The sequence below is a fragment of the Cicer arietinum genome, chromosome 6, assembly GCF_000331145.2.
Source record: "Cicer arietinum cultivar CDC Frontier isolate Library 1 chromosome 6, Cicar.CDCFrontier_v2.0, whole genome shotgun sequence".
NCBI classification, from domain to species: domain Eukaryota; kingdom Viridiplantae; phylum Streptophyta; class Magnoliopsida; order Fabales; family Fabaceae; genus Cicer; species Cicer arietinum.
In genome coordinates, this window is record NC_021165.2 from 51,369,096 (window position 1) to 51,441,184 (window position 72,089).

Below are 72,089 nucleotides of genomic sequence, written 5' to 3' on the forward strand. Positions count from 1 at the left end.
AATTATTTCTTCTTAAAAGTTGATTCTTATCATTTTGCTAAACTAATAGGAATATTTTTTTTATTTCAATAGGCATGTTCATCACGAGAACCTTCTTCCATCATAGTTGAGATTCATTTGTTCTTTATAAGATACTAATATCTTTTTGGTTAATCATCCTCAAAGAAAAACTTTTAAAGTAATTTTTTCCTCAATTTGTCTTGGTGTTTGCACACATTGTATCTTGTCTATTAAGCATATTTGAAATGCTTAAATATAAGCAATGATGTACTCATAATGAGTAGGATCATTCAATGATGTTGTAGTGTGTAAAATAACCAAAGACATCCACATATTTGAGTTGTGCCCTTTGGTTTGGTCATGATGACATAGTATATTTAAAATGGTGTGACATCAAAGTACAATCTTTGTTATGAATTATATAAATGCAAGATGTACCTATATTTGCATTGTTGTTGAAAATCCACCATTGCAACATCAATTTCTTTTGATCATCTTTTATGATTAACCTTTTTATCTTGAAAGGATTTTGTAGAGATGGTATTCAAGGTTGGTTTTATACTATTGTAGCATATCCTCAAGATATGTAACACAAAAACTCATTTACAATTGTCACATAAATTTCAAGGATAGTCTTGTATAGCTTCAATGCATGAAAACGTCCTAAGCTATACGAGAACGTTATGAACCTCATGATTTTAAAGAGTTATTTTAATATCTCTCTGAGCTTGCAAAAAATATTGTTGTAATCTTCTGATGCTACTTTGATTCTTTCATTATTGAGTATATCTTATGCACTTATTGATGTGAGTGACTTTTAGCTTGTCCACTTAAATGATCCTTGTTCCTTAAACAAAATCTCAAGTGCAATCTTAAAAGATAATCGTTCATAAAACTTAACATTTACTTCATAAGGTTTGTTATTATTAAAACATATATAAAAATATCATTTTAACCTCAATAACTCCATCATTATTGAAATACTAACTCGATACCATGGTCACACTTAGATATAGAAATGTTTTGAAGCACTTGGATGTGAACATAGGGTAGGGCCCGATGCTCACGCTCCTCGTGAACATTGTGAAGGAATTGCGAAAAATAAATGTTTCAAAACAATGCTAGAATAAAGAACAACTACAACAATACCAAGATGTGGACATTAGGCAACAACTTGAAACACGTGAGTGTGAGTTGAGAAAGAAATTGGAAGCTCGAGAAAGGGAACTATGCCAATAGTTGGAGCTCATCCGCAATAATGTTATAGGAATCGAGACCACCAAAATGAAACCTAAATTTTTTCAACCTTTCATAGTGGAAACACAAACTATTTCCATCCCACGACATTTGATGGAGCCGATCATGGACTCCTACTATGGGATGAGAGACCTTCACAGTCACGTCTTAGCTCTTAAAACTCAAGTAACAAATTACTTGTTGAATTACAAGAATTTTGCAGGAACCTTGAAGGATGTGGCACACAAGTGGATCGCTGAGCTTTTTCCTTGTTCAATCGTTAATTATGATGATAAGGCTTCTATGTGTATGACTCAATTTTCCATAATAGTGAGAAGCCTTTCTTGGTGGCTGATTTTTCGATGTTTGATATAGAACCATTGAGTCCTTGAAGATTTATTTTGCCAAGTTTAAAAATACTACGTTAAAATTGACCAAGCCAAATGAAGGTTGGTTAACCAAGCAAGAAATGAGTCAATTGAATGAAAGAGTGACATGCATGTCACATTAAGACCGACCGAACCTAATAAAGAAAACATAAGGGATGAGTCAACCTGATGAACGACTAAGTGGAAGGGCAAGCTTGAGCCGAATGATGGTCGACTAGACAAATGAGGTGCTTTATCATCTTCTCCTCCACGTCCCTAAAGAGTACATTTTAGGGATGACTGATATAGATGACCTTAAAGACTACATCTTAGGAAAACTCCAATAGAGTTATATATTAGAGACTACATTATAGGAAAACTCCCATAAATATTACATTTTAGATTCGATAAGGTTGATCGAGATAGTCATACCTTAAACACAACAGTATAGGGAAGCTGAAGTAGCAATGTCAATCATAAGAAAGAGGGAGTTTGAATTGTGATCCTTTAAAATTTTTTATTCTTGCGCTTAATTTAAGTTATCTCAAGAATGATTTTGGTTGGATAAAAAATAAAAGAAGAAAGTTATTCGTTAGTAATATAATAATAAAAACTTTACGATGTGATCAGTGCTAAGTGAGTGATAAATAAATGGAGATAAGGGAAAGATAATTCACACAACAATATATCCTAGTTCACCCAAAGTGGGTTACGTCGAGTCCTCACAACCGTGAGATTTTCACTATGTGCTTTTAAAATTAAGAATGTTCTCCTTCACACCTTTTCTATTGATCACACTTTGATCAATTACAATCTTCACCTTTCAACCTAGAAAGGATTTTTACAATCACCTTTCAACCTTAAAATGATTTTTACAAACACACTCAATCTAACAGAAAAGATAGACTTGAGTTACAAATGTTTGAGATAAATGAAAGACAAACTTATTAAATAATGATCCACAAATATAGTGAAGAGAACTGAAGTTTGCTTGAATAGTTTTTGACTTGTTCTTACTTGAAATAGTGTTGGTAGATTTGTAAATTGAACTTTTTCCTTCATCTTCCATTTGATCTTTAATTTATAGATGATAAAAGGCTTTAAATATTCATTTTAAATTGAATATAGTCGTTGGACACACTTCCCAAATGTTAGATATATTTTAAAGCAATTAAACATGTGTTTTATTGTTGTCCAGAACGTTCCTGACAATCGAAGAACGTTCTTATTTTTGGGTTTGATGGAAAACGTGAATGAGTGAGTGAATGAGTTGTGAAATGTCAGTTCGGTATTGTTTCCAATCAGAATTATGCAGAGCTTTCTACAGAAAATTGTATGTATAATGTACTTGTGTCCTTGCTCACAAGTCATCAATTTGGAGATCAATTTTGATGTTGTTTTCCTTCTTTGGGCATTCAGCTTGAGTTATGGACTTCATCAGTGATTTGAGCAGTCTTGATAGTCTTTAAATTGTGGTTTGGACTGTGAAAAATTATCAGTTTTAATTATTCCTTTAAAAGAAAATAACCAGAATGTTCTTTTATAAAACTAGAACATTCTTTATTTCTGTTTTGTATGATTGCTGGATTTTGACAGCTGTTATGTGTTATATTTTTCTGCTTTGTGCACAAGCTGCTTTTTATAGTGTTAGTGCCTTATCGTTTCTATTCTTGTAGTATTTATTAACCATCAATCTGAAGATTGATCTTGTTGTTTATTCTTGATGTTTTGTTTTACCTTTATTGATCCTCTTTGAACGAATCTGTAACGCCCCAGATTTTTAATCCAAAATGTTACTAAAAAAATACTTATTTCTTAGAAAAGTTTACGATTTTTTGTTTTGTTTTGTTTTGAATACTTAACATTTATTCATTTTAAATAATTAGTAACAAACACGTTATTTAATATCATTAAGAAAATATTTATTCAAAATTAAAATAATATAAAGACAATTATTATTAACGGAAGGGAACCACTTCCGTATTTCTAGAATTGTAGTAAATTTTAAAATTTTGTGCAAAAGATTAAAAAAACTTAAAAATATTGGACAATTTCATTTTTACAAAATCGTATTGAAAGAAAAACATGTTCGCCACACGTAATACTCATTAACTACTCTTTAATCTCCTCAAACTCATTAGTACCTAAAATGTTGTTGTAAGGGTCAGTTTTTTTCCACCATCTACATCAAATCAAAGCAACACATATAGAAGGATAAAACAAAACATATAAACATAAAAACTTCCAATTTAAAAGAAAAATGTGTAAACCGGTAAATTGTATATTAAACATATGCATAATGAGTGCTCCTAAAACTACATGATCCAAATATAAATCTGCCACTAAGGCAATTTCCACATAGAAAGATCACCCATACCAATGGAAAAACAAACATGCCACTAAGACAACTCCCACGAAGATGCATATGCCATAACATGAAAATATAGTATCAAATAGATATATTCCTACACAACCCACTAAGAATCATGTCATATGCATTCAAAATCATTTTTTAAAATCATCACCTTATTCACATATCATTAAGAACACATACACACATCTATATCATGAGTATCACATATTCATAGACAAATAATCATAAAAATTAGGACTTTCACCACATACTCATAAAAATAGAAACTCGATATTATATAGGCCACAAAAATTAACACTTTAACATATATAACAAGAAAATTAACACTCCAACTAATATACATAATAAAAGTTAAAACTTTATCACATATAAGGTAAAAATTTAAATTTTATTTCGTATCCATCATAAAACTACAATTTTATAACATATAATATAAAATTTCATACTTTACTACATAGAAGTCATATATTACAATTCAATCTTAACAAAAATTGGGGTTTTATTATCTTAATCCCTTAGTCTACATTTATTCCTTTTAAAATATAAGTAATCACGACTATTTATTTCATGTCATTCCACCAACGGTCTAACTATAATTTGTGTGGGGAAAAACTCTTACCTTGGCCGCTTTTCTTCCTAGTACACGCTGTAAGCCCGACGAAGTTATTCACAAGGAACAAAGTTCCAAGCCCATTGATTTAATAATTCTTACTAATAACTTTCTCAAATACAATAAGTCGACACAAGACAATCTTGTGTAGATCATTAAATTCCTCTATAATGAATACTGATGATTTGTAGTGTAGATAGATGTACTTTCGTAGCCTAGATCAATCTTAAATTACAGCAGATTTTGTTCTTTGTAAACTAGAACATTCTTGGAGTATAGCTGTGAAAACCAGAAGATCTTCATTTCTGTTTTGAGTGATTTGTTGGATTTTGCATTTCTGACAGCTGTTGTGTGCCAAACTTTTATGTTCTGTACGTGTGCCATTGATGCAGTGACTTTATCATTCCAGTTTAGGTTGTACTTGTTTATCTTAGCGATTTCTCTAGATATTGATCTTGTTATTTGTTCTTGATACTTTGCTTTGCTTTTGATCAAATATGTCCAAAGAAATCTTGTTGTATAATTATGTTATTTCATTTTGAAGACTGGTTTATTTGTAATGAAAGTTGATATATTTTCGCAGCATAGAACGGTCTTGATTAATGAAATCTTTGTCCATAATGCTCTTGGACTGAATGTTCTGAAAACCAGAATGATCTTTGTTTTCTGTTTAATAACCAGAACAATCTTGCTTTCTTAGATTTTTTGTTCTTAATAAACCAGAATGATCTTGTCATCAATTTTTGTGAACTTTGATGAAGTGAATGGTTTCTTGCTTGTTCACTTATGCAATTCATATTCCTTAAATAAAACTCAAGTGTGATCATTAGTAGATCATCATTCATAAAACTTAATCATTTATTTCATAAGGTTTTTTGTCATTAAAACATACATCAAATTGGTTTTTACCTCAACAGAAGCTCCCAAAGAGAACGTTTCATTGAATTTTGATTAGGATGAACGAAAGAATCATAGTGAGTGTTCGGTTGACGTCCATAAAGAGTGTTTTGTTGACGCCTGATAAGATGACCATTAGATTCATACCTTTAAGTAATACTGAAGGATGGCTGCATGGCCACATGTGCATACAATGGAAATTGTGTGACCATGTGCAAGTGAAAGGAGGACTACGAGGCCTATGTGTAAAGGAAGATGGTTGTGTGACCATGTATAATGGACGAAGGTCCTCGCAACCCAAATGCAATTGAGGATAGTCATACGACTATGTGCAAGTGTAGGGAGAACCGCGTAATCCAAACACAAAGAAGATTTTCCACGCAACCATATTCAAGGGAGGAAGGTATGTGCGACACTATACAAGGAAATGAGGTTCGCGCAACCCAGGTGCAAAGGAGGATAGTCATGCGGCCCAATGCAAGGGAGGATGCTCTACGCGCCCCAAATGCAAATGAAGGATGGTGATGCAAACCTATACAAAGAAGGGAGTTGGTGCGACCCAATTTCAATAGAGAATGGTGTGCGATCCAAGTTCAAATAAGGATGGTCGCCTGACCTTGTGCACGTGATGAATGTTCGCAAGAATCAGATGCAAAGGAGGATGGCCACAAGGCATTGTATAAGGAAGGGAGGTCCACGTGGCCCAAGTGCAAATGAGACTAGCCACATGACCATGTGCAAAAGTGAGAGGTATGTGCGGCCCACAATTCCCTAGAAGATAAGAATCGATGAGTAAAAAACCAACAAAATATAAATAGCCATCACAATGTTTTAACAAGTTAAAAAGGCATATAGGCCACAACAAAGAAAGAGGCACACATGCCACAACAAAAAAATTGTGCATGCATGCCATGAAAGTAAGAACAAAGACACCTAGGCCGTATTATAGGCAGATGGTCACATAGGCTAGAAACATAGACAAAACAATAAAATAGAGCAATACTCAAAGTTCATACATGAGATCAAGCTAACAATTAAATACCATTATCAATAAATGCTCAACTACTCAGTCATTCAACCATCTCCCTTGCTAAATAAGATTTCTCAGATTCAGTAGGATCAATGATATGATTCACAAATTGACCGTTCTTAATCACTCTATTGAAGTTTGTACCACTCAATTCCAAACTATGATGCAAGGTTCATACATGTATAATATCAAAATTAGTTATCAAACTCATCCACATTTATGTTCTCTAACTTAGATATACAGTTCTTGGAAGCATCCAAATAATATTGCAAGGTGCCACGAGCCTTGGTGGCCTCCATTTTAGCGGTTTCCTTAGCAAATATTTTGGCACATGAATCCTTCAATGAAGCCTCAACTCTCCTGACATTGTTTTTAGGCATCTCCAACTTTGTCTTCTAGGTCTTCATTGCATTCTCACATTCGTGGTTCTTATCTTCATTGTTCTTTAGAATTTTTTTGGTTTAATGGGCAATACCAGCAAACAACAACCCACATGCTTTGATAACTTTGAGAGATTGGTAGTGACCTAAACGATGAACCTTCTCCTCATCACTCGTGTGTATAAACTAACCATCTACTTCGCAAAAAGAACATCTCTCATCCCATAGAGAACGAATAGTTTCTCCTTTTCATTTATGAAATTCCAAGGCAGAGCACCATAAAGGCATCGTCAAGAGTTGCACATACTTCATTAGAACTTGAAGGTGGAAATAGTGGAGCCATGAGGTGTGGTAGTGGAACGAGCTTTCGAACATGAATGCTTTACATAAGAGGGAACATGATGAGTGAAATTGGATGCATTAACACCTTTATTGACCGTAGTGGAGTTCTTATTTCCCCCACACTAAAATATTTTACACATTAAATAAGTGGAAAACAAGTTATTATTAAGGTAAGATTCAAAATACATTCGAAGTTAGGAGGAATACCAAGAAGTACAAAAAAAAAAAGAGTAAATAAGACGTACGAAGAAAGGAGGCAAGTTCATCTTCTCTATGCCCTACTTTCCTCCGCTAAATGAGATTACTTGGAGATACCTATTTTAGAAATCAGGATCTGGGTTCAAGTGAGAGGAAAGAGCTTTTGACTATCAACATCATAAAAAAATATGTGTAAGCCAAGTGCAGGCGAACATGATAAAACCAATTCTTGAAGTGTTTCAATGATAAAATCAAAGTTCCAATAAGGTGATGGGGGGAGTTGCTCACAAAAAACTAAGTCATAGGCGTGTTATTCTTGACTTGGAAGAAATGCAAAAACTTGTAAACGAAATGTTACACACCCAAATCTCTACATAGAAATTCAAAGGCTTTAATAAAAGCCCACATGTTTAGGTGGATTTTGAAGTCATGTTTTTGTTTTGCCAGAGTTTTTCTAAAAAAAAGATATATTCTTCATCAAATCATTCAACTTATGATTATAAAATAGATGAGGTAAAATAAAGTTGAATCATAAAGAACATAGATTAAATAAAAAAAGGAAGATAGAGAAGGAACACATGTATTTTTATACTAGTTTGCAATAAACTATTGTTGCATCTAATCTTTCCCTTACAGAGAGATTTTGTTTGAATACAATTGATGACTTAATCCAATATCCCAACAATAACATACAAGTACTATTTACATAGTCTTTTCATGCTTTGAGTATTATTCTTTAGCTCCACTTGGTCACCATTAGAACGTTTCTCAATTTCTGGAAAAATTTCAATGAGATTGATAAGTGTTCTTACACCTCTTTAAGTACCTCTTATGGAAGAAAGATTGGTTGCCATTGTCGATATGATTTACATCAGTTCCAGTTTTTTTCTGAATTGACACAAAGTTTGTTTCTAGGATCATTTGAAGTGTATCAAACAACTTGATTGATTTACATCAATTTTAATACTCTTTACTAAGAGGATTTCTCGTTCATTCTTTTCTTTTGATGTGTGATAGGCTTTTATAGAAATTCTCCTTAACACATTGTCTTTTTCATTATCTCTCTTTTTGTTTGATATTTATTGGTTTATACTTAAATACGAACAAAAGTATTCATTGAGGATATTACCATTGGAGATCAACATTTAAAGCAAATCAACCTTTAAGGCATGTCAAAATATATCTTCATAATTAATTCAACATGTCTTGATTTAGAGGATGTCATGCGCTTCTTCAGTTAAAGGATAAGTCTAAATTCTAATGAGTAGAGGATGTTGAGATATTAACTTTCTTCAAGGTTCTAGGTTTATATGATTAATTAAGAAGATTGACTTTTTACCATAGCATTGACTTTATAATAGTTTTCACTTGAAGCGTTGACCAAACGACCAATTGGTTTACTAGACTTATCAGACACAAACTCATCACAAAAATCTTGTAATATCAGATTCATCAGCGGCACATTGAGAGCGCTTTGAACAAAATCAGACACAACTTTAGACAAATTCTTCAGAGCATGATGCATTTTCCATTAGTAATTAATTTTCTATCTTTGTTTCTCAAATGATTTCAATTTCAGAGCTTTGACTCAAACATATGATTTATTCAAAGCATTCTTTATTGGTCTTTAAATCAAAGCTTTCTTTATTCAAAGCTTTCTTTATTGGTCTTTGAATTCGTAGTCTACTTTAGTCGGAGGCAAATGATCAATGTAACATTATTTTTTTGTGATCAGAAGATAAATTCTTGACTTATATTTCCTTTGTCCTTAACGCTATGACTTGGACTATAGATTATCACATGCCTATTAGTAAATATAATTACTTGTTTATTAGGTAATAATATTCTTTATGTTAAGAACACTTGAATTATTATTTTTATCTTCTATCTTAATCTGCACACTTAGCAAATAGTCAACGGATGATTGTTTTTATTGTTTTTGTTATCATCAAAACATCAATGAGATGATTGTAGTTAAAAACCATTTTTGTAGGGATGACAGGATAGCGTCATTATGCACCCGTACAAATGACCAAGTGGAACATCCATGCACCCATTAAGCTCTAAGACAAGGTGGCCCATCCTTGCAACAGTAGATATGACTATGTGGTGCGTCAATGCACCCAGTAAACCTTACAGCAAGTGGAGCATCACTAGGATTGAAGGATGAACTAAATGGACCTAGACCAATGAGGCTCATTTCCCAAGGAATATATATGTATAAAAGGGGAATAGACAACTAGAGTGAGGGATCTTTAAGCATATTCGTGAACAATATATTATTCTTCTATAGAGCACATTGAAAAAACTCTCGAGAGCTTCTTGAGTTTTTTACTATTGTATTTCATTCTTAGGTTTTTTTTTTTTAGTTTCTTGAGTTTTTATTTTATTTTATTATTGTTTCATTCTTAGGTTTTTTTTTTAGTTTCTTGAGTTTTTTTTATTTTATTATTGTTTCCACAAGATTTCATTCTTTGATTGTTTTTTATTTTTTTATTTTTATAAACAAATATTGTATTAATTTTGAGTACAAGAGATACTCAAATATATTACAATAGAAAATTCTTAGTCGATTTTGACTTCAAGGAAGCTCCAATAGCTACTATCTTAAGTAACTACCCTTTAGTACTTCAAATTTAAGTATATTGCAAGTTTAGTATCCTAAGGATATTCTCTCTTCGAAATTATTTGTAAGTAAAAATGAGTCAATAAAACTTTATTCCCGAAATCTTTTTATTCGAGAAAAATAACTTTGAGATTTTTCTCACAAAAGTTATCGAAAGAAAATAATTTAAAAATTTTTTTCGAGAAAAAAAAATCTTAAACTTTTTTCAATATTTTTTCAAGAAAAATAAATTTAAAAATAATTTAAAATTTTTTGATATTTTTTCATGAAAATAAATTTTAATTATAGATTAACAAAATATTAGGTTCATAAAATTCGTCACTTATTCCCACAAATATAATGGCTGAGATCTTAAAAATTAATTTCAATAAAAAAAATAATATTAAAGAATTTAATATGAATTTTTTTAATTGAAACTTCAGATTTTAAAATTTTTATTCATGGCTCTAATTATATATAGAGACAGAAGTACAATAATGTTAATTAACAGAGGGCCAATCCTCAGTTTTATAATGATGAAACTTGAAAGTATAAATTGATTAGGTACTTAATTTGTAACTCATTGATTAAAAACAATTTAGACATAATAAAGTTCCAAATATCTGATATGATTTAGATTACGATAATTAAATAATACATTAATCGTAGACCTATGCGAGAACAATGCATTTGGACTTGCTCATTCTTGAAAACGTGAATTTAACTTTATAGCCAACATAAAAGGGTCTCTGTTTCAGGTATATGGCGCAAGATTACTGGTTTAACCATTGGAAATTCGTTTTAAAATTTAACAACCATTTGAGTGATGGCCACCTGGTACTGCATAAACATTAAAGTAAATTAATTTCACGAAAAAGGGTCAGAAAAGTTTGGAAAGTGTATCATAGTTAATATGATTCGGTAGAAAGGAACAATTAATGTTGTTGTTAGCTACCTCACATGAAGCACATCATTAACACAACAAACTTGACTTTGTTTTCTTAAACTAATGTTAATTACATGTGAGAGAGGTCAGAATTTCTCTAGTATTTTATTGTATCATTCATAGGACCTAGATGGCTCTTTTAGATTAGATCAATAAATATACTGACTGAGGAATGGTTTGGTGGAAGCATTACATTGGTTCTTTAATTTTTCTATTATAGATCGAAGGTATATTACAGTTTAAGGATTTAAACAAATGTCTAATCAAAGGTTATCTTGAAAAAATAGATCAGAAACAAGTAAGTATGAAAAGAAATAATCGAATGAAATATAAAGAATTCCTTACTTTAGACTAAAGTAACATCTATTTACCTTAATTTTTCTTCAAAATAATTTAATTATTTTTTTAAATTAAAAATTTATTAAATAGAAAAGTTAAAATCAAGACCGTCTTAAAATACAAGGAGACTAAAGTGAATTTAAAATCTGACATTTTTTATTCTTTATTTTGATTTTTTAACTAAAAAATGACAATGTGACATATTTTAAATAACGTAATATAAGATACGATAATGTAAAATAATTAACACACATGAACTCGCAAAAAAACTCTCTAAAAAATTAACTTTCAACTTCATAATATTTTTTTGTAATTTAATTAATGACATGAATAATTAATGGTTCTATATTATAAAATCATATGCCACATCATTTAAAATATGTAAAATCGTCATTTTTTAGTTCAAAAATATAATAGAAATGACGAGTTTTAAAATAGAGGTACCAATTACGTGAATTGATGAAAATAGAGGAACCAAATTACATTTAAGCCTAAGATATAATAGTATGTTAATAAAATTACTAAAAAATTGTGAAAAACTATTTTTTTCTTCTATTTTTAGATATTATTTTATATAATATTTCTTTTTCATAGTCAATTATGAAAAAATAATATAATCAATTTTATATAATATTTATTTTTTCAATAAATAATCAAGCTGATTAATTTAATATATGTTGAGACAATATTAATTTTAGATGATATGTTAGTTTAGTTTTAGATTTGAAAATGTTAAAATAAGATGTTTTTTATTTAATACAATTTTTTTTAGACGACTTTTTATTAAATAAAATTTATTTATATTTTTTAGGCTTAAACTGGTTGTTAGGTGGCTTTATGTCGACCATGACAAATATTAAAAAAGTTTCACATTTCATTTCGTACCCTTGGAGGAAAGTTATGTAGTGTATTCATTATTTGATTGTGGTACCTTTTTAAAATATTACTTCCTTCGTTTTATTTTAAATGTTTCATTTGTCAATTTTATTTATCTCAAATTAATTATCATTTTACATTATCAATATAATATTAATTACTTTTTTATCCAATAATATTATATTTTAATTTATCAAATTTTTTCACTAAATGTAATTAATAATGATATTTAAGTAAATGAAATTCATTTTATGATTAAAATCAACACAATAATCATTTTCTTAAGAATTATGCACAACACAAATAGGATATTCAAAATTAATGAAGTATTTTTAAAATTAATATAAAAATGATTTTATGACTTAAATGATTAAATAATAATAATTAATTAATAAAAATTAAATTAAATTTTACTCCAATTTTAAATAAGTCAACTAGTAAATATTCCTATAAATGATATAAACAACCATCAAAATAGCTTAAATACCTACTATATGAACCTTCTAAGTCTTAACCCAGATGCATAAAGAGAAACCAAAAATGTAAAATAATAATAATAATAATAATAATAATAATAATAATAATAATAATAATAATAATAAAATAAATAACACATAGATGGTCAAATTAAAATATATGGGTGCAAACATGCTGCATGTGTGCGTACGCAGGAGTAGTTGCTAATTGCAGTATGCAATGCTATGATATTATCACAAAAAATTCAATTGCTTCTACATGTAAAAAAAATATGTTTGAATGGGCCATGGGTAACCAAGCCCCAACTATGCTCCGCCAATAATATGTCGGTGACCCATAGGTATACAATTTCACCACAGCCTGTCCAACATATTTTGAAACATAAGGCAAAATTGTATATAAAGTTTTTTTTGAAGTCTATAATTATATTTTATGTTAAGGCTCAACTCTAATGACAATGTTGATATTATTATGTTGTACACCATATTTTAGATTCGAACTCAAAATTTTGCAATTAAATATTATGTGTACGTGGTGTGTTTCTTTTGTATTGCAGATAACAAATTACTTTCCTTTTTGCTTTTCAGGGGTGCCTAATCAAACTCTCTAGATTGATCTAGACATCACGTACCATGACGACAAGGATGATGTTAACTGGGACTTCGAAGCTGGAGGAAGCATAAACATACACATAGAACGAGTAACTTCCATATATCGAAGCATGAGATGGTCACGTCCGAATGACACACGAGCTACCATTCCACCTCATATGGGACACTCACCATCACTTCCATGTGCCCTAGTTTGTCATAACTTGAGCAGAAGGCATGTAGGAGATAATGGTTGCGCTTATTGTCAATAATTCGGTCAATTTTATCGAGGGAGAGAGCGCGATTCTGGATGGTGAAAACCGTCCAAAAGTAGCAGTGAGCACATAATCTTGCTTCCACATGAAATAAAAGCGAATTGATACGACAATCATCTCCACCAACTTTGATGGGTGACAAAGCTTTAAATCAATTACTCCATAGTAAACCTTGCTTTTTCCTAACAACAGCTTGCACTAAAAAATACCAACAAATATGTCTCTGCGATCCATATTTCTCCCAAAACACAAATAAACTATCAAAACTAATTTATGGTTAACAAAACACAGCCCAAAAAAATTAACCAATATATACATATGCTAAGATAGATCTTACTCTTTCTTCCAACAACAACAAACAATCGTCTGACGATAATTTCGCTTGCACCAAAACGATGTGATATTTTGTTGAGATTCAAAAACATAAATATAACAAATATGGATAACTTAAGAGTAACTATAATCGACGAAATAAGAGGTGATGTGAGGAATAAAAATTACTCCTCACGCCTACAAATAGCTCAGAAACAACACAACATGATTTCAAAGTCACAATCGAGCTCCATGAATGAACAAGATTCTAAAATGATGTTTATATATTCTCAAAGTAAATTATAAAACCAATTTAAAATCATTACTACGAATATGAATGTTGGAGCATACTTAAATAACTGGAAACAAATGGTGAAAATTATGTAGCTTTGGTTTTGTTAGAAACATAATCATTTAGAAGTTTTAATGATATGTCTCTATTGTAGATTTTTAGAAGTAAATTAAGGATAACAAATTACGAATCTGTAATATTTTTGAAATTTGGAAAATTTTGGTGAATAGATTTTGGAATAGTAGCTCTAGGCCGTGTTATTAAGTGTAGTGCAAAAGTCCAAAATTTTGTGTGATAACTTGTTTTAAATTGATTTTGTGATTATGTTGCTAAATACTTATGAGAGCTTCTCAATTTGATAAGTTAATTAAGAAAACCTTCATAAGAAATTGAAACGAAGTTAATATCAAAGTTCAACCTAGAAAACTTTCACTATCCAAGTACCAAGGCTTTCTTTTGTTGATTAGAGGAAGAACCTGTATTAGAGTTTAAAAGGGACTTAGGTACCCATATAGCATTGGGTCCTTGTTGGTTAGTTTTTCCTCTTGTGAGGACTTTCCTTTTGTGATAACAAATAGAATCATGGTGCCCATGTTTACCACAGAATGAGCATGCTGCCTTTACATTGTTAGCTTTCTTCTTAGCATAACAAATTTTGGAAGTATGCCCAAATTTTTTGCAAAATGTGCATTTTGGCCTATCCTTTTGTTTTTTAGGCAAGCTTACAATTTTTTGTATCCTCTCAGTTTTCAAAATTTCCTTTTCTGTATCCTCGTTAGGAGGATGAGGATGAGTTTCGACTATCCTCTCATTAAGAATTTTTTGTTTCTCAGAATTTTGAAAGTGAGATTGCTGCAAATCTAGAATGATTTTAACATATTCATCATTCTTTTTCCGAAGCTCCTCATTTTGTTTCTTTATCTCAACAAGTTTTTTTTTATTTTTAAATATACATGTTTAAGATAAAGTGTGAGACATTTAAGAGGCTATCAAATTCAATTTCTAATTTTTCACAATTAGGACATAGATCAGAAATACTTACCTTTTCAGTTTCTGATTTTGCCATGAGACAGAGGTTGGCCTCTTCTTCCTTTTCTTGCTCCGAGGATGACTTGTCACTATCATCCCAAGTAATCATCATGGATTTGTTTTTGTATGGAAATTTTCTAGAGTTCCTTTTGTTGAGAGGACACTCAGTTTTATAGTGTCCCATCTTGTTGCATCCATAACAAGTTATTTGACTTTTGTCAATTTTTTATTTTTGAGGAGGTCCTCTATTCTGTCCACTTTTGTTTATCATCCTCTGAATTTTTCTGGAAATTAGAGCGAGTTCATTCTCATCCTCAAATAGAGGATACTCTGCGTTTTCCTTTGTTATGACATCTTCATTCTTCTTGGAGGATGAGCTTTTTGTTTGGCTCTAGAGCAATCTTTCTTCCCTTTTTGTTTGCTTTGTCAGCCAACAACAATGGTTCATGAGCTCTTAGAGTTCCAACCAAATCTTATAATTTCATGTTGGTCAAATCTCTTGCTTTTGTAATGGCAGTTACCATTGGCCTCCATTCTTTTGGTAAACTTCTTAGGATTTTTCTTATCCTTTCTTGAACGGAGTATACCTTTCCAAGAGATCTCAAGTTATTTAATATGATTGTCAACCTTGAGAACATTTCATCAATAGTTTCCTCCTCCTTCATTTCGAATAGTTCGAAATCTCTTACTCCCAAGTCTATCCTTGCTTCTTTTACATGGCTTGATCCTTCATGATGGATCCTTAGAGTATCCCAGTGCTCCTTAACGTTTTTGCACTCTTCAACTCTATCATATTCTTCCCTGCTCAAAGCACACGTTAGAAATAAATGAGCTTTAGAGTTTAGAAGTACCTTTGCATTTTCATCCGCCGTCCATTGTACTTGAGGTTTCTCATCGGAGGTTGCATCTGTGTTGTTGGTTCTGATGACGTGATCTCCATTTTCCACCACAGATCACATGTTGTTGTCTTGTGATATGAGAAATAGCCTCATCTTACCTTTCCAGTGGTAGTAATCTGTACCATCAAAGTAGGGAGGTCGGCTGGATGATCCTCTTTCGGGAATATACTTAGCTTTTGACATTTTTTTTTTTTGGATCTTTTTCTCTTACACTATCAGGTGTATTTTTTAGAGAACATTGCTCTGATGCCAATTGATGTAGCTAAAAATCACTAGAAAGGGGGGGGGGGTGAATAGGGATTTTGCTGTTTAAAAATAATTTTCAAGAGATTTTAAAACTATCCACTCGCTGAGGATGGTAAGTCCATGGATGGATTTTTTTAACCCTTTAGTTTTAACTTGAGCGAAAGAGTAAGAGAAGAATATGAGAGAGACATACAATTTTATACTGGTTTACCCAAAGATGACTACGTCTAGTCCTCACACCCTTGTGAGATTTCACTAACGTTCAAACTGATCAACCTCACGCTGAGGATGATTACAAACTGTGTATTCTTTAGCTTCACCAAGCTTACAATCAATATTCAACTATTTCCAAGTGTAACTCACAAGGAAATTACAAAGTGGTATGAGAGTGATTGATACTTAATACTTTCTCAAAGGATTTACAAAGATATAGTGTAGGATCAAAGAAAGTATGATGTGAGGATGGGTATTGCTCTTGATAGCTTTAAGATACTTGATCTTTTTGTGCAATTGTGTTATGTATCTTATGATGAAGAGCTTGTTGCATTTTATAGGGTTCCAAGCTCTTTGATGACCGTTGGAACTCATTTCTAAAGATCCAAGTTTTTTCATCATAATTACAAAACTGCCATTCAACTTTTCTAGCCCAGACAGCAGCCATCCTCGCGCATGCACAACTTTCTTGTAACTTGATCTTGACATGTCCTTGTCTGTTCTCTTTTATCAGAAGTGCAAATCTGTTTCTTTGACCATGTGAGCTGCAACCTTTTCGAAAACTTTAAGGACTAGGTTGATTTCAGCTTTTGAGGTGATGTTGACAAGAGAGAGAAAGCCACCCTATTACATAGGTATGTCATCCTCTAGTCCGAGGATCAGATTTGGCAGCAACATGTGATTGTCTATTTTTGGCTTATTTCGTGTTGCGTTTCTTTAACTTGACTTCTTTATGTATTCATTCGTGCAAGCACAATAAATGGTCTAATTTTAGTCTTTGCACATGCTTGATGGGTTCTTTTCAACTTTGTTGACCCATCCTCAGCCTAGTTTGCCATCCTATGGATTCTAGATCTGGCTATATTCATCATTTTCCTTTGACCTTCTGACTTTTGATTTCAAATACTTTATTTATTCATTGTTTGACATTGTTGTGCATTTCTTTAATGAATAAAAGCATTTGTTCTAGTGAGGGCACAAATTGTGCAGATCTGAAGATTTTTCAATACGCATGCCATCCTCACGGTTTTCGAAAACTTTAAGGACTAGGTTGATTTCAGCTTTTGAGGTGATGTTGACAAGAGAGAGAAAGCCACCCTATTACATAGGTATGTCATCCTCTAGTCCGAGGATCAGATTTGGCAGCAACATGTGATTGTCTATTTTTGGCTTATTTCGTGTTGCGTTTCTTTAACTTGACTTCTTTATGTATTCATTCGTGCAAGCACAATAAATGGTCTAATTTTAGTCTTTGCACATGCTTGATGGGTTCTTTTCAACTTTGTTGAACCATCCTCAGCCTAGTTTGCCATCCTATGGATTCTAGATCTGGCTATATTCATCATTTTCCTTTGACCTTCTGACTTTTGATTTCAAATACTTTATTTATTCATTGTTTGACATTGTTGTGCATTTCTTTAATGAATAAAAGCATTTGTTCTAGTGAGGGCACAAATTGTGCAGATCTGAAGATTTTTCAATACGCATGCCATCCTCACGGTTTTCCATCCTCAACATTTTCCATCCTCAGATTTGAATCATATTTTCGTTCTTTTTGCCTTAATGATTAATAACCTATTTTCTTATATGAATACACTCAAGAGAACATGTTAGTCATTAACCACAATCATAATCTCTTAAGTAATTTTGTTATCATTAAAATCATTTGAGAGATTTTGTCTCAACAAAACAGAATCATGATGCCCATCTTTACCACAAAATGAACATCCTTTCTTTATGTTGTCAGCTTTCTTTTTAGCATGACAATTTTTGAAAGTATGTCCAAGCTTTTTGCAAAAAGTACATTTTGGCATATCCTCTTGTTTTTTAGGCATGAAAATTTTTCATATAATTTTTGTTTTTGAGAACATTTAAATCTAATACCAGCTTTGTCAAAGATTCCAGATTGAGATCCCATAATCTTTTGAGAACATTAGAGCTATCATTTTTCCCATTTTGCTTGGTTTGTCTGCCAGCAACAGTGGTTCATGAGCTCTTAGAGTTCCCACCAGATCTTCTAATTTCATGTTAGCCAAGTCTCTTGCTTATGTGATGGCAGTCACCATTATTCTCCATTCTTTTGGTAAACTCCTTAGAATTTTTCTTATCCTCTCTTGAACATAGTATACCTTTCCAAGAGATCTCAAGTTGTTTAGTATGATTGTTAACCTTGAGAACATTTCATCAATTGTTTCCTCCTCCTTCATTTCGAATTGTTTGAAAGCTCTTACTCCCACGTCAATCCTTGCTTTTTTTACGTGGCTTGATTCTTCATGATGGATCTTCAAAGTGTCCCATAGTTCCTTAGCATTTTTGCATTCTTCAACTCTATCATATTCTTCCCTGCTCAAAGCACACGTTAGAAATAAATGAGCTTTAGAGTTTAGGAGTACCTTATCATTTTCATCAGTCGTCCACTGTGCTTGAGGTTTTTCGTTGGAAGTTGTATCTGTGTTGTTGGTTTCTGATGACGTGATCCCCGTTTTCAACCACAGACCACATGTTGTTGTCTTGTGATATGAGAGATATTTTCATCTTACCTTTCCAATGGTAGTAATCTATGCCATCAAAATAAGGAGGTCGGCTGGATGATCCTCCTTTAGGAATATACTTAGCTTTTGACATTTTTCCTTTTTGGATCTTTTTCTCTTACATTATTAGATGTAGTTTTTTAGAGAACCTTACTCTGATGCCAATTGATGTAGCTAACTATCACTAGAAGGGGGTTGTATAGGAATTTTGCTATTTAAGAATATTTTTCACGTGTTTTTAAAAGTTATCCTCTCTGAAAGGATGTGAACCCGAGAATGGTTATTTAAACCTTTAAATTTGTGCTGAGTAAAAGAAAGATAAAATGTAAAGAATGAGACACACAACTTTTATATTGGTTCACCCAATGAAAGCTACGTCCAGTGCTCACACACTTGTGAGATTTCACTAATGATCAAACTGATCAACCTCTAACAAAGCTTACTTACACTTTGTGTATTCTTTTGCCTCACCAAGCTTACAATCTTGTTTCTTACAAGTTCAAAACTATTTCCAAGTGTCACTCACGTGGAAATTACAAAGTGATATGAATATGATTTTTTCTCTTTTCTTAAATACTTTCTAAAAAGATATTTCAAAGATCTAGTATAGGATTATAGAAAGTATGAATTGAGGATGAATATTGCTCTTGATAGCTTTAAGATACTTGATCTTCTTATGCAATGTTGTTGTGTATTTGATTATGAAGAGTTTGCTGCCTTTTATAGAAGTCTTATGATGATCTTTCCATGTGACAAGCTCTTTATGACCGTTGGAAATTTAATAAAAAAGTCCAAGGTCTTTCATCATATTTACAGAATTGTCATCCATTTGTCCTTGGATAGATTCAGTCCATCCTTGAGCAAGAGGATCAACCTCCTTGGAACTTGATCTTAAGTTGTCCTTTTCTTTTCTCATTCTTCAAGACATGTAAGGCTATATCTTTGACTTTGTGAGCTACAACCTTTCTGAAAGTTGAAGGGCTAGGTCGTTTTCAACTTTTGAGAGTGATGTTGACAATAGAAAACCATCCTCTTACATAGTATTGTCATCCTCTTGCACGTGGTTCAGAATTCATTTCTTTAAGACATGTGAAGACTTCTATTTTTGACTTGTTTGTTGTTGCCTTTTTTTAGATTGACTCTACATTGTTTTCAATCATACAAGAATGATATATAGGTCTTCTTTTAGCCTTTGCACATTATAAGATGGGTTGTTTTCAACATTTGGGAATGATGTGGACTTTATATAACAGTCCTCCAACCTAGTACTGTCATCCTCTTACATCGTACTGGCCACCCTCGTACCTATTCTTTTGTCTTCTAAATTCTTTATATCAAATGCTTTATTTATTCATTCTTTAATACTGTTTTGCCTTTCTTTAATGAATAAAAAACATTAGTCTTAGTGAGGATGAGATTTTTGCAATTTAAAGCTTCATCCTCTTTACGAGGTCATCCTCTAGTATACCAATCTTCCAGATTTAAATCAGATTTTTCTCCTTTTTGTCTTAATGATTAATAACCTATTTTCTTATATGAATTCACTCAAAAGCACATATTAGTCATTAAACACAATCATAATCCTTTAAACAATTTTGTTGTCATTAAAACCTTTAGAGAGATTTTGTCTCAAGACCCTCTCCACCTAATGGACTTGTGAAACTAATTATTCAAATGTCCATTGAGCCTACATGCTTATTTGAGGTCCTAACATTGTCTCCCTCATGAAATACATACTTGTCAAAAAGTATGGATTTCTGGATCACTTTTTCCAAATTTGCATCTTCACCAATAATGTCCAAATTATATATCTAATCAAATACTCTTCTTAATTTTTTATATCATATTTTGCTAGATAATAGTATATTGGGGGTTGTTATGTTAGCATATAACAACATTGTCCTTTCTCTTATTTTGGTCACCATCAATATAATACTAGATTCGATGATACTTTATATGACATAAATTTAAATTAAAAAAAATTGTCTCAAATTATATGTCGTTTTAATATATCAATGAAACATTAATGTTTTATTTCTTATCACACAATTTACTATTTATTACTCGTCTTTCTTCCAATTGTATTAATTTATCTTTCTCATATCATTAATGGAAGATAATTTTATAAAATAACTCATAATTTTTCTTTTTCACACCATTGACTTCAAAATTCTTAAAGGAAGTTATTCACATATTTCATGATAATTGAAGATTCTATGATCTTCATCTTCACGCACTCACATCCAACGAAATAAAAATTCCATATTTGAAGTAAAGAATTTAAATGCATCTTTCCCTTATGAGTCAATAAAGCCAATGATGTTCTATTTTTTTCAAAAAACAATGTTTTCCTTAAAGATAAAATCAGTTAATACAAAAACATTCATTGGTGTGTTTTAATATATTACCATGAATGTCAATTTGATTAGTGAGTTGAAAATTTAACATTATGTCATTGTCACTATTATTATGTCACACAATTGATATCATAACTCTACTGCCAATCACCACGTGTCTCAAACCCATGCCTCCCATGGCAAGATTCACTAAAAATATAGAATGCGTAGTAGAGGGAAATAACCCATAAGTTTTGATAGCGTTTCAGCAAGTGAATTGAATCGTTGCAAGTAATAATAAAACAGTAGTACCGAGTGTCGAACTCAAGGATTGCGTTTTACTATTGAATTATATTTAGTTACTAAAGTTGAACAAAAAGTTCACAAGTTGATTGAAATAATATTTAAAATTGACAACAGTAATAAAATTGATCCTTTATAAATTGAGAAAAATGTCAGGGATGAGTTTCACTTCGAATCCACCCTTGGTGTCTAATTTGATCCTAGTTATTGAATTCCTTTATTGAATTACTACCGAATTCTCTTTATTATTCTTGCCCTAATGTCTTAGTGACAGAACCTTTAATTCCAAAGTAACCCCTAATTCCTTAGTAGATTTAAGATTAAAATTAAGCATTACTGTATAGAAATTCTCTTGTAAATTATTGCTTTGCAACTAATTTAATTAGTTTCATGACCTGCACCTATGTCTAGGCTAAAAATTCATGAATTTCTCATCTCAAGCATTCGTAAAGTCCACTTCCGTTTCTAAATACAACTCGTAGAACATTTTAATGTTGATCAAGCAATAAAAAGCAATAAGCACAGAGATGAGAAAAGTAATTCAATAAACTCATTCATATAACTAGAAATCAAATCATAAAAATAAGGGTTTCATCTTGTTACACTCATCCCTAACAAATAGGGTTTAGTTACTCATGACAGAGATAAAAGAGATAGAGATTAGAGAAGAATTACAAGAAGGATTCATGAATGATTCTTGATAAAACTGCTCCAATGATGTTAGAAACGGCCGTCTTTGAGTTTCTATGCTAGGGCACAAGTCTCTCAACTTCCCAAGAGTCCAAAAGATCCCTAAAACAGTAAAAATTTGTGTTTTATGGTTGCTGGTGCGCGTTGCGCGCTCCAAGCGCGTCTGGGCAGTATTGGATGGCTGAAAATGCGCTCCAAGCGCTCAGCATCTGCTGTCCGGCATATATTGCATTGTTCTCCTCTTTCGAGTCTGAATTTGGTTCTGGTGTCTTCATGAAAGTTGTAGCTATGGCTCTTAGCTTTGATTTGTATTTGGTGTGACTCCAATTGGGCATCTACAACTCCAGATATGGCTAAAATACTCTACATATGTCATGTTGATTTCTCACCAAAATTCAGCACTGCACCAAAACACAACGCAATGTAAAATTACGAAAAATTCCTACTTAATCATTGAAATAAAACACAAAACATTTTATTAACTCAAAGAACAAAAATCAACAAAATATATCAAATAAATATTTAATTTAACTAATGATTGAGGATAAATAAAACTAAAATAGTGGGAAAGTATGCATATGATGAAGTGTCATCACAACCCCAAACTTAATCTGTTGTTTGTCCCCAAGCAACAATTAATTTCAGATTTGGTCCAGTTAAATGCACACTTAAATTCAATTTCACAAATTAAATTAAACTCAATTTTCAAAGTTCTTGCTACTGCAAAACATTTATCATGCTCTATGGTTGTTTTAAAAACAAAGACAACAATATTTGTACACCTTGGCATTCATTCATCAAATTCAACTCTCTCTTCACACAATCTCACTAAAATTTCTCTCAAGTGTTTAGAAAGGGTTATGTATTTATCATTCAAATCCTAGAACGTGTATCACGCTACCATAGGCTTGAAAAAATTCTAGTTAGCAATCACAATGCAGTAAACACATACATGTTTGGAGGACTTTCGGGTTGTAATGGGGCTTAGGTAAGGGTAGGACATTTTAGGGTTTAGGATTGCGTTTTACTATTGAATTATATTTAGTTACTAAAATTGAACAAAAAGTTTCCAAGTTGATTGAAATAATATTTAAAATTGACAGCAGTAGTAAAATTGATCCTTTATAAATTGAGAAAAATGTCAAGGATGAGTTTCAATTCGAATCCAACCTTGGTGTCTAATTTGATCTTAGTTATTGAATTCCTTTATTGAATTATTACCAAATTCTCTTTATTATTCTTGCCCTAATGTCTTAGTGACAAAACCTTTAATTCCAAAGTAACCCCTAATTCCTTAGTAGATTTAAGATTAGAATTAAGCATTACCGTATAGAAATTCTTTTGTAAATTATTGTTTTGCAACTAATTTAATTGGTTTCATGACCTGCACCTATGTCTAGACTACAAATTCATGAATTTCTCATCTCAAGCATTTGTAAAGTCCACTTCCGTTTCAGAATACGAATCGCAGAACAATTTAATGTTGATCAAGCAATAAAAAGCATTAAGCACAGAGATGAGAAAAATAATTCAACAAACTCATTCATATAACATGAAATCAAATCATAAAAATAAAGGTTTCATCTGGTTACACTCATCCCTAACAAATAGGGTTTAGTTACTCATGACAGAGATGAAAAAGATAGAGATTAGAGAAGAATTACAAGAAGGATTCATGAATGATTCTTGATAAAACTGCTCCAATGATGTTAGAAACGGCCGTCTTTGAGTTTCTATGCTAGGGCACAGGTCTCTCAACTTCCCAAGAGTCAAAAAGATCCCTAAAACAGTAAAAATTTGTGTTTTTATGGTTGCTGGTGCGCATCGCGCGCTCCAGGCGCGTATGGGCAGTATTGGATGGCTGAAAACGCGCCCCAGGCGCGTCTGGCGTGCTCCAAGCGCTCAGCATCTGTTGTCCGGCGTATATTACATTGTTCTCCTCTTTCAAGTTTGAATGTGGTTCTGGTGTCTTTATGCAAGTTGTAGCTATGGATCTTAGCTTTCATTTGCACTTGGTTTGACTCCAATTGGACATCTACAACTCCAGATATGGCTGAAATACTCTACATATGTCATGTTGATTTCTCACCAAAATTTAGCACTGCACCAAAACACAACCCAATGTAAAATTACGAAAAATTCCTACTTAGTCATTGAAATAAAACACAAAATATTTTATTAACTCAAAGAACAAAAATCAACAAAATATATCAAATAAATCCTTAATTTAACTAATGATTGAGGATAAATAAGACTAAAATAGTGGGAAAATATGCATATGATTAAGAGTCATCATGTTCCCTTTTGCATAGCTTCCTTTGCAAGCTTCCCACCAATAATCTCCTTAACCAGCTTCATACATTCTCCCTATACAATTGTTTGTTGTAGACTAGTATCCTCTCTAAATGTTGAGAAAAATCCAAAGGTAACTATCACAATAATACGAAATATGTTTCCCTCACATGTGTAGATAAATTACTAAACATAATATATGATTCCACAAAGCAATAAAAATTGGTAGAAAATTAAAAATTATATTCACCACAATTTTAACATTGAAAACTTCCCTCAAATTGAGAGAATACAAATCACGGGACTTAGTCCAATAAAACCTTTCAATAAATAATGTGTACATCAAAGTCTTCTTAGTAACACTAGAGAACATCAACAACAATAATCATCACCAAAAAAGTGAAATTCAAATAATAATAAACAACCTTCAACGAAGGTGGATATTCTAAACTAACTCTCAGATAAAATAAAACCACTATTCTTTTCTTCACATTCGACTACAGTGTTGTAGCTTTCTCTCTTTCTCTATTTCTCAAATAATGCTACAACACTTGTTTTTAAAGCTAGGATTTTTCATCCCTTACTCTCAAATGGGCCAAGCCCAAAATCCATTTCTTTTATTTATTTATTTTAATATAATAATAATAATAATAATAATAATAATAATAATAATAATAATAATAATAATAATAATAATAATAATAATAAAACTAGTAAAATTGATGGGTTCCATTCATAAAGTTATCCCACCCAACAAATATCTCACTCACGGCTCAAGTGGGAATGTATTATTCAACCATACCCGCCTTATTTCTGCAGCACATCATCGTCGACACACAAAATTGTATTGTTTGAAACATAACTCTTGTTGAAATTTCTTCATCCACAAAAGTTTTTTTAGAAGCTTTAGTTGCTACAATGTACTCTGATTAAGTAGTGGATAAAGTAACACTTGTGTAACCTTGATTGCCAAGACACATTATTTAGAAAAGTGTGAGATTTTCCTTTGAAATCTAAACACCAGATACTTATTTGTGGATATTGAAGGTTATCACACTTACTTAGGTGGTGGTGGTATATATAAAATCACCGAAGGGTCTCTAATGGTATCAAAGCATCAAAGTTTCACTTATCTCTACAAGATGCATGTGAAAATATGCAATGAGCATGTGAATGCAAATTAAAACACAATTTAAGACACCTATACTTATTTATGGCATATACGCCTTGGTTATTTGAGTGAGAAATGACTAAACATACTTTCGATGATTTTTTTTCTTTACTTAATGGTATGTCTCTAAAAACTTGTATTGATTGTGTTGCTAGAAAACAACATAGAGTTTTTTTCTTCATAATACTGGTCCTCATATGAGGCTAAATATTCATAAATTAGTTCACAATGATGTTTGCATAATGGTTAATAAATCTCTTGGTGGTGCATCATATCTTCTTGTGATAAATCTTGACCAAATCGTCTTGTAAATAGTTTATATCTTCTTGTAGATAAATCTTGATCAAATCTTCTTGCAAATAATTCATATTATCTTGTGATAAATCTTGATCAAATCTTCATGTAAATAATTCATATCTTCTTATAGATAAATCTTGGTCAAATCTTCTAGTAAATAATTCATACCTTCTTTGAATAAATCTTTATCAAAACTTGTAAATAATTTATATCTTCTTGTTGATAAGATCTTGATAATATCTTTTTCAAATCTTGACCATATCTTCCTTTCAACTTAGTCAAAGATTTTCTTCAATTATAAATCTGAATCAAATCTTATTTCAGTTTGTCTTCAAAAACACGAACCTTCTTTCATACTCTTGCTTGATTTGAGTTGGAATGGATTTAAGTTGTTCTTGGATATTCACAAGTTTTTTATTTGGCTAAGTCTTCATTTCATACTTAATTCTTTCAATTTCATTTGTTGACTTTTTATCATAGGCATTGACTTTCTTGTTGGAGTGAGATGTTGTGTTTCTTAAATAATAGTAGTTAGAAATGCATGACTTAGAATTAGTGGCATTCGACAAATCACCTTGTTAAAACTTCAGAGTCGGTGCAACATTAGAGGTTGCATATCGGAGGCAACATTTGGAGTGTGTTGCACCATATTGATCAATGGATTGTGAGCTTTGCATTAATGATTTAAACAATCTCTTAAGAGTTAATTATACCTTGATATGAACTCTTCAGAGGCATGTTGAATTTGTGCACATCAAAGGCATGCAAGGGCTTCAGAGGAATGCTTCAAATTCAATCTTCAGATAGTCTTCAAACTCAGTTTTATAGTCATTCTTCAGAGGCAGTCTTCATACCTAGTTATTAGGTCCAGTCTTCAAACCCAGACTTCAAACCTAGACATCAGAGGCAATCTTCATAAACTTAAGAGACATATGTTCATAGGCAAACGTTTATACTTTGTGTTCATGTGATCTCATACTCTAGTCACTTCCTCTGGTGACTTTACTCTAGTACTTTCCTCTAATTTTCTTCTTTCAGTTTTGGATATTTAATGAAGCCATTGATGCAAATTTATTGTTCTCATAAAATACTTTTGTCAACATCAAAACTATAAGTGGAAAACCAACTTGATTCGTACATTAACTATATAACATTTCTTCCATAAGGATCTTCCAAGATGTGTAATTAGTAGAGTTGAGCTTAATTATATTAAGACCTTTATTTTTCTCCTCTATTTTAATGCACAAATCAAATAAACCGAGCTCCATATACAACTTTTTCTCTCATAATATTTTTCTCTCACCTGTGTAGGTAAATGGTCAAATGGAAAATACGATTCCACAAAGCGATAACAATTGACAAAAAAGTAAATATCAGACACCATAATTTTTAACATAGAAAAATTTACTCAAAGTGAGAATAAAAACCATAAGGCTAAATTTACTCAAAGTGAGAATAAAAACCATAAGGCTTAGTCTAATAAAGCCTTCCACTAAATAAATAATGTGTACGTCAAAGTCGTCCTAATAACATTAGGAAACATCAACAACAAAAGTGGATATTCTAAATTAACTCTCAAATAAGGTAAAACTACTATCAATGTATATAAAAAATAAAAATAAAAACCCGCTAATAGGAATAACATAGTGAAATTGTAGACAAAATAAAACAAGTTAGCTACACACTAATCTACCACTAAAATTTATTTTCTCTTCTTCTATGTGCCACGCCACATCTAATTAATAAAGCACTATTCTTTTCTTGCTAGAGTGCTGTAGCTTTTATCTTTCTGTATTTCTCAAATAGTGCTACAACACTTTGTTTTAAAGTTAAGAATTTTAATCCCTTACTCTCAAAAGGAAGAAAAAATTGAAGGAATTAAGAGTGTTGGGAGAAAAGGGATTTGGAAGAACTATAAATTAAAAATGTATTAATCATAATAAGATCATTTTCAATGGTGCAGTAGTAGATTATATGGAGGTTTTTAGTCACAATAAATATCTATCATGGTGTTGGATTCAAAATTTTATTTCCCTTAAATATTTTATATCATCATTTTATCACTTACATATTGATACTTTTTTACATAAATATTTATAGTATATAATTTTATTTCCGTTAATCAAAATTTCTAGAGTTAGTTTTACTTTTTCGGACTGGTGTGATAACTCAGTAACATGTATATATTCTTTTGGCTAGTTTGTAAGCAGGTTTAAATACTCTTTTTAGTTCCATTAATATCATTTTTCCTATTAAAAACAAAAACGAATAAAGCTCCAATATTGTTGTGACTACTAGGCGCCTAAACAATCTGAGCTAATTATCCTTTCTTATTAATTTTGGTGTTTTCTGTGCTAAATAGGGATCCCATATTAATATCATAGATATTCTCAATTTTAGTATGAATCTTACGCCACATGTCTAAAACCAAGTGAATAATTATCAAGATAATAAAAATCGGACCGATTGGTTCAATTGATTGGACTGGAAATCGGACTTGAGTCTGGTCCAATTCAATCCAAAAATTGTATAACAATAGAATCAGGGAAAAATCGGTAAACTAGAAGAAAACTGATCTAAATTAGAGATCCGATCAATTTTATTGGTTGAACCAAATTTTTGAATTTTCTCTTATTTTTTATTGAAGAATTTAAACTAATTAAAATGTAATTTTGCAGTTTGTGTGGCAGACCTCAACTAACCCAAATCATGACAAAATGTCATTTTGTATATTGCATTTTGTAGTAGTACACACTTTAATTTATATCGATATGTTTTTGTAATCCTTGCCAAAATATTTCAAGGTGGGACTAACTTATGTCCAGGAGCAGCAAGCTACGTCCCTAGTAGCATAATCCTTCACAAACTTTGACTTCACTAGTATTATGATAATTTGCCTATATAATTTTAATTAATTTAACTGTAATTTTAGTCTTTTTCTATTAATTTGTGAAAGTGATCTCAGTATTTTAAATTTGACAGTTTTAATTATTTATTTTGATATTTTAATCAATAAAAAACGATGTGATTTGTTTTAAATAATATAATATTTAATTAATACTTAAATATTAAAAAAAGTTAATTTTAAGTGCAAAGTGATAAATATTATATTATTTTTTATTTATTATTAGTTTAAATATTCATTAAAATTAAATAATTTAACTATTATAAGTCCAATCTCGGTCAAACTTTTAAATTTTAAACTAATATTTATATCAGTCTGATATTGCATTTGATTCTGATTACCTTAAAATCTACTTATAGTCTCTTACATTAATGAGATAGCTTTAGCTATCCCAATTTTCTATTTTTAAATAAATAAATATAGTTTTCTATATATATATATATATATATATATCAAATAAATTTATTAGTAAAAAATTAAAATAAGTACAAAGTCAAAAAATTATCACTTGATTGATATATCTTATTTCATTTGTATTGTTTTGAAATTTACAATCTCTTTTGTAACATTATATAAAATATATTTAATGATAAAAGTTGTGAAGACATAACTCATTAATAATTAGTTTCTTACAAATAATTTAGTTATTTATATTGAAAAAGACCATGTTAATTATCATTTCACTACTTAAAACGTCATTGGGTATTACTTTTCTAAATAACTAATGTCTTTTTTATTTTTTTATTGCAGTTTTAATTTATATTTTATATATATAAATAAAAATTATTTTAATTATAATTTATTTTGTTAATTTAATATATTAATTTTAAAAAATTATTGATCACCTCATTAAAATTAGACTTAATTCGCCGTGGCTCAAAACTCTTTCATTTTAAAATAGTCTTGAACTCAAGAAAGGCTTACCAAAAGCCAAAGACCAAATGAACATGGATTGGTGATGTATACTGTGAAACGTTATCATTATTTCAATCCTGATTTTAAACGAAAAATAAGAGTTGCAATAACAATAATTCGTTGTCTAAACATAATTCTATGTGAGAAAATTAACGAACCATGTATATATAGTAAAAGAATCAACTAAAATTTTGTTCATCTTCAACGTTGTATGTTTCCTGTGTGTATTTGTGTTTTGGCTTATCTTTATCAGAGCTTCTATATTTCTTTTTAGTGAGCTTTCACTTTGTTATGCGGAAACTGTCCTGAACTTGTCTTGTATCTGATTTCACGAACTGCAAAAGTATATAATGCTTAATATGTATTTAAGATATGCATCCAACATAAAAATAAGAAAATCATGTTTTTAAGTTGCAGTCACAGTTACGCCGTAAACCTTTACATTGCATGAAAATACGGTCAATTGCGGTTGTGATGCCGTCACAGAGACTTAAAAATCTGTAATATTGTGGCCGTAATTGCGTTGTGGACCGCAATTTAAAACCATGATTACTTCTCGTTGAAAACATGTTAGATACTCCAATTTATCTTGTTTGAACATTGAAATGCTAAGAGAGGTTGGAATTTAAGTATTTAAATACTAACCTCTAAGTTTAAATCATTCCTAGTAGCATGTGCTCTTAAATAACCAAACTCAGCAATCCTTTTAAGGCTCCAGCTCTGAATCTGCCAATACAAGAGGAGATATAGTTTTATTGCTTAGTAAAACATAAACATAGTCATTAAAACTGCATGTTAAGTACTCCCTCTGTCTCATTATATAAGTGTCATTTTAGTTAATACACACTTTAGAGTAAAACAAATGGTAATGATACATGGACACCACAAAACACTTGGTTAAACACGTGTAAAAATATAATTAATTTAGTTGAATAAATAGTTAATTCAAATCACGATTAAAAATATGATTAGTTAAACTACATGATTAAACCACAATTTTCAAAGTGATCTAAATTAAGTATCTATTCAACTAAATTAACCATATTTTTATATGTTAACTTAGTGTGGCAGGCGTACGAAAAAGTGGGTGTTCATAAAATATATTTGTAAAACAAATACCACAACTAAAATAATATGAGGATATTATTTAAATCATGACACTTATATAATGAGGATTAAAAAATATGGGGAGAGTGGAGGATTAAGTATATATAAGAGTGTGATATGAAGGGAAAATTAGTTACCTTGTTTGGGAATTTGTCTAACTTGAAGCCAGCCATTCCAATGACAGCATGTACAGGGGCAGTGTAATTTCTGTTATCATATGTATCTATTCCATTTTGATCTTTTGTAGGCATGGCTTTACATTGTCTCTCATAGATAGAACAAGTTCTCTCATAATTATGCTCATGACCGAAAAGAACCAAATCAACCTGTTTCATGTTCACAATACATTAGCTTCTTATACAAGGAATTATACAATAATGATACATGCACACCCACTTTCACGACACCTGATTAATAGCACGTGTAAAAATATGGTTAATTTTGTTAAGTAGATAGTTATTCAAATGACGGTCAAAATTGTAGTTATTCAAATGATTAATCACAATTTTCAATGTGATCTAAATCAATTGAATTATAACCACATTTTTTGTACGTGATTAACTAGATCTCTCAGGTGTACGAATAAGTGAGTGTCCATCAAACATTTTTGTTATATATAACCATATATGTTTTGAGGAGCTTGATGTTCTTGCCTTATTTTCTAACAACAATGGCTCCACATCATCCGTAAATTTGCGACCAACAGATAATCCTTTGGTGGAAGTGTACATTGGTCTATGTCTGTAAATAAAAATTATATGTTTAATAAATTTTGTGAAGTTGAGAAACCATATGATCTAATAATGTACATAACTAACTCACTTACCCCATGAAGATTAGCCAAGGAGTATTTTGTCTATTAACTGATGCCATGTCATTTTTCATCCATTCATACTGCAATGGAAGAAAAAAAACATAAATTAATTAAAATAGAAATTATATATATATATATATATATATATGAAATAAAGTATAAAATAATGATTTACTTCATTTTACCTGCTCAGAATTTGGTGACCAGTTATGCTCAGTTGAAATTATTGTGAAATGAACACTTGCTTGTTCAATGGAGTACCAAGGCTTATCCTTTGCTGCAGTTGGCATTGGAAAGTATGTCTCGTAAGGTACTCCACATTCCCCACCAGAGTCAGGAGTCTCATAAACTGAACCAGAATCTATATAATCCCTGTGTATTAACAGCAAGAACTTTATTCTTCAATTTAAGGGATTAAATTACTATTTAATTGTATATTTGAAGAACTAAAATGACCGATTCTTATAGTTTTGAAGACAAAAATGGTGATTCACTATTTGAGATATTAACAATTTTGAGATCACTCTTCTTAAATCATTAATCAAAATTATCATTTGTGTGTATGCAATACCTCTCATGGTTCCCAATTGCTGTCATGTATGAAACTCTTGAAGCCACAGGTTTGATAAGGTGAAGAAAGAAATCCCATTCTGCTAGAAAACCAGTTGCATAGCTTATATCTCCAATGTGAAACACTGAATTTACATTGTTGGTGTTCACTTCTTTAGTTATAGCTTTGATAACTGACAGAGCTCCAGGCTGTTTGAAAATAAAAGGTCAAACTTCTCAATACATATAGGTATAATCTCAGTAGCACCGACACTTTTGATTGAAGGTGTGTCACAGTGTCCGACAGTGTCAGTGTCAGTGTCTGACATCGATATGACACTGACACACTAATTTCATCCAATTAGTTTAATTTTCAAATTATTTTTGATATCAACGTGTTTAAGTCAGTATCGTGTTTGGTGTATCTATGCTTTATAGGGTCCAATATTATTGGTTGGTGAAGTCCAAACCTAATGTCTTATCTCAATATGCATTTGGATTATAAATGCTATATAATTTGGAATAGTAATTTACCTGAATGTAGTGTTCTTCTGAAGCATCAAGAGGGGTCTTACCCATGTCACCAAATGCAATGAATTTGAGCTCATCTGATCCTCCAGCAGGTGGAGTTGAAAATTGGATTTGTTCACTCCAACCAACCAAGTTACTACACCATCATCAGAACAAAATCAAGTTATTTTATTAGCACACTCACAATTTCTTGCAATACTTTGTGCAAAAATACAAATATTTGCAACTTAGATATACTACTATGTTTGGTCTTCCTAAGCACTTGTGCCCTTTGACGCTTGGGGGATGTGTTCGGTACTAGTTCGTTAGGTCCTTGGGGCACAACCGGCCTAGTTATCCTTAAGGAATTAGTTCGTTTTGGAAGGTCAATAACAAACATGACTGACTGTCTGATCCCACGAAAATATGACTATATGTGCATGATTTAGACTCATTGACACACACAAATTAGGGTTGGGCCTGCGACAGATGAGAGGCCAACCCTAGATGCAATAGGCCACTGTAAAAGATAAAGTGCAAAAAGCGAGAAAGACAAACATAGATTCCAAAATATTAAGTTTTCCATCAAATTAGAGCTCTACAGACCCTAACGGCGTTGAAGACTTAGACTCGTGTTCTAAACCAAAACATACTAGTATTTCGTTAAATAACCTATATGCTAAGTTATTTTCATACTATTATTTTAAGTTCTATAGAGATTCAGTATAAAATAATCTTAAAATTAGTTATGAATGCATCTAACATGGAATATTATACCTTCCATATTTGTAGGAGTAGGTACTTGATGGCTTAAGTCCTGTCATAATGGCTGAATGGATGAATCCTGGGTCATGCCATCCAAAATCCTTTGCAGGACTTGGCAGTACTGAACCTGTCAATTTAAGATGGAAACATATATAATCATAGATAAAACCAGTATAACAACAATTCTGTCAATTAACAATCTAAAAATATACTATTTCATTAACTTGATTAACTAAATTACTCTTAGTAAACAAATAATTAAGTAAATTACTCACTGCACATATCAGCTTGTGAAAAAGTAGTGACAGTTGAAGTAACTGTTTTTCCATCCAAATAGTGGACATGTTGAGGCACTTTGTCTCCACTAACCCATGTCAATTTCATCTGCAATACCAATCATTTTATTATAATCATTTTTTAAAATGTATTTTCAAAAACTTGTATTAATGCCTTTTTCTGATGTCTATTTTATTATTGAAAATAAAAACTACAAACACCAAAAGTAAAAAAATCCTTAATTTCTGCTAGCACTTCAAAACTTTATAAAAAATTTCTCCAACAAAAATTTAAATTTTTCAAACCTGCGATCCATTAAATATGAATTTTTTAAACACTATAATCTCTAGATAAATGTGACGAAAATATACACTTAAAAATTAAATTTTTATATCATTTTTTGTGGAGGAATATTTTATAATTTTGTAAATATATTTACAAAAAATTTATTCAAAAATATATTTGTACGTTTCAGTAAAAACTAAAATTATTTATAAAATAATTTTGTAAAATTAAAAAATGTTAATTTTTTTTATGAAAATAAAAAACGTAAATTTAAAATTTCACAGAAAATAACAACTTATTTAACCCATATAAATAATAACAATTAGTTTTATTTGAAGTAGAATAGTAGTACTAGTTATGGTACTTACTGATGTTCCAGTTGAATCTATACTTGAGAGATGTCCATAAAGTGGCTTTTTAGGATTAGCAAAACTCAAAGGAGTTGACCTTCCAACAATGCAAGGGTCCAAGAACCCATTAGAGAAGAACACAAACTCTATGTCACTTCTAATGTTGATGACATGAAACTTTATTGAACCACTGCATTCTTCGGTTTTGCAGTTGAGGTAATTTGGATCGTTTTTCATGTATTGTGCCTACATTTTAGTTAATCAACATTATTTCAAGATATATGGTACATTTCCATATCATTGATCATCACAATAGCATATGTCTCTTAATTTCATCTTAATTTTTTTCACCTTAAAGATAAACAAACCATATCTCATAGTTTTATTTTATTTATGGCCCACTTTACTTATATCTTTTTTTATAATTTATCTTATAACATACACTTTCTATTTATATCACGTGTTTTACTCAAACTACTTATTTTATCGTCAATCATAAACTTTTACGGAACATATATGAAAAATTGCAATTTTCATATTTTTCGCAAATAAATTTTTGTAATAGAAAATTTATCCTGAGATTTCAACTTCAAAGTTGAAATTTCTAATATACAAATATTTCAAAAAGTGATATACATGTAATAACTTTCTAAATTTCATTCTAGATGCATATTTATTATAATTTTTTAATTACCATTATTAATACAATTAGTTTAACACATAAAATGAAATATTAATTAAAGACAAAAGGAGTAATTAAGTACATTTAAGTATTAGGGTTTAATATTAAAAAGAAATATATTTACATATCAAACCTTATAAATTACCATGATCATTTCATCAAAAAATTAATGAATTAATTTAATGATAGTTTTGTATAATAATAGTTTTGTATAATAATATTGTACAAAAAAAGAATAATAATATTAAATGTGGATAGAAATTAATTACTAGAAGTTTACTTATATTTAATTATAATAAATGTATGCATTTTTTCTAATAATTGAATTAGAGAAGTGTATATGTAAAACAATAAAATTAATAAATAACAGAAGAAAGGTCGGATATGAAAACAATAGGAATATGCTGTTATTCCAACCTCACCAAAAATACCTTGTAAAGAATATGCCCGAAACAATGTTTTGATATCAAAATGGATAAAAATATTGCGTGAACGTAATGTCACTTTGACAATTACGGACAGCACATTTTGTGACATCAATTTTCGGCTTCACAATGTCCATGTCCCTACTTGGACAGGTGTTATGTCCCATTCTGTGTTTACACACAAAAATAAATAAGATGTGAAAATGTGTATCGATAGTCTCATATATGCGGGTTATTTCTAAGTAATGCAACCAGATGGAATGACGGCAGATTTTGTCTTTTCTTACCGTCACATTGGATTCGAGAAAAATTCACATTTGTCTCCTATCAGATATAAAATTTAAATTATCTTTTGTGTTTGTGATGGTGTTCGAATTTTTCTACTTGACCCTCGTCGGTTTATATATATAAAATAATAAATTTAAAAATAATATTAATTATAATTAATATAATAAAATTAAAAAAATATTAAAATTATATTTTTATAAAAAGAATAATAAATTTAAAAGTAATATTAATTATAATCAATATAATAAAATATATATTATTATATAATAATAAAATTCAAAAATATCAAAATTATATTTTTTATAAAAAGAATATTATAATTTTTAATATTTAAAAATATTTAATATTCAATATGTACATGAATATAAAATTCAAAAATAATAATAATATTATTAGTAGACCAAGTTCGGATGTGAGATGGATATCAATACTTTCAAATTCATTATCGCTATAAGTTTTAATTTAAAGAAAAATTTATATATGAATCCAATCAAACAATCTTTTAGATAATCTAGTAGGGTCTAATACTTTTCTTATAGATCTATTTCATTTTAAAAAATTTGAATAAATAATCATGCATGTTTTAAATAGACCAACTAACTAATAGAGGAATGAAATTAAACTATATTTTGATATTTAACGTGTTATTTAAAGAATTTGACTTTACATAATATCATATTTCAATTATAATTTATAATAATACATTCAAATGTGTAAATATTTAATGTAGGTTAATATAATTAAAATGTTAATAAATTTACAATTTAATGTAAAGTAGAAAATCTATTATGATAATTATAGTAATACATAAATATTTTCAAATTTACTTAATTAGGTGAATCTTAAAGATTTAAAAGATTTTTTTTATAGTATGTAGTAAACATTTTTAGCTAAACATGCTTATAAAAATAAAAAGATTTAAGTCTTCTATATTACTACTTAATGAAGAAGTTTCATATGAGTTGATATATATTAGGTCGTTGATTTCTATTAAACAAACTGATGTATTCCTATCCCTAGTAATGCATATACTATTTGAATGTTTAAATGCATAGACTTCAACAAAATTGTCAAAATAATACCAGCACTAAAACTATGATTGACGTTAAAGAAAAGAGTCAAGAAATTATCAAATATTTGATTGTACTTGAAAATATTAATTATTATTTTATATTATTTTGTTATGTATTTTTTAATAATTTTAATGAATTAATAATAAAGAGCAAAAAACGTGTCAAAAAAATAATACGAAAAAAAAAATGCACACATTATTTTTAAGTTTTTTTCGAATACTAAAAAAATAATACACCATTTAATTCTAAATTTTAATATTATTGCCAACAGAAATCACGTCACATGAGAAATTAAAAGAGAAATGCAATATGCATTTATTCATATGATTTTGACGTGTTGGGAATGAATATGTGGTTCTAAACCTTATGCAAGAGCTTTTTATTTTCTCTGGATATGAAGCGATTGAACATTTTAATTTGTGTGTGGCTGATTACAAGAACAAGTAAAGTTGGATATCGCTTAATTTAGTGAACATTTTGAGTACATAATAGAAAAAAATCAATGGTAAAAATATTTTTAATATTGTAAGATGATATATAAAATAGAACAAATTTAATTTGTTGAAATAAGGTATTTTATGGAATCAATACATAGAATAAAAATATATATATATATATATATATATATATATTTATATATATATATATATTGTCATATAGATTGAGGATAATTACTACTCTGAAATTAAATGCAAACAAAATAATATTTAAAAATTTGATATATTTAATTTTAATTTTTAATTAAATAGTTCAACTTTTTTATATAATTTTTACTTATATTTTATTCAAATGAAACACCTATATAATACTTAATTCAATCATATGAGTGGTTGAATTTAAAGACATTCAAGTTATTATATTGTACTATTTATGTCCTTAATTATACAAAAAAAAAATATTTTAAAAATATATATATATATATATATATATATATATTTATATATATATATATATTGTCATATAGATTGAGGATAATTACTACTCTGAAATTAAATGCAAACAAAATAATATTTAAAAATTTGATATATTTAATTTTAATTTTTAATTAAATAGTTCAACTTTTTTATATAATTTTTACTTATATTTTATTCAAATGAAACACCTATATAATACTTAATTCAATCATATGAGTGGTTGAATTTAAAGACATTCAAGTTATTATATTGTACTATTTATGTCCTTAATTATACAAAAAAAAAATATTTTAAAAAAATTTGTTTTCAATTTACTAAATGTATTTATTATATTTTTTTAAAACGTAATTCTAATTAATATTATTAAGGAGGGAAGTAGTATAGTTTTATGGAAAGCAAAGTGACATGAAGTACATGTTTTTGCACACATTGAGACTTGAGAGTGTGGAATTTTGTGAACGAAATGCAAACGTGTATGATGGTACAGTTGTAGGATGCTGATTGGCAAATCAAATTTAACGTCTGAGCAACAAAGATAACATCTTAATAGTTAATACTACCTTCATTGCGGTTACCTACGACATTGCACGATCAATTAATGTCGATGTTATTATCAGTATTAATGAATTCTGAGTAGTTGACTTTTAGATAATTTCTTCTAATAAATGCGTTTATTAACATGATCAACCACTTAAATGAAGCCTCCCCGCGCTTCAGTTCTCTAAGTTTATGTTTGGATTAACATTTATAAATATATTTATAAATAAATTTTATTTTACAAATATATCTGTAATTAAAATTAATTTTTTGCTAATATAATTTATGTTTAAATTTTTTTGACAAATGATATTTTATATTATGATTTTTTTTAAATTACATAATTAAATGTATTTGTAAATATGTATTTATTAAAATTATATAAATTTTATATAATATAATATAAATTTTTCTTTTGGGTAGGAACTTTTTTTATACTTTTAGATTTGAAATGGACAATTCAGAAAAAACTATTATATTTATTTTTGGTTAAACGTCGATTTAAGTAAAAATTAACTTTTTTATATTTTTAAATATATCTAAATATATTAATGTTAAAGTTCTTTGACGACCTAAATATGCAAATAAAAAAAATAATAAATAAAAGAGATATCATAATTGTTTTATTAAATTAACTTTTTTAATTGATTTTCATTATTATAGATAAGAATAGTAACTTTGAAGTAATAGAAATAATATTAATTAGTAGATATAAATAGTAAAGTGTAATTAATACTATCTTGAAAAATTTAAAATAATTGTTTTTGACAATTAAAGTAATTAATATTATTTTAAAACATGTTTTTTATTAAAGTGGCTGTTATAGAATAGAGACGTAGTACTCTTATCTTAATTTTTGTATAGAAGCGGTTAAGATTGTGTTAAGTTGGTTGATGACTTGATGTGATACCACCCCAACGATCAACAAATTGACAAAAACAAATAGTTTATTATATTAAATAATAATGATTTTTTAATTATTCAAATTTAATTAATTTCACATTAACTAAAATAATCATGTCTATAGTATGCCTAAAAAGTAATATTTATAGTAGTAAATGAATGAAAGGATAAAAGAAATAAATTTTCAGTAAGATATACCGCCTTAAGTTATATTATATAGACAAAAACATGAACCATCAAATTTATAATATGTATATTTTATAGTTTAAATTATAGCCTTTGATCGTTAATTTTAATTTTGTATGTTATATATGATAACTGATTAGTTTTATTAAAAAATACACTAGTTTAACTAAAACAACTAAACTTGGATTCTATATTATTAATTCAATAGTTATGAGAAGAGTTAAAGGAAATATTTTAAACCTATGACAATACAAAATAATAGAAATGGCTTTCAATTTATTTTCATGAAATTGTGATTTAAATATATAACTAAACAAAACTTCAAATTAGGATAGGATGGGAATCAACCTGTCAGGAGATAAGGTGGTTGAAAATGGACTGTGTAACCAATTAATAATTTGCCAAACAAGTTTTACACCAATTAATAATATAATATTATTAATCATAGGTATAAAAGATATTTATAGCATCTCCTCCTATGTTTTCATTTTTTATTAATTTTCGTGGTTTATTTAATTATCTTGTTAAATAAATAATTGAAAGATATTATTGGTTGATCAAAACTACACAAACATCTCTCACCAATTTTATTTTAATATCATAGGAAGAAAGAAAGAACCGCATAGCATTAATATAAAAATATATAACAGGGTAAAAGCGTGTGTGTGCATGAACATACCTTAACAGGGTAATGGCAAAGCAGAGGAAGTTTTGCAGTATCACCAGTTTGTAAATAATAGAACTCATTGAGAATACAAGTTTCAACACTGCATTTATAGAATTAAAATAACAAATTTCATAAATCATTTAATTGAAAATTAATAAACAACATGAGCATTATATAATTGGTTTTAATTAATTTTAATTTCCATAGTTAATAATTATTATATAATATTACTTTTTTAAAAACATAATTCTTAATTACTTGGAATTTGCAGGTGAGATCATAGCCACCCAATCGCCATCGGAAGGGTTTGAAACGCCGGTGACCGTGACCGTGACGAACTGGTCATCGGACAAGCGAGAATTTGAGCTAATATTGATTTTTAGTACAGGATTTAAAACAGAACAATCCTTCAAAATTCTTCTATTTATCAATCTAAATTCTGAAACTGCAGTGAAATTTTTGTGTGCGGATTTAGTGTGTGTAACAATACGGTCTAAAGATGAGGAAGGGAAGGTTGTTGCTGAGATTGAAGAACTAATGAAGAAAAAGAGTAAAATGGTTACATGTTTGAGAACAAAGTTTGAGGATTCCATGAAAGAAGAAGATGAAGGGAAAGAAAGACTCAAATTAGGAAGTTAGGCCAAAGCTTTTTGTGTGATTGTTGAGAGGGAAGAAAATATGGCCTTTGTTTTGGTTTATGTCTTCAATCAAACACTTTCCCTTTTTAAATAGTAATGACAAGTCTTAGTATTTAGGAAACTCAGAACTACACCTTTTATAAGGAAGGGAACATGCATGGAATATGCAGTCAACTGTTCACCCTATAATAATAATTATAAGGTGAATGCAAGAGTAAAAAATTATTTATAGCATAAATGAAATTCCCTAAAGGGAAAAACTTAAAAGATGAGAATCTTTTAGTGTTTGTTGAAAGAAAATTAAAAAAAAAAATATATAAATGAAAGAGAGAATATTATTTTTACCAAATTATATTTGTTAGGTGTTGACGCATTATCAATGTCATAAATGCATAGTGAAATATATTGCATTGGTGCAAATAGTATTAATTAAATAGTACAATTGAAAAAATAAAAGTATATTGAAAATTAAAATAGTCATTCATTTTAGGACAATGTTTTTTTGCAAATGAATCAATTATTGTGAGACATTTGGAGAATTGAATTTTTCGCAACCTAAAATTTTGAGTGTTTCTCGAATTAAATGGAATCACCACCAAATTTTTTATTTTAAAGTAGGGAAAACTTTACAAAAAATGGTATTTAAAACTAAATTTTGAGTTTAGGAGTCAATTATGCGTGGGGAAGGTATTAGCACTCTACGACATCCGTTGAAATACGTTAATTGTGCATAATTAATATTAACTTAAATATATTTATTTTTTCTTAGTATTAAATATGAATATCAACTGTTTTTTGAAATAAATGCGTGCTTAAAAAAGAGAGAGAAAAAAAAAAGATTTTTTTTTAATGTGCTTGACAAGAGTACGTATCTTTTTAAAGAAAATGTATTTGATTACAATAAAATGATAAGCTAAAAAAGAAATTATTAATTTAATGAAAGAAAAGAAAACCTTGAGTCTGATAAGTTGATTTTGATGAGAAAGTTTATTATTTATTTGAATTTGGTTAAGAAAGTTTAATATCACCAAGTTATTACAACTCATAATTATTTATTAGAGCTTAAGATCGTCAAGTTGTCGCAATTCAGATGTAGTAAAACTAAGTTTTGCAAAATGTAACAACTCAACCAACATTTTAGCCACATTGATTTTGAATAACAAAGATGTTCATTCTACTAAAGATGATAATAATAAATTGGAGAATGAATTTTGAATGTCTATGATTTTAAAAAGTGGTTGATGTTAAATGTACTTAGTCCATAATTTAAATAAAAGAATAAGATGACAGTTATAATAACGCTAAAAGAATTTAATAAAACTGAAGAAAAAACATTAATATGACCTGTAACAAAAACTAAAATGCTTATTTTACGGTTAACAAAATTCAAATTAGAGATAAAACACAAAACAAAACTATAAAATTATTACAAAGATGAATTTATGAATATTTACCATACAAGTTGAATATTTGTTATACTCCTTGATTTGATTTGCTTTGTTCGTATCTTTGTTTTTATTTTTGAGTTGTTGTATTCTTCTTTAACTCATTCCATGCTTCATTTATCTTACTAACATACTCTTACTAACTTAAGAAGAAAAAAAAACTAAAAAAAAAAAAACTCTCACTCTTATAAGAATGAATTTATTCTCAATTTATAAACAAAAGTTTTTAATCTTTGTATATATGGGATAAAATATAGTTCTTGATTATTATTTGTTTTTTGCAGAAAAATTGAATTGTTAATCTAAGTCTAAAAGAAAATGTACACACTTTTTAATTGCTTGTATAATTGGTCAAAGTTGTAGTCATTTTAGGAAATAAAGAAAAAACAAAAGTGGCTAAAAGAGGATTAGAAAGATGGTGTGACACAAGAAAAAAAATTTCAGCTTGTTTAGGAAAAAATGGAAAAAGCAAAACAGGCTAACAAAAAGTTAGAAATGTGGCGTGTATTGTTGTAAAAGTGAAAAGCAAGGAGACTGAAAAGATGGAAGAGAATGCTACTGTTGCCCTAAAACAAAAAGAATAAAAAATAAAAACAACAAGAACTAAGAGGGAACCATAACTAGAACTAGAGGATACAACCAGACACAAAAACAGAATCAGAGGCAAAAATCAGAAGATACCAGGCATAAATTAGAGGATAACATTAGAGGCAGAAACAGAATCAGAGGCAAAAATCAGAGAATACCATCAGAGGAAAAAATCAGAAAATACCACCAGAGGCTGAAATCAAAGGATACCATAAGAGGTAGAAAGCAAATATAAGAAGATACCACCAGAGCTTTTTGTGTTATTGTTGAGAGGGAAGAAAATATGGCATTTGTTTTGGTTTATGTCTTCAATCAAACTCTTTCACTTTTTAAAAAGTAATAATAAGTCATACGATTTAGGAAACTTAGAACTACACCTTTTATAAGGAAAGGAACATGCATGTAATATGTAGTTAATTGTTCACTTAAATATAATTTTGATTCTTTATTTTTTATTTAATATATATTTGATTATTTATCTTTTTATTTATTTATTTATTTTAATTTTTTATCTTTAATTAATAGACTAAAATGAATGCTAAATAAAAGATAAAACTAAAATGAATATTAAATAAAAGACAAATAATCAAATTACTTTCAAGCATTACTTTTTTTAACTAATATACACCCTAATTTTAGCTTATTATAATAAGATATTATATGGTGTATGTTAGAGTAAGAAATCACTTAATCAAAAATTGAAATCTCAAAATGGTAAAACCTTAAATATGAGAATCTTTTTGTGTGATTGTTGAATGGAAGAAAATATATAGAGCCTTTTGGTTTATGTCTTCTATCAAAGTATTTCTCCTTTTTAAATAGTAATGAGTATAAGTTTTAGGATTTAGCAAATCGAGAGACGCTCTTTTTAAAATGAATATGAAAATTGTGGTTAATTCTTTGTATAAATATCCACTCTAATTATATTTTATAATAATAATTATAGGGTGAATGCAAGAGTAAAAAATCATTTATAGTATAAATGGAATTTCCTAAAGGGAAATATTTAGAGATGAGAATTTTTTAGTATCTGTTGAATGAAAATTAAGAAAAATATATAAATGAAAGAGAGAGTACTATTTTTTTTCAAATTATATGCATTATCAATGTCATAAATGCATAGTGAAAGATATAACATTAGTGCAAATAGTATTAATTAAATGGTACAATAGAAAGAAAAAAAAAATATTTTAAATTAAAATAGTCTTTCATTTTAGGACAATGTTTTTTTGCAAATGAATCAATTATTGTGAGACATTTGGAGTATTGAATTTGTCGCGGCCTAAAATTTCGAGTGTTTATCGAATTCAATGGACTCGTCACCAAAGTTTTTATTTTAAAGTAGGGAAAACATTGGGAAACCCTTAAAAAAATTGGTCTTTGAAACTAAATTTTGAGTTCATGAATCAATTATGCGTAGGGAATGTATTAGCACCCTACGACATCCTTTAAAATACAGTTACTTATAATTAATTGTACATAATTAATATTAACTTAAATATATTTATTTCTCCTTATTATTAAATATGAATATCAATTATTTTTTGAAATAAATGCGTGTTTAGAAAAGAGAGAAAAAAAAATTAATATGCTTGACAAGAGTGTGATCTTACTCCTACATATTTTCTGGTGCGATGGAGAAATCAAAACTACGTAGTTATTGGGTAAAAAATGTGGATGTGTTGATAACCTTGAGTCTGATAAATTGATGTTGATAAAAAATTTATTATTTATTTGAATTTGGTTAAGAAAGTTTAATATCACCAAGTTGTTACAACTCATCATTATTAATTAGAGCTTAAGATCGTCAAGTTGTCGCAACTCAAACATAGTAAAACCAAGTTTGGCAAAATGTAACATTTCAACCAACCTTTTAGCCACATTGATTTTGAATAACATAGATGTTCATTCTATTAAAGATGATAATAATAAATTAGAGAATGGATTTTGAATGTCTATGATTTTAAAAAGTGGTTGATGTTAAATGTACTTAGTCCATAATTTAAATAAAAGAATAAAATGACAGTTATTATAACGCTGAAAGAATTTAAGAAAACTGAAGAAAAAAAAATTAATATGACCTGTAACAAAAACTAAAATGCTTATTTTACTGTAAACAAAATTCAAATTAGAGATAAACATCAATTTAATTCCTTTTTCCCCTTGTGTTGAAACCTTCTTTGCACGTATATAAGTAGTATTGCATATTTGAATAAAAAAGAGTTTTGTTCTAAAATGAGGGGTTAAATTGAGTGAGAGTAAATTTCTTTGCATGCATGACTAAATGAGATTTCATGAGTTTGTTTGAAACTGGGTTTTGATTATGAATTTCTCAAGAAAGTTGTGTTTTTTTTTTTTTTATTTTCTTGTGTTTTGGTGATTATTTTTAAATTGGATGAAATAATAGTTCGTTGCATGAATAAATGGTTCTATTTTATGACTTTGTGAGTGTTTGATCTTGTTTAGTTTAGGTATCATGTTATGTTTGAGGTTATGGGTAAAACATTATGGGAACACTTAAGTTTTGTATGCATGAAATAGGCAAAATTGGGCAAAATTTTGTATTATGTTGTGTTGAAATTTGTCCAATATCACCAGGAGACTAGAGGGCTCGCCAAGCAAGCTTAGTCTTAAAACAAAAAATATTTCATTTTTGTAAAATATCGCCAGGAGATCAGAGGGCCTGTTAGCTAAGCTAAGTTTGAAACAAGAAGTGTTTCACTTCAGTAAAAAATTTCCAAGCGATGGACATGTCTTATAGACGAAAATTGCCATTATTTACTTTAAACTAGTATGTTTTATTTTTCTTGTGTTGTACTGTTATAAGCTTACGTATGTATATTAAATGTGATAATTGTTTATTATAATTACTTTTTTATATTTTCTTACTATTTATATTTATGGTCAATTATAGTGTGTTTCAATTTGGAATACTAAGTAACATAAGTAACATAATAGTATTTAGGATGCTAAATATGGTCATGGCCAACAATCAACCTTACTCAAAGGTCAAGATTGCTCTGATGACTAACACTAGGGTGATCTTGATTCATAGTTATGAATTTAAAGATGTATATGCACCCTTTAATATATTGGAATCAAAGTCAGTCACTATGTTTTCAAAAAATGAATACTATTATTTTTTAAATCATCTTCCCATTTTTGGAACTCGTTGAGATTATCATCTCACCTCTGTTATTTCATTTTTTTTTTATTTGCATCTTTTAGTTCTTTTGATTTTATCTTTACTTTTGGGATGTCTGTATTCCTAAGTTAGACAACAAAACTTTGTAATACTTTACAAACTTATGACTTTACTAACGACTGTTAAGGTTGCTTCATTTTATTAAATTGTGATTATCTATATTATATTCTAGATAAATAATGTAGGGTGTTACATTTATTTGTCCATTTGTTATTGGAAGGTAGGAATTGCTAACGTGAGAGTTCATACAAGAGCTTTAAACATTTCTCGCCATAATTTGTTGATAAAAATTCATATTTCTATTATTAACAATAATGTTGAATGTGTCATGCAAGCGATATATCTTAGTGAGGAAAATGTTTGTCAAGGGAGAAGTTGATGGACTATGGGAAGTGTGATAAAATGATCAAATATGGTGATATATTCCACAACTACCAAAATAATGGTCTTGTTTGCATATATAGGAAGGTAGATAATCAAATCCATGAAAATTTTGTCCCATTATTTTCTTGGTGTGTGTAGAGGTTGTAGGAGACTGTAGGGTGCGTGAGTATCATATTTATTGTATTGAAAGATAACTCAATTGAGCGCGAAATATTTAACAACTGCATGCAATATATGGCCAATAAAAATTGGTTGAGAGTCGTGTCAAAGTAGCCTTAGTAACTACGAGACCTCTCAAAGGTGAGGAGTGGAGTTCTTGACGGGAGTTAGGTATGAGCCTTGAATCTTTAGGAACAAATAATATGTCAAAAATACAACAAGTCAAAACGATGGACGAATATTCTTGAGGTGTGGGGGTCTATGAGGGTTTTGGGTAGGATTTTCTGATCTTCTTTGTTTTCACATAAGTATTCTTGGAGTTTTTTTTGTAATAACTAAGTTGGTTTGAAGAACTATGATCCCTATCTATTTTGATTATAACAAAAACTATTTTCTGAGAACAATTTCAAGTACTAATGTTTAATTTAAGTGTGTAGTTCTTAGATCATATAAATGTTAAGTGCTTTACGCTACATCCTCTGATGTTTGGACAAGTTACAAGAACATCAAGATTTCACTCTGAAAACCACATTCTAAGTCTGATGAACACACATTGAAACGTGCCTCTAGTGATTTGTTGTTGCAAGCAATGCACTGTTTATTTTGCCTTTGATAATTGTGTCAAACAAATGATCATCTGCCTCTGATTAGTATGACACACATTTGATCGTCTACTTATGATAAATGTCTGACTCTGATGAAAAGTCAATGCTTTGACATAAAGTAAACACTTTGAAGAAGACAAATTTTGTTATGCTCTGCTCAAGATATTGACCTTGTCATTTGTCTAAAGGTTCGTGTGACATACTATGATCATGATATCCTCTGTTCTTCCTATCTCTATGTCAAGATACACATAATCAGTTTATAAATCTATCACTAGGATAAATTTGGAGAAACTTGAATGGTGAATCAATCTCTAAAGATTTGATACAAAACTTTGTGATATATGTTGATTTCTTGCAATCAAAACAACAACAAGAAACCATAAATTTTCTTTATAAAAGGATGTGCAACCCTCATTGATAAACACGAACAATACCACAATAAGCAAGATACATCCGTCTCTGCACTCATGTACTTAAACCTATTATTTTATCTAAGTGTTGAGAGATTTTCACTTTATAAGACCATAGCATTGTAAACACACTCTTCTGAGAGTTATCCAAAAAACCCATAAACATATTTTATTTGTAACCTAGCCTAGTAGTGGCTACATTCATCAACATCTTGATTGCACTAAGCTAGAAGGTTGAGAAGACTTGAACATAATAAGGTTGACTAGTAGGTGCTCAGTGGATGTTTGATTCAATTGGTGAATTACTGGGTTAATTCATTCAGGTTAAAGGGACTCAACGTAGCTACCATGTTGATGGTGAACTATGATAAATTGGCTTATGTTGTTATGTGTTTATTGTTTGATCTGCTCTATTTTTAAAATAAAACACAATTTAGACCCCCCATTTCTTGTGTTTCTCATACTACATTTTTTTAGTGGGGAAAAAAATTAGGGAACTTTTAAGAGCAATATTGGGTTATAGAGTGGTGATATGAAGGCCATACCAAGCATCAACAACCATATTCTTTTCCAAATTTGTACAATCGAATTATTCATGAGTTAGGATAAAAAATTTGGTGATAGCCTCTATAAGCTCTTACTCAAAATGTGGTACAGAAAAAATTAGTTTTTTGCCTTTGCGAACACCGCACAAAGACAAAAAGGCAAACACTACCAGAGCATGATGACAAACAAATTGTCACACTCAAATTACAAAATCAAAGAGAAACCACGGAATAAAAACTAAATATATGCAAAAAAACATTTATTTAAATAATATGAGATAAAAGAAATTAATAAGATGGACAATATCTAAATCCAAAAAATGGTCCTAAATCACTCTTATAATAGATGAAGAAGAAGAAAGAATATATGTTTTTTTAGGAGATAGAAGACCTTTTGTTTGGTTTTGAAAGTATAATTTAATTTATGATGTATTTATCCTTACTACCATAAATATAAAGTTGAAGATATTGAATTGAGATTTATACAAGTAGTATTAATTAGAGATATAATTGAGAAAAAATTCAAATTACATTAGAAATTAAAAGAATCCTTTACTCTAAGAAATTTTTTTATAAATTATTTGATATCGAAGAAAAAATTGTTAAGTACTAATACCTTGAAGAAAAAAATTATTTAAAATTTAAACATAATTTAAATAATTAAATATAAAAAGTTAAATAGAATTAAATAACTGGATTTAGGGTACCATAACAAAACTTCCAACTACGAGAGTGTTAACTATTTTTTTTCTTTTTAAATAAGTATCTTATTAGAACATCCTCAATTATAATATCTTAAGGAACTCACTTTATGTTTTTGAGTGAGTCAACTCAGATTTACAATACCTACAAAATTTTTAATCTAATAAAATATTTCATCTCTAAAGTCATTTAACATAAAACATTATTTTTATTTTTAAAAAAATAAAATATTATTTCTCTATCATCAATATTTTATATTCACTCTCTCAATTAAACACTTTTAAATATATATAAATAATATTTTAATGCTATGAATTCCACTTTTAAAATTTCTTAAATATACAACTTTAATCAAATATCACATTTGACATACTAAATAATATTTTAATATTAAGATACCTCAAAAATACTCTTATAACATTCATAGTAAAATTCTTGTTAGTAAATTTTTAAACGAATTTCATGTATGTAAATAATTTATTTTATAATTATAACATTTAATAAAAATCATTCTCTATATCATTACTTAAATGAGTTCAACAATAATGTCAAAATAATTAACCTTTTAAATTTGTTTGAGACCGACATAGTACAATTTATTAGCATGACCCACGTAAAAGAAAGATCTTGGTAAGGATTTGGGCAAAGCGAATAGTATTATAGTATGTGGATGGAACGTGGTTTCTTTGACGTGAGCTTTGTCGGTTCAAACCTTCACTACTAGTTGCTGGATGCATTGCTGGCATTTAACAGCCTTTTCAATATAAATTTCCTCGTTTTCACATATGGAGAGTGTTGGAGTCTACACCAAGTACAAAATAGCAATATGAATAGAATTCTAGTTTGACTTTTTGTGTCCAGCAATAAATGGGTGCCAAATTTATACTGCCACCAATTTTGTCATGTTTCTTTCTTTGTTTTCACAATCAAGTTACAACTTACGATTGTTATTAATTTCTTTTGCAAAAATAAAATTTCTTTTAAAATACTTTTATTATTATTATTATTATTATTATTATTATTATTATTATTATTATTGTTATTCTTGTTATTCTTGTTATTATTGTTATTATTATTATTATTATTATTATTATTATTATTATTATTATTATTATTATTGTTATTATTATTATTGTTATTATTGTTATTATTATTGTTATTATTATTATTATTGTTATTATTATTATTATTATTATTATTATTAATTATAAGTATCTCTCTTATTAGTAATAATTAGTGTACTTGAGTCTGTATTCTATACGGATAAAAAAACGTAATTATTTTAATGTAGATTAAGAAATCTAATGTAATAGTAATATTATTATAAAGTTTAACATATATGCACTAGTGCAATTAAACCTTGTTACATCGGTTTCTATGTAGATGTTAGATCGGTTACTTGTCTGATCCAACATCAAACGTGTTGTAATAAATAGTTAATTATAAAATCAGCTAAAATGACAGATGTAACAAGTCAACATTTAAAATTGATTTATTACATCAGTTAAATTTGACTCAATCTAACAAGTCAAATTCAAAATTGATTTATTACATTGGTTAAATTTAAACCAATCTAACAAGTTATATTCAAAATTTAACTAAATTTCATACTTCCTTCATTATAACAATTAATAAATTAACTAAATATCAATTGAATCGTAGCATTGTCATTCATTATTCTACCTTGATACAAACTACAATGCTCCTTAAAAAAAGTCTCAAAATAGTTATGACCATGATCATATCCATACAATTGTGATTTTAAGCATCCAGTAAGCCGATCCCAAAATAACTATGATCATATCATCCTTTTGCTACATCTTTTGAACATGGAATTAAATAGATAGTAATAAATGTAAGGACACCAAGCAAGAATAAATTAAACAACTTACTACAACATACAAAATTGTTATCCTTGAACTTTGGAACAAATACACAAACGTTAAAATCTTTAGCAGAGCACTAAACACCAAACCTTTCAAACTTCATTTTCCCTTCATCTAAGATATTGATGGCATTCCTTTTCTTGGAGCAATTAGTAGCATCTTGAAATCACGTATGTTGATTAAATTGAGCAGTAATTCGAGCCCGCAGTTCGTCCAAACACCACCTTTTTCCGCTCTCTCTATCACCTGAAAATAGTAAGGACCATTGTTTCTCAAATATATTGCAGTGTAAATAGAAACTATTGACACCACCTAAAAATTGGAGAAATTAAAGGATTGCCTAAATAAAATTTCAAAAATCCATAACTTAGGTTCACTTACCAAATATCTGCCATATAAATGGGTGCTCGAAAGTGTTGTAAGAGCATTTTTTGCCTCCTGCTGAGTAACATACTCCACAAAAGAAAAGTCTCTATGATTTCCAAACTTCATTGGCAACCTTAAGATTTTAATATGCACGGTTTGGAGCCATCAAATATGACTAAAAGGAAAACATTTGAATACTTGCACCAAACAACTAATTGTACATATTCTGGCTGAAATGAGCAAAATAAAATAGTACATTAAGATGAATTTTAACTAAAATCAATTTGCAAACAAATTATCTATAATTTAACCAATGATTTATAAGTTATAACCAGAGAGACATAGGGAAACAGAACTAGAGAAGATAGCAAAAACCAAACCAATTATAACAATCTCTGTTTAAAAAAGCTGAATGCACATTTGACATTTCACCTTGAGCAATCTATGATGTCGACTTCTGCCGACGGTGAGTTTTGAATCAAAAAGTCCACTATGCCATTGGGTGTGGGTGAAATGGTTCTGATCCTGCTTTAAATTCTTTTTGAAACTTGGCAGTTCTCAGTGTCATGGATAATCCATATGAAAGTGGTTTTAATTGTACTTTAAGTGATTTCAAGTTACACAAGGAAGTGAGCTTATCCTTCAATAAATCGGGAATTAAGGAGAGAACCTGAACAATGAGGGATGAGGGTGAGGTAGGACTAGTTTGATACAATTCAATTGATTTTTGACAAAAGTTAGAAACATGAAAAATAAAAAAAAAAATAAAAAATATTGGGTCAGAATTCCAAAGATATATATGAATAATTCATTGTGAGCTGTATAATAATATATTAGCCACACTTCTAAGAGATGCGAGATGCACAACACTATTTGTTTGAATAAATACATACACACAGTCCCTTCATTTTGCAGGCTTAGCAAACAATATAATAAATTAATCAAGCAAGTTCCAACGAAACCATATACAAGAGGAAAAACTTAAATTAATTTATCTTTTGTGTACTAGCTAGTGGAGACCCTATTAGATTTGATCACTTTGTCTTGTTTTATTAATCACTACTTTAATTTCTCAATAAGTCATTGACATTAAAAAAAAAACATATCTTTGCTTGACCAATTCATTTTTTTAAGATGAAGCCTTAACATGCATTTACATATATATAATCATAATGATCTAATCATATAATCTAGTATAATATCCTAAACATTTATCCTTTGATCAAGGTGGAAAGTTTCATAGAACATCAAGATGCATGCATTATCCAAGGGAAACACCAAAACCAACCAGCTGCATGTTCTTCAGGAACAGCTTCAAGCACAAGTCCTTCTAATGAGGCTAATATTAGTATAGCTCCATTACAAAGATTACCTATACTTCCAAAACCACCTAATAAAACAACTAATTCAGATATACACAACAAACCCTCCACTTCTATTTTGCTATTTTGATGTATACTATTGTCAACATCCACTTCAAGAGATTGAATTTGAACTATCTTTGCTCCCGTGTTTTATTCAGTTTCTGTAATTGATGATGATGTCATGAAAGTAAGCTCAATCATTGAGGAACACTTTCCTAATAAATGACACGTTTCAAAATCTAAGCCTTCTCCTAGCAATAGTATTCATAAGGATTGGTCAAGGAGGGGTAAGCAAAATCAGCTCAGCAAAATCAATCCTAGTGCACTGGTGTATTCAAATAAAATAAACAACACGTTAAATTGAGTATTATGATTCAAGACTAACAAAAACTCAAGTTGCGCTAGCTTTGATATGGAGAAAGATATATCATCACAAAGTTTATTGTAAGATAAATCCCTTCAAATTCAATCCAAGTCTCTACCATTACTAAAAATACATAGTTAAGAAGCAAATTAATTCAACAATAACACAAACCATGTCCATTTGAGATGTAATAAATTGTAATAGTAAAAGGTCACATCACATACATGGATTGCAAGTTTCTTAAACCACCACTTGCTTGCAATATCTCAGCACCAAGGTCCAAGCTTGAAATTTTCTTTTATAAATAAACATGACAAAACATTAGAACTTAGCACCAAAATAAAAGTGTTGCTATTAAGAGATTAAAACAATCAATGTAAATAGACTCCCAAAGATACCACTGTTAGATAATCATATATGATTTTCTTAACTACGACATCACATTTTGAACTAATACTATGTTAAAACTTAGTATTACAAGATGTGAAATGGCTTGAAACAATCACCTTGTTACAATTTTAGTGAAGGGTGCTTACTTCTAAAGATAGTAAGTCTATTAAACACAAACATTCCAATGTTTTAATGTCCAGTTGATACTTGTTAGGATCGTTTCTATCAATCTTGAAAGTAATCACATACACTATTAATGTAGCTAAGTTAGCTATACAAACTTTTTGTTAGTTACACAAGCATTAAAGCCTCATGAATCACGGTGAAAAAAAAAATCAAATAAGAACCTAGATTGTGTACCTTATTTTGTTGTTTCAAATCACCAACTTAGAACTTCAAGGAGTCTATTGCCGCTACATCTTCCAATGACTAAGGTAATTTAATGAAATACAACCGAAATAAAAGAAGGAATGGGATGGGTAGGTTTAACCCTATGTGAAGCAATGAAACCCATTCACAAAGCAAAATTGCAAAGCAAAATCCCAATACTAGGGTTTTTGTGAGGCCACCAAAAGTGAATATATACAACAGTGGAGAAAGAAGAATCATCTACCATGGTGGAGGAACTCTTATAGCGACAACAGAAGAAAAATAATGGCGGCGATGGTTCACAACGTCTGCAGAGAGAGAAAGATAGAAAGGAATTTTACGCGCGAGATTTTGGACTCATCCGCGAAAGAAAGTTGAAAAGTGTAGTTGTGAAATAATTTTGGATTTTAATATTCAAAAACTATATTTTAATACACATGTTAGATTGGTTCTATGAGACACGATCTAATAACGTTTGGGTTAATTGCAAAAATGCCACCGCCTAATTTCTTAGATTGGTTGGGAAATAACAGATTTAATATTCCTCTAATATCCCTGATCTAATAAGGTTAAATTGTACTAGTGATGTAGTGACATTTTAAAAGAATTTAACATTAACATTTAATAAGAGTTATTTATTTTTAATTTAAATATATTTTTAGTTTAATATATCACTTTTTTATTTTAGTTTTTATAAATTTTTTTGTTTAGATTTAATTCTTTTAAAATCAAATACGTTCGACTTTAGTTCATAACGTCAAATCAATATTATAAACAACTAGCGCCGAAAAACGTAATCCTATAAATGCATACCAATATATCCTATTTTATAATATATTAAAAATTAAAATATTTTATATTATTAATTAATAAGTCTATTAATTATTATTTAATAATTAGTGTTATTTTATGAAAAATCATGAATAGAAATTAAAAGTGGGGGTTTAGGGGTTGTCGCAAAACCCATCTTCTTCCGTGCCGCAGCGATTTGTCGGCTCTTTTTGTCGTCACTTTTGATTTAATGTTAGAGAGCAAAATCAAGGATTTTGTACCGTGCACCCCCCACTTGTACCTCCCACCCCCTCATCATCAAGGGAAATTCCATGAACATGAAACTTTCGAAATGCATAAACCTTCGAAACTTTCTGACAATCTGAAAGTTTCGAAATATAAAATTCAGAAACCTAATGTTTTTCAGTTTCGAAACTTTGCTATTCATGGAAAGTTTCAAAATGCATTTTTTTAGTAATAAATAGTAATGAATTAATACTAATAAATAGTAATAAATTTATAATAATAAATTTATAGTAATAAATAGTAATATATTTATAGTAATAAATTATTAGTATTAAATTTGATATCTAATTTCAGAAGTTTCTTTTCAGATTTTCTAAAAATGAATTGAAAATTTCGAAATTTTGAATTTTTTTGAAACTTTCGAAATTGACTTACTTCGAATGTTTGAAATTTTTGAAAAATATGTGTTTCGGAAGTTTCATATTCAACGAAAGTTCCGAATGATATGTGTTTCAAAAGTTTCAAATTCTTCTAAACTTTCGAAACTTTCTGGAAATGTTAACTTCGGAACTTTCATATTTATCGAAAGTTTCGAAATTGGTAATTATTTTTGTAAAATTATATTTCGAAAGTTTCTAATTTAACAAAAGTTCCAAATAGATAATAAAACTCACTCACTTTTGATTATTTTGAAAGTTTAAAAATTTCGAATATTAAGAAATTTTTTGTAAGTTTCGAAAGTGGGGTGAGAAAAGAGTGATAAAATAAAAAGGGTAAAATAGTCATTAGAAAAAAATAAGGGGGTGAGAGGTAAAACTAGAGGGGTGTACGATACAATTCTCCAAAATCAATCAACCGTCTCTGATTTTATAAGGATTAAATTCAAATAAAAAACTTATAAAAACTAAAATAAAAAATTAATATATTTATAGAAACTAAAAATATATTTTAACCTTTATTTTTCCACATGCCATATTCAATATCAATAATAATTATAATTTATAAAAACATGACATTAATATTGCAACATTTGACCCAATTTATTTATAAATGACTCATTGTTATTGTAAAAAATAGTGAATTGTATTCATTACATTACTATGTCTTTATTAAAAAAAATATATGAACCCAACTCAAAGAAAACTAATGATTCATACCAATGTTATATTTTTTTTGTTTGACATAATAAATATAAGTGTCATAATTCAGGTGTAATATAATCATTATATAACTACAAGAAAAAGTAATTACCGGCTCCCTTCTATAATCCTAAACATAGTGTAAATAATACGTGTCAGACTCTAATAAAAAAAGCATATTGATTTTTATTATAACTTGAAATTTTATATATTTTTATACAAATATAAAAAATATAAAAATTCGAATTTATAAGCGATAACTGCGGACCCTTTGATTTCTATTGCACACGAAAAGACTATTTCTAAAACTATGTAGTTGAATGGTTTAGTAGATAAGATGAATCATACATGGTATTGCACATTTTGTTTTTAATAAATCAGAATGGTCTTTGTTTTTCTAGAAAATTTCTAATTTATTAGTTAATACATGATTTGCTTTAATTTATATCATGGTTTGATCATTGATTGTTGTATGAATGTATTTGATCACCTTCTTCATGAAGATGTTATCTTAAAGATGTAATAATCATTTTCTTGAATAATTGATATATGATATATTATTTTTGAAATTCTTTTATTATTGAGTAGATATTTATGTACTTTAATGAAGTGAATGACTTCTTGCTTGTTCACTTATGCAATTCACGTTCCTTAAATAAAACTCAAGTGCAATAATTTGTAAATTATCATTCATAAAACTTAATCAACTATTTTATAAGGTTCATTGTCATGAAAACACATTTTAATTAAAAAGGTTTTTACCTTAACATATTGTTTGTTATTATATATATATATATATATATATATATATTTTATTATGAAATACAAATAGCCTTTAACATAAAAGAGTGCAAATAAAATTGTCATTAATTGTTTTAATATACATCTGAACTGAAACAAAAGAAAATGCACTGTTGTTTACCTTGTTTAGTCCAAAATCAACTTTTAGTCTCACATTTTAAAATTGGTTCTTTGGTTCCTCTATTAAATATTTTTATGTTATTATTAATTTTATTTATATATTAAAATATTAAAAATCAATTTATTTTATTTTACTTATATATTAAAATATTTAACCAAAATATAAAATTTATTGAATTTATTTAACTTTTTTTAATAATTTAAAATATTTAAATAAAATTTATTTATTTTATTTTAATATTATTTTTAGTATTTAAATTTATGACATTTTAATCTTATTGAATATTTATTTTTATTATATATTAAAATTTAAAAATAAACTTATCTTGTCTTATTTATAAATTAAAACATTTTTTGTAAAATAAAAAATAAAAAAAATTGAAATCTAAAATAAACTTAATATATAAATAATATATAATATTTTTACTTCATATTTTAATATATAAATAAAAGAAATATATAAAATAAAATACAAAGCTACACACACATTTAAAATATTTATTTGTTTTTTTTTAATATTTTAATATATAAATAAATAATTAAATTAATTATAAAAATATTGACATATAAATTATTTTATGCAAGTCACAAATGCCACCTAAGTGACTAGTCATTAAGGAGAGTATCCACATAATAAAAATTTGTAGTTAGTTAATAGGGGACAAAAAATTGATTTTATAAAAAGAAGAGTAAAATTTTATATTTGACAAAATAAAGAAACTTAAATTGTATTTAAGACGAAATAAAATATTATAAAAAAAAAACTAAAGATTTCATAAGCATCGAAAATATTAAACCAATTCAAAATTAGAATAGAATTATATCAAAATTATTTATATTTTTATTTGTCATTCCAAACATGTCATATAAAATGTAATAGTAATATCCAATACCAACAGCAGTATTCATACAACTTTAATATGTTTTGTTTTAAAAAAATACCTCATATATTAAGACGAAAAAGGATTTGGACACATCCTCAAGAACAAAAGAGTTCAAGTTAAGAGGAACATCTTCCGACCACACTTGATTTGGATACAAATGGTAAGTAGGTTTTCTTTTTCTTTTTTTTTTAGGATTTCCTCTTTAAGAAATTCTGAGATTTAGATTCGAATTTTATAGTAGGTAAAGGGGTTAAATGCTCAATTTAAATTGTAACATGAGAGTACAATAAATCGATAAAATTTTTTTTTTTATAAAATTATTTTAATATCATAATATAAGTTTTTATTAAATACCTGAGCCTATAAAATGAATCAGTTTAAATATATAATTTTTTTAATATATATATACCTGGCAAAAAGAAATTATGTCCTTAAAAATTTGAATATGTAATGTCGCTCCTAATATAATGTTGATTGGTCTTAATTTTTTATTTTGGTACAATCATTGGTCTTAAATCATGAAGCTAAAAGAAACTCTATGACCATCTTGTGAGTTTTATACTTGTCATCCTCCACATGTACCTTCCATCTCTTAATACATATGAAAAAATTATTTACCTTTTTTAATATATATAAAAATTTATTTTTTTTACTTTATTTTTTTTGAATGTTTCAAAAGTTCTAAAATGAAATTTGCATTTCTGTAAAAAAAATTAAAAACTTTCAAATAATGTGAAAATTTTGAAATAAGAAACTTTTGAACAACATCAAACATTAAAAATAGAAAATTTTAAAATTTTCAAAATTTTAATAATTATCATATCAATAATTAAAAAAATTAAAATTTTCAAATATTTTAAAATCTTTGAAATTTTAAGAACAAAATTTTCGAAAGTTTAAAATATTTAAAATGTTTGAAGGTTTGAAAATTTTAAAAATCTGAAATTTTAAAAATTTTCTATTTCGGTGGTTTCATTTAATGGAAATTTTAAAAAAATATAAAGTTTTCTATTTCAAAATTTTAACATTGTTCAAAAGTTTCGAAACTTTTTTAAAAAAACTGCAAATTTCATTTTAAGAACTTTTGAAATACTCAAAAAATTTAAAAGAAAAAAAGATTAAATTTTTATATATATTGAAAAGAATAAAATAGTATTTTCATGTGTTTTAGAAAATGGGATGTACATGTGGGGTTAGAAAGTATAAAACTGGGTAAAAAATGAATTTGTAAAACAAGCATATAACTCAAGGGGCTAAAACCGAAAAAGAAACTCATGGGCCAAAGCCCACTTTTAATAAAATAGACTGATCCGATCTCAGCCACTGAAGAAAAATGTACTAGTATTGAACCCAAAAAAGAAATTTACTAGACACAGCAAATTGTTCTAACACCACAACAAACCGTATGAAAATTCGAAAAACAACCTTTGAATATTTAAAAAGAAAATCATAATCATTTGTTTTTATTTTCAGTTGTTTTGCATTCCAAAGTTTTAGAATGTTTAACAACTCAGAACAAATATGTTTGAAGTTTACTTTAATTTTTTTTTAAAAAAATCAATATCAAGAGCAGGAAAATTTCTTTATTCAATGATTAAATAACTACAAAATTTTATTAGAAGGGTTCGTGTATTTATTTCTTGAAGTATCAATGAAATATATCACCAACACGAAATATTTTTCTTGAAGTGTATTTTAACTTTGATCTTCAATGCAGAAATTATTAGGGTATAAAACAAAATGTGGTGCTAGACATTCAATGAATCAATATTACTTGAGAAATGTACTTTACTTCTACTTATAGAGATTGATCCACTAAACCCCTAAGGCTTCATATTTTGAGTTCAACCTAAAATAAGTCATAAATGATTATATTTAATTAAACTTTTTAATTAGATATAACTCTTAATTAAATTAAATCATATTTAGTTAAATTAATTGTCAACTCTCATTTATTTTAAAAAATCATATTTAATTTAATAAATTATAAATATGTTAATATATTAAATTATATTTAATACGATTAACATCTAATTAAATCAAATCTTATTTAATTTAATCGGTTGCTTCACTGTTACTACTCTATGCGTGTGACCCTTATAGGTTCTCAGTGAAATGATAATATTATTTATTATTATATATATAGTTTACATAATATAAAATATTATAAAAAGATGATTGACATCTAGCAATGCATCATTACTACTCAAATCATAAGAAAATTACAATTTAAACCTTCCTGCGACTATTATTTATTGTGCAATTATCTATTCGTCCAAATGTCTAATTAAATGCAAGTCACAATATGTGTCATCTTTGCAATCTTCAATTGTTTATTTCTCGATCTCAAAGTAAACGTGTAAAATCATTGGACACAATATCACATATTGATCAATTCTAGCATGACAATGCACTTCTAAAGTCTCACTCTATCGAGTGGTCCAAGACACAACTCCTGCTATGTAGGAGGGAAAAATCCTATCTATATCAATCAAACTCCTTCACATGATTTATTGCAAGTCCAATAACCACATTTATGATTGTCCTATTACAGACAATGTTTGATGACCTCAAAGGCTACAATTTTCCATGTTACTTCAAGTTGAATGACGACTCACTATAGTCGCATGAGATTGCTAATGTCTCTTACACAATAATTATGTAGCATTCTCATGGCGAGTTAATCCAATATAAATATACTTCTAATATTTATATTTATATGACTACTTGATATCTCATATCTATGATTTGTGAGATGTGGTCATCAGTCTACTCACATAGTCTCGATATATTATTGTCGTCCTAATTAATTATAATACTTTGACTATTGATACTTTAAGAATACTATTTTAATGTTCAATAGAATTTCACAATCAAATCATATTTAATGTTCTATTAAACAGATTATCTATTCTAATAATTTTATTATATTATACTGTTATTAACATAATAAATTGTCTTGTATATATAACAAAAATTATATATATATATATATATATATATATATATGATTTAAATTCATAAGATGAATAATAATTAATATAAAATAAATTGCCATTTGAGTTTCCACCAACAATATATATTTAAATATATTAAAGGTGAGTATTAAAATTTCATTTGTGGTATGGCTAAGACTTAAAGGTTCCCCAATGGTACTATAGATGTTTTGATACCCTCATTCAATGTAGTTTTGCAAGTGAAATTAAACACATTCAACATCTCCTCCTCCTTATATCGTTTTTTCACCTCAACCTATTTAGGTCACCACTATCCATTATCTCCTTTATCGCTCTACCCCGAAACTTCACATTCCCCCTTACAACTAGAAATTGTTAGAGCTTGCTATTTGGGTCTATACAGATTCATAATAATGAATTGAAGTTTCGGGAAAATTAGTCCTTACCATTTTAGTGGGTTATGCATATTTATGTTCAATTTCCAATCTCATTGATGTCTCATCTAATGTTATGCTTTATGCATATTTATTTTAGTTCAATTCAATTTCGTATTTTATTCTTAGCTTATTTGATTTCATGTTTCTAAGTTATGTTTGTTGTTTGGGTCAAAATTTCTAATTAAATGCTAGGTTGATATTTCTATGAAGAATAAAGGTTATTTAGTGGTGATAAGCATTTGCACGTAGGACTATGGTTTATAGAAAATACTTCCACACATCATTTTATTTTATTATAATGTATTTTAGCTTTAAAGAAATCTCATCTTTCACAATTAAACAACGGAATTAATATTTGTTGGATTGCTTCTATACCAGATTTGGAACCAAACCAACCTAACTTGTGAACTAATGAGATGGGGGTATAAGGTATAAAAAAAGCATCCAAGTTATTGCGTAATTTGTTGACTTTATGTTAATATTCTATGTGTAGTTAGTAACTAAAAAATTAGCTAGAACTCCATAAACGTTTTTTTTTTAGGTTTTGGGCTTAATGTGATGTTTTCACATTAGTGGTTGATCATCCAACCCTACGTTTTAGTGTAAAATGATCTACCGGATCATGGTTTCTAGTGGTATATTTGAAGGTAGGGAAGCAAAAACTGGAGAGTGGGAAAACATTCACCCTTCACATTGGAAACAATTCCATTGAGAATGGAACTAACCCAAAAGATCATATATAGGGTGTTTGTTTGCGGTTTGGATCGGGTTTGGGGCAAAAACTCATCCCATCGGAAAATAAAATCACATGCAATTCGGTTTGGATAACAAATTTAAAAAATATCTAATTTATGATTTAATTTTAAGTGGTTTAATTTAGATCGATTTTTGAATATCCAAATTACAATTGTAAAAAATATATATTAATATTATAAAAACTCGATAAAATAATAGATTGGATGATAAATATGACATATAATATACCTAAATTTAACGATACGAAATAACAATGATCGATTATATATGAAATAACAATAGAAAAGATAAAATTTAACTAATAAATATTATTAGAAAAATAAATAAATTAAAACCAACAAATAATATATAACTTCAATATATCATCCTAATAAAAACAAATAAGTATTAAAATCTATGATTGTAGTTTGGTTCAGTTTTAAAAAATAAATCCAAAATTTGATAAAACCCAAAATAAGTGTTAGTTATTTCTTGCAACGGAAATTATTCAACTTACTCGGAGTGGACAACTACCATTTCCATGTATAATTTAGAACTGAGGTGACTGCATTTGCTGGAGGAATTTATCGAAAGTTACACATTTTTTCTTTCCTTAGTCCTCAAATTCTCTGGGAAATGATGCTATAATAATTTGAACTTGGTCGGGAGTTAAGTAAAGTTTGATCAAAAAATGTTATAGTAAGAATTCCAACGATTTTCCTTTAACTCAAACTCACTAAGCACTTGAGCAAAATTTGTTAGTTTATTAAGTAGTTTGAATTAAGATAATGAAGTTTATTAAAAAATATGTCTATATTTTACTAGGGAAAACTTAAAGTTATGTGCCGAACTCAACCTATAGTTGACCAAATCGTTATTTTGATGAGTCGAATTCGGATCAATCCAACTCAGGATTTAAGGGTATGGAATGTCTTAAATTAGGTAAAGTTACCATAAGGCAGACAAAGTTTGAAGTCAACAAACTACGATATCTCAATTGTTCTTCCATTCCTAGCTACATGATGGTTGTAAAAGGGATTATAAGTCAACATACCACAATAGCTCACACATGCTTTCATCCTTTGCCACTCAGTGGCAATCGAACCGTAATCACATCCACCATATGTCAATTATCATCTCATATAATCAAGGACACACATCTTGCATCAAAGGGTGATTCAAGAATCACATACCCTAATGGGATTCTTCAAGAAACCATAGGGAATGTCATATAAAAATGATACCTGGTGTCAAAAATGTACATTGAATTCTAAGTCTAAAAATATCTCACTCTCTGAATAAAAACTGATTTGATCATCAGAGTGTGTGAAGGTACACCCCTACCCACCAACGAGGAGCTTAGAGTCATTGTCGTATTTCTCACCACCTGCAAAATAACCATGTTCCATCACTGGCCCAAGAATCCAAGTACATTCTAGATCAAGTTCTTTAGTGTTAATGGAAAGATTCAACCAAAAAAAAAAAAATTAAATTAAACATGAGCTATAAAAGTAACTTATCCAAGCTTATTTTCTTCTCTTTGATTATGATAAATATAATATAATCAAGGTTGGATTAGGGTTAGACTCTGGTTTGACTAAGTACTATTATTTCTTTATTTATTTTTTGATTAATTGAATGAACTACTATTTCTTATATTTTATGTTTCATTTTCAATTAAACTTCTGATAACTATTTCTTAATTAGAGGTGTTATGCCACATGTTTCTTTCAAAATATTTTGATTTAATTATCCATTTTAGAGAGTGTATATAATTAACAAACTCAAAGTACTATTTTTTACGACAAAAACACGAAATAATATTGAGAATGATAAGTTATCCATACTTGATTTTGATTATTTTTGCTGTTAATTAAAACTATGATCTAATTTTGATTAAATAATTTCTTTTGCATTAGACGAATAAAATATGTATCCGAGCACTAATAAGAGAAAAATGAACACAAACTATATATTACTTTGAAAATATTTAAAAAAACTATCCAATGCTGTTTGTTTTTTATTTTTGTAAAGACTTGCTAATTTAAATGGTTGTGTTTTAATATTTTTATTTATTTAATTTAAACTTTATTGAATTGTTTGTATTATAAAATTAATAGTATGACACCCTGAGAATACAAATGTGTTAAATTTCTTGAGTTAGAGTTTTGTCACTTATTGTGTCCTACTTAACTCAATGGATTAGTCTCTGCAATTGCGCAAGATGATGTTCAAATTTATTTAATTTTTTATATAATAATATGACATGAAAAAAATAAAATTTCTTATAAAACTGGCAGTGTAATTAACTAGCAACAATATAGAGTCGATGACAATACATGACGACATGAGGAATTGGTTTTTAAACCTATACAATGGATAGTGTTGTTCGTGAATGTTTTGTACGAAATATAATTGATAGCATATAATTGTATTTCAACGAGACACTATTATTCTTTGAAATACTTGAACAAAATGTACACAAAAGTAGTTGATAAAAGATCTTGAATGGTTAGTAAAAGCAAACTAAAGTATTGACTTTGCACTTGTATGTGGCCATAAAATAATTGTACCAAATGAGCTCAACAACTAATTAATTAGAATTCATGTACATTATAGGACTCCATTCCTCTAGACTCATTGAAAAAACATTCCACGATTCTAATTATTGCATTTTGCTTCTAACTCATAATTTATTCCTACACTATAAAAGCAACTCTAATTTTTCTACAAGTACATAACATTTGGCAATTAGCCACCACAATTCTCTCCATCTATTAGCCTTTAGACTCACTTTGTTCTTTAATTTCTCACCAAAATCAAAATGTCTCCACAAACGCCAATTATTACACTTTTCATGATCCTCCTAGCTTCATTAGTTTTATGTAATTGCTCTTACATTGTGGAACCACTTCATCAAACAAATAGTGAATACTATTACCCTCTACATGATGGTAGGTTGATCAAAACAAAACATCAACATTTTGGTCACATAAATAAATTAGATACCCTTTTTTCTTCAAGGTCTCGTGGAATGATTAGTGTTGATGACTTTGGAGCCAAAGCAGATGGAAGTGATGATAGAGAGGTAACAATTAATAACATATACTCCTTCATTCTCAAATATAAGTCAAGATTGTTTAAAAAAAGTCATATAATTAACCAAAATTTAAATTAAATATATTAATTTTTTAACTATATTTTAATACGGAACATATACCAACAAAAATTTATTGTGTCAATTTAATCACAACCTTTCTTCCCTTCTCATTTAATTTTATTTTTTGTCCTCAAGGCATTTAAGAAGGCATGGAATGAAGCATGTTCTAAAGGGGCTATCCTTGTGGTACCAAAAAATAGGATCTACCGTCTCAAACCAATAACTTTTTCAGGTCCATGCCAACCCAATACTACCTTTATGGTGAGTCACATGTTCTCAAAGTAATTCCACATGAAAGGTTCATGTATGTAATTAAAAATTTTAGTTCATATGCATCAATTTTTTAGGTAATATTTTTTGTTTATATTTCATTCTAAGTAAAGTTTAGTAGCATGAAATTAAATTAACTAGTTTTTTTTTTTCCTTAACATGTTCAAAAAAAGCAATTCATTATAATTGTTTTAATTTCCTAATACATCGTGGTAGATTTATGGAACAATCGAGGCTTGGCCTCAAATGTCAGCATATGAAGAAGATAGGCTACACTGGATTGTATTTGATAGTGTAACGAATTTCAATGTTGATGGTGGTGGTATTTTTAATGGCAAAGGGAAAAAATGGTGGAAAAACTCTTGCAAATTCACCAATAATCTTGTAAGTTTAATTTCTAACTTGTTTTTCTTCCAATTTTCATTTAATTTACGTCTTGTATAATAAATGAAAGAATTTTATTTTTACTCTAATATCCATTGATAATTAATAATTCTACACTTGGTCTCCTATTTTATTATACAAGAAAATAATCTCCTATTTTAAAGTTGAACTTTTTGGTCATTTAATTATTTATTGTAATTTTGGTCATAATCCATAATTTTATCTAATTTTAATAAGAATTAATTAGATATCTTAGTTGGTTAGATAATCACACTAGATAGATATTTTGCACTAATTTATTATTTATGTAACCTTTGATGTAATTTAAAATTATTCTAATTATCAATATCATTTAATTTATTTTTTTCTATTTATCTGTTATCAATAACTTAAATAATCAATCATAATAATTATCTCCTTTTGTTGATCACAGCCATGCAATGATGAACCAAGGCCTACGGTAAGATCATTTTCTTCAAACCATTAAGTTTTACAAGAACTATATTTCTTCAAATTGATTCATACTTTTATGGAAATTTTGTTATGTAGGCGGTGACTTTCTATAATTGCAAGAATTTGAGAGTTAAAAACATTAATTTCAAAGATGCACAGAAAATGCATGTAGCATTTTTTAGATGCTTCAATGTGTTTGTTTCAAATTTAGTTGTCACAGCACCAGAAAATAGTCCCAATACCGATGGCATTCATGTGGCAGAGTCACAAAATATAGACATAAGAAAGAGCAATATTGGGACGGGTATGTATAAAAAATTCAAATAAAAAAAAATGAATTGAGATAAACATTATTTTAATTTTTATTACACTTTGTTTATTGAAGGTGATGATTGTATCTCAATAATTAGTGGATCCAAAAATGTTCAAGTTATAGATATCACTTGTGGACCTGGACATGGAATCAGGTTTTATAATTATATTATTAATATATTAAATTTAAATTTCTTTTAGAGTTTTGTTTAGATCAATTTTATTTTATGTAGACTGATCAGTACCGGTCGAATACATATATGGAAGTTTGAGGTAGATTTTGAAACGCCGTATCTAAAAATCAATAATAGTATTTTAGTAAAATTATTTAAATAAATTATTAATTTATCTTTTAGACGTCTTAGAATATAAAATTAATTATTAAACTAATGTAATAAGTTTCGAGTGATTTTTTTTTTTAAAATGATAATAACAATTATGTAAAATAACACTATAATATATAATTTTTATCCGAGAATCATAAATATGTAAGATCTGAGGAACTTTTTTGTTATTTTTTTTATGAGTTAGGTTTATGTCCTCTCAGTTTTTTCTTTAATAAATTTTTAGTTTAACAAAAAAGACAATTGATTTAATATTTGTTGACACAATTTTAATTTTAGATAAGATTTTATTAATTTTATTTTAATTATTTTGAAATTCATAATTATCTTAAGACATTTTTTTATATATTTCATTTTCTATCATTACTTATAGAAAAGTATTCATAATAATATTGTGCAGCATTGGAAGCTTAGGAGCTAATAACTCAGAAGCTGAAGTTGTGAATGTGGTAGTGAACAGAGCCACCTTAACAGGAACAACTAATGGAGTGAGAATCAAAACTTGGCAGGTAAGAGTTGGTCTTCAGATTTTGAAATGTAGTCTCTTAGGCACTTTACATCTTTGAATTAGTTGAAAGAGTAGGCCTAAACTTGTAAACAGAGAAATTTCAATGTATCATGCTTTTTTTAAAGAAAAATAATAATATCCATGAGAAAAGATAATGATCAATATAAAATTTACCGGTAGCCATTAGCTAAAATTAATATAAAATTTAACTTATTTTAAAAAATAATTAAATATGAAACAAATTATTTATCTCTAAATCATTAGTTTATACTCATTAAACACTAGTATACAATCAATCAAATATTTTTGTAACGAATAAGACAATGCAAAATGTGATGATGAAATTAGTTCAAACAAGTTTGACAAATCTCCACTTTATTGGTTTCTTGTTTTATTGACCAACCTTGTAACTAACTAACAACCCCCATGACATGTTTTATCCAATTAGTAAGTTCTCCTAAATGCCTCAAAGTTGACTTTTTATACTTACCAAACCATTTTTGGCATTGCCAAGTTTTCACAAACCATCAATTCATAAACTTTTCCTTCACCACTCGACATCAATATTTTTATTCCAAAAAAAAATTGATAACTTTCATTCATATGACCTTTCCTTTTGATTAATTAGATAGCTAAAAGATATTTGAATTTTTACTTGCCTAGGGCTATTATATGATTTCTTACAACTTAGTTCCAAAATAAAAGTAATAATGAATTAAAATAATAGATGTATATAATCTACATTTTGAACTGCATACATTAAATTTTTTGATTAATTTTTTATTAATAATTCAAGACGACTAGAGTATAATCCAACAAAAATGCTTCTATTCAATTAGTGGATCAAAAGGTCAATATCTATAATATTAAATAATAATAATAATAATAATAATAATAATAAATAATGTGTTTTTTATGAAGAGAAATCAAAAAAGTTCAATAGGTATTAATCTAAGATAGATGCGATTTTTATTATGATATATCTTATATTTTGATTCTATCTAAACACAGGGTGGTTCAGGTTATGCAAGAAACATTAAATTTATGAACATAGTAATGCAAAATGTAACAAATCCCATAATCATAGATCAATACTATTGTGATCAAACAGAGCCATGTCAAGAGCAGGTAACCAACCTCCTTTACAATCAAATCAATAAATTCAAAGGGTCCTAAATAATGTACATTATATAACCATATTCATTTATTTAAATTTAAATGGCAGGACAAAGCAGTGCAACTAAGCCATGTGTTGTACCAAAACATTAGAGGAACAAGTGCTTCAACAGTAGCTATCAAATTTGCTTGCAGTCGAACTGTTCCTTGCAGAGAAATTTACTTACATGATGTGATTTTAGAATCACAAGGTGGTGGAGGCACCACTGCTACATGTGAAAATGTTAGATATGTAAATAGAGGGAAGTTTTATCCTCAATGCTCTCCTTGAACAAACAAGAGAAATTAAATATTACAAAGAATCTTGCAATTTCTACTGATTTTGAAATATAATTACTAAGTTATACTTCGTGTATTTTATTTTCCAAACTCTTTAACTTTTGTAAACGTGGCCAATTTTAGTGTTGGCTCATATAGTAATGTTTTTTGGTGCATTGACTTTGGACTTGAATCTTGAAGTCCTCTGTTACTAAACTATACATAAATACATCATAAATTATGGTTTTCTAATTTAAATTAGGAAAATACATTCTCACATAGGGTTAGAGAGAACTACCAATAAGTTTATACAATGTTTTATCAAAAGTATTAATCGCACGATTAAAATATCTCAAAAGTATTTATCAAAGCTATATACAAGTTTGATTAAGAATATATTTTTTCAATAATAAATTGTATGATATTAATCCTAAGAAGTTTTGAACTTGTATGTGAATTAAAAATAATATTTGAATCATTTGTTACAATAGTCATCTACTATAACAATTAGTTTCCTCTTAAACTAAAATTCCTCAAATAGAACACTGCCTCTACTTCAAGTCCAAGTCTATGCAGCAATTGACGTGGTCATTAAAAAAAAAAAAAAATGTAATCCTCTAGGTTGCTCAAAGTGCAATATACAACTTGTAAAGTTACATAATGATATGTACAATCTAAAATGACTATTTGTACAACTTCAATGACTTTTCTAAATGATACAACGATTCTTTTCTCAATGACTATATACTCAACACTATATAATTATAATGAACTTCGTAAAAACTTAAGAAGTTGACAAAGTTCACAAAATTGTCCACAAAGGTGAGAGAGCAACAAAGTGTTCAAATGTCTATCCACACTTTGTAAAAGATAAACTACTATAAAATAGAAATTTCAATGAATAACTAAATGTGATCCTTTGAACAAAAAAATTGTTTTATTTAAATAAGAGAAAATAAAATAAAAATGCATGTTCAATATCAAAATAATATAGATTTGAAAAAGTCTTGAACAAGTTGAATGAAATAGAAACATCTTATTTGTTGAGAGTTATTAGAATTTGTTGTAAAAGAACAAAGTACACATCAAAATGTACTCTTAAATGAGTTATTTTTTAGAATGATATAAGATTTATATTGTCATATCCTCTTTGTGAGAGTTAATATTGTAAGACCCATAATTTTAAAATATACTTTATGTATTTTAGTGTATTTTTTGTATTGAACTCGAAGGCTTTCTAGCCAAAGTTATTATTATTTTTTGGAGTTTATATGACCAAAAAGATATTTTGATGCCGATTAGAATTACTCGTCGATGAATAAATTAAATTAACTGCGTTGAACCTTTTACGAAGAATTTAATGCGTTATGGTGAAATGGTAATTTAACAAATCTCTAGATATTTTGAGATATTTGTTAAAAGTAATTAAAATATATATAAATATCTATATGTATATATTTGTTTGGGGAGAAAAGAAAAGGATATAAAAAGGAAAGAAGGAAAAAGGAAGAAAAGAAAAAGAAAGGAAAGAAAAAGAAAGGAAAGAAAACAAGAAACTTCTTCCTCTCCCTCGCTGCCTCACGCAAAGCTTCTCCCTCCTTCCTCCATTTTTCGTTTTCTTTGCTTCCTTTAAGTTCGAGAATTGAAACCCAAGGCTAGCGGGTGAGAAATATCAAGTTCCCAACTCCTTTCTTCTTCTCGGATTCGAAAACGGTGTTAGGGATTTCAAAACCGTCAAACACAAACCTCCCCGTTTCATCTAGATCTAAGCTTCGTTTCGCGAAGAGATAGAAGGGAAAGTTGCTCACTACCATGCTATGGTGCCAGGGAACTAACTTGGAGGCGACGTTGTGAGCGGAGATTTTTACCGGATTTGCTCGCGGTACTGTAATCGAACGTTAAAGCTAACGTGAAGGTAAGGGCTCCTTCCAAACTTTTAGTTTGCATTTAGGGACTTATCTGTGGTTGTGTGGAAAAGAATTTTGTTAGGGTTGGAGTATTGATTTGGGGGAAAATGAATCTAAGGCTTTATGGGTAAAACCTTAGAGTTATGTTTTGGTTATATTGATGAATGTTTTGTGGAAAATGAATTTAAACTCATTATGTATGATTTTGAGTAAATGAAACTTGTTGTGTTTGAGTGGTGGATTGTGTTGATTTGTGTTCGTCGTATTTGACGTGTTCTTAATTAATACTGATGAAATTTGATATGTGTATGGTTGGATTTTGTGGAGAAATGAATTGATGTGTTTTGGTATGAGTTGTGGATTGGATCTGATAATAGGTTTGAGTTGTTTTGTGTGGAATTTGAAAACCATTAGAGTTAAACGAGTATTAAGAATGGGGAATCTCTTAATGTCTACGTTTACTTAATGTTGGCGTGAAAACCATTAGAGTTAAACGAGTATTAAAAATGGGGAATCTTTTAATATCTCGGTTTACTTAATGCGTGTTTGAGAAAATCGTTTAAGTTAAACAAGTATTAAGAATGGGGAATCTCTTAATATTTCTGTTTGCTTAATGTTTGTCGTGAAAAATCGTTTAAGTTAAATGAGTATTAAGAATGGGGAATCTCTTAATGTCTACGTTTACTTAATGTTGGCGTGAAAACCATTAGAGTTAAACGAGTATTAAAAATGCTCCCTCGCTGCCTCACGCAAAGCTTCTCCCTCCTTCCTCCATTTTTCGTTTTCTTTGCTTCCTTTAAGTTCGAGAATTGAAACCCAAGGCTAGCGGGTGAGAAATATCAAGTTCCCAACTCCTTTCTTCTTCTCGGATTCGAAAACGGTGTTAGGGATTTCAAAACCGTCAAACACAAACCTCCCCGTTTCATCTAGATCTAAGCTTCGTTTCGCGAAGAGATAGAAGGGAAAGTTGCTCACTACCATGCTATGGTGCCAGGGAACTAACTTGGAGGCGACGTTGTGAGCGGAGATTTTTACCGGATTTGCTCGCGGTACTGTAATCGAACGTTAAAGCTAACGTGAAGGTAAGGGCTCCTTCCAAACTTTTAGTTTGCATTTAGGGACTTATCTGTGGTTGTGTGGAAAAGAATTTTGTTAGGGTTGGAGTATTGATTTGGGGGAAAATGAATCTAAGGCTTTATGGGTAAAACCTTAGAGTTATGTTTTGGTTATATTGATGAATGTTTTGTGGAAAATGAATTTAAACTCATTATGTATGATTTTGAGTAAATGAAACTTGTTGTGTTTGAGTGGTGGATTGTGTTGATTTGTGTTCGTCGTATTTGACGTGTTCTTAATTAATACTGATGAAATTTGATATGTGTATGGTTGGATTTTAGGGAGAAATGAATTGATGTGTTTTGGTGTGGATCGTGGATTGAATTTGATAATATGTTTTATTTTATTTTGTGTGGAATTTGAAAACTATTAGAGTTAAACGA

At 28.6% G+C, this 72,089-nt stretch overlaps 2 protein-coding genes and 1 long non-coding RNA gene across 5 annotated transcripts; 1 reads left to right on the plus strand and 2 right to left on the minus strand.

Annotated features, from left to right (window-relative positions):
- Positions 1-30,020: 30,020 nt before the first annotated feature.
- LOC101503766 (probable inactive purple acid phosphatase 24) lies at positions 30,021-41,063 on the minus strand. Its single transcript, XM_004506297.4, has 13 exons — positions 40,564-41,063; positions 40,318-40,405; positions 34,649-34,876; positions 33,995-34,103; positions 33,732-33,846; positions 32,979-33,111; positions 32,467-32,654; positions 32,081-32,267; positions 31,908-31,975; positions 31,735-31,822; positions 31,219-31,407; positions 30,620-30,700; positions 30,021-30,309 (listed from the first exon to the last, which is right to left on the minus strand). The coding sequence occupies exons 1-13, from the start codon at positions 40,896-40,898 to the stop codon at positions 30,256-30,258; spliced, it is 1,863 nt and encodes a 620-aa protein (XP_004506354.1). The 5' UTR covers positions 40,899-41,063; the 3' UTR covers positions 30,021-30,255.
- Positions 41,064-50,617: 9,554 nt separating this feature from the next.
- On the minus strand, positions 50,618-54,107 carry LOC101503548 (uncharacterized). 3 transcript variants are annotated; one of them, XR_003473387.2, is made up of 5 exons: positions 53,720-54,107; positions 53,194-53,264; positions 51,674-52,930; positions 51,257-51,471; positions 50,618-51,121 (listed from the first exon to the last, which is right to left on the minus strand). It is a non-coding gene; the product is annotated as an uncharacterized lncRNA (long non-coding RNA). The 3 variants fall into 3 exon arrangements; XR_003473388.2 differs by lacking the exon at positions 53,194-53,264; XR_012163501.1 differs by having other exon boundaries at positions 51,674-53,264.
- A 10,395-nt stretch (positions 54,108-64,502) lies between these two features.
- LOC101503232 (polygalacturonase-like) lies at positions 64,503-68,780 on the plus strand. Its single transcript, XM_004506296.4, has 9 exons — positions 64,503-64,906; positions 65,114-65,239; positions 65,465-65,632; positions 66,066-66,092; positions 66,182-66,389; positions 66,471-66,552; positions 67,142-67,250; positions 68,261-68,377; positions 68,475-68,780. Exons 1-9 carry the CDS (start codon positions 64,643-64,645, stop codon positions 68,694-68,696), a joined length of 1,323 nt encoding a protein of 440 aa, XP_004506353.1. The 5' UTR covers positions 64,503-64,642; the 3' UTR covers positions 68,697-68,780.
- The last annotated feature ends 3,309 nt before the right edge of the window (positions 68,781-72,089 follow it).

Coding starts and splice junctions, on each gene's coding strand:
- LOC101503766 (XM_004506297.4), bottom strand. CDS start 40,898: ATGGAATCCTCAAACTTTGTTCTCAAACATGTAACCATTTTACTCTTT. Junction 32,268..32,466: donor GCAATTGGGAACCATGAGAG/GTATTGCATACA, acceptor GTTAATACACAG/GGATTATATAGATTCTGGTT. Junction 31,823..31,907: donor CCTTGGCTAATCTTCATGGG/GTAAGTGAGTTA, acceptor TTTTATTTACAG/ACATAGACCAATGTACACTT.
- LOC101503232 (XM_004506296.4), top strand. CDS start 64,643: ATGTCTCCACAAACGCCAATTATTACACTTTTCATGATCCTCCTAGCT. Junction 64,907..65,113: donor ATGGAAGTGATGATAGAGAG/GTAACAATTAAT, acceptor TTTGTCCTCAAG/GCATTTAAGAAGGCATGGAA. Junction 65,633..66,065: donor GCAAATTCACCAATAATCTT/GTAAGTTTAATT, acceptor TGTTGATCACAG/CCATGCAATGATGAACCAAG.